Below are 72,089 nucleotides of genomic sequence, written 5' to 3' on the forward strand. Positions count from 1 at the left end.
CAAGATTCCGGGCTCCAGGATTGTGCTCTGAGAATTATTATTAAAGACTGAATTTAGCATCAACAAATATGTAGGAGCATTTGTATCAGATTTTCATAAGAGGTGATCACGTGGTTTTCATTTTTTTCAGTCTGTTTATTAGTATCACAGTGGGAGACTTTCTATATACAACACTGCTTGAGACAACAAAACAATAAAGGCATGGGTAATTTTCACTAGTAATCTGGAGACTGACAGAAGAAAATAAGGAGTATGCATTTGGTGTTTACATTAATGTGAAATTCAGTAACAGAAAAAAATATCTATGAGTGATATTTAGTTACATGATGCTAGAAAACGTTTGTTTAGGGGTTAAAGCAGGAAATAATTTCCTTGTATATTTCTCTTTCTTTTATCTCATTTTCTTAGACAATCTTGTATCTCTCTGAATGAATGAAAACTCACTGTGTAGATTAGTAGATTAGAATGTATTCCAACTCAGGATTCCCAGTCTGTGTCCCTGCTTTTGGCACCACAGTCACAGAGTCCTATGAGCAGCTCCAAAAGTAAACATTCCTAATTCAAATGGGGATTTGATAAGACAATTTAAAGTATGGCTGCATATCTTGTTGTTGCTGTTAACATGTCCTTTGTCTTAATTTAAAGATAGGTAAATAGATCAAAATTAAATACCTGTTTTAATGACACATCAATTTTTTACTCTATTTGATTGTTTTCTCATTTTTTGCATTTCTGAAGTCAAAAAGAGAAAATATACAAAGGTATGAGACTTAGATTACTATTCTTAGGAGTAGATTTTATTTCTGATAAATTATAGTGAATAACACCTAAAATGTATGAAAATATATTCCATACACTTAGAATGATTCTACTTGTAGCAGAATAAAATTACTCTCTAGCTATAATATTTTCTGAGTCAGACACTTGTCTTTAATCATAATTCCTATAGAAGTGAGTGTGAGAGTGACTTTACATTGTAGATCTCTTTGGGACTGCATCACTCATTCACGATATTTTGTTTCTCTCTTTGACTTGTTCTTTAGATTTTTCCACAAGGGAACTTGTAGATTATCCTAAGTAATTAGCACCAAATACCAAGCGTTGTTTTTAAGTTTCTCAAATGATTTAGTTGTAATGATATGAATGAAATTAAATAAAATTTCCCTAGGGAGACTTACCAAGAGAGAAGAAAGTTATAAAATCTCTTTGCACAAGGAAAATAGAAAAGTTGATGTGTCATATAATATTAGAAAGGAAAATCTGACTCTTTATTAAAGGTAAGTGGATACTTACTGTCTTGAATTTGGATTACTAGGTGGGTGGGAACTTACTATTATGCCTGACCATAAATACTATACAGACAAGGAAGAGGTGAGTTTTTCAAATGGACCAAACAAAGTTTCTCCATTGTTAATTGAGGTTCACTGGAACAGTATATCTTAATGTTCAAAGTCATAGTAGATATGCTACTTCACTTTTATTTGTGAGAAATGATGGTGATATTTAAAAATTTGAGTGAAGCTAAAGTTGGGAACATTTAAATGTTTTTATCAAAACCTTACCTTTTAAAAAACTTGTCATTAACTAGACTTCCAGAACTTAGTATATGGGGTGCTCGATCATGTTAGAGTCTCAAATAAATCTCAATAAATCATAGCACATATCCTATGCAATCGCTAATACATTGTCTGAGAATAAATGGTTGCTGTACAATGTTTGAAGAATATGCATTTTAGGCATTTCTCAGACAATATTTAAAAAGTTTGGTGGTTTTATATAATGTCATTACATGCATTTGTAGTATTTTTCTTGCACAGTTAATTTTCTTAGCAGGTTGCTCAGCAGTGGAACATTTTATGCTGAGTAGTCATTAAATAATGACAATAGAAAATATTAAGAGTTGTAGAATATAAATAGAATTCTACATTGAATTTACCTTTTATTAAACCTAATATATCAATTTTAAAGAATTGAAACATTGATTATTTTCCATACAGGTAGAATGATAAAAGTTAGAAGAATTCATTTTTACTCAAGGAAGTTAACTCCTAAAATGTGTACTAGAGAGACAGCCAACAAACTAGAGAATCTGTAGTAGAAATGACTGAAACTTCGAAAAGTCTCATTCCATTTCTTTTCCTGGTACATCTCAGCTTCTTATCATAAAACAATATGATAACATTTCACAAGATAGTTTTCAAAAGAAGAGAGACTATTATTCTTGTTTGTGGGAAAGGAGTCTGAAACAGTATTTTAAATCAAAGGAGAAATAGCCAAAAACCTTAATTCAGAAAAGGAAATAGTACTGGCAAAATATGTCTCCAAGTAATGACAGTATACACTCAGGTGGACAACCTCAGTTTACATCCTAAATACATATGATGGAAAGAGAGACCATAATCTTACAAGTTGCCTCAGACCTACATACTCCTTCCGTAGTATTTATGTAGATGCCTCAGACAAATAAACAAATTAAGTATAACTGTAAGTCTTGAAAGAGTCTAAAGAACCAGCCAGCAGCTTCAAGTATCACATTTCCTCAGTTCCTAGCTCAAGAATCCGAAAGGTAAATTAAACACCAATTACAGATTTTTAGAATGCCTCCAGCTTCAATAAGACAGTGACAGTCTGCTCCATCTTAAAACTGAAGGCTTGTGTCTTAGAGTGAAGTCCTAGTTTTTCTATTTACAACTGTCTTTACATTATGTCTCCCATCATCATAGAATACTCTGATATTCTTACAAAGTCGCATGTTCCTATTGAGGTCAAAGAGAATAAAATACAGAGAATTTAAATGTTTTAGAGTAAATCAACTATACTTTTCATTACATCTTTTCTGATTATTTACATTTATTGCACAAATGAAGCAATTATCACTGAAACATATTAAAAATCATAAAATTGCACATCACAAATACTGTTATATAAAATTTCAGAATTTTTATATAATTTCAAATAATTTATTACTCTATAAAATTTATTTCTAGTGAGGAAGGACATAAAAAATGTTGAATTAAGCATTTGACCTCTTTGGATGCTGATTTAAATCATACATAATTTCAGGACTAGATTCTGCCCATGTAAGACTTCTGCTAATTATGGGTTTTTCTTTATGTAAAATGAAATAGATGAGTAAGTTAAAACGTAAGTGTGAATATTTCTGTATTATAAAAATATGTGTCCCATTGTAAATAAATAATTGCCAAAATATAATCCATTATATAAATATGATAATTTTAGTAACAAAATAGCAGACATATTTCAGACACTAGTCGTAAGAATGTTCTTTGAAGCCATTACTACATGATGGTAGGTAGCTTTATCAATTAATAAAAGTCATTAATCAAACCATCTTAATGTACTCACTAAATATCAAATATAAATAATCACTTGGACTTTAGTCCAGATTGGCTAATACCAATGTGACAGTTATAGTTACAAGACAAACTGCATTTATTGATCATGATTAAACCTTATTAATCTATATTCAGTTTGTTACATGATTGTCTGCTTGCATTAGTTCCATGACCTGCAGAAAACAAAGATAATATATGAATTTTCAGAAAGAATGGAAATCTGAAGTGATAGACTGCATAACTCTTTTGAAAATGAATATTTATTACTTACATAGCTTCATTTTCTATGTATTTACATCAAAACTTGCTCAGTTTTAAGCTTAACCATTCCTATTCCTTTATGTATTTCATACATTTTCCCTACTTTTAGAAAGCTAAATTTTATTTGTTCAAAAAATGTAAAAATTAATTGTGCTGCCTATTTTATGAATAAAATATCTAATGGACACCCCACAACATGACTCAAACTGGCAATTTTAGAAATCTGTGGTGCAGCATACTTGTAATCCAAATATCTATGGTAGTTAGCCAAGAGGATAGCAAGGGTAATGCCCTGTGGGGCTACAGATGAGATTCAAGTCCACCTCCATCAGTATAGGGGACATTGACTGTAAACTGCTTTTCTAAAATCTGAAAAATGCAGCCATTCTAGAATTATTATACTTTCATGTAACACAGGTTGTGACCCTGTAATGGCCCCTTGAGCAGCATGTTAGAGGTCTTTGACTGGGAAGTGGGTCTTTTGGTTGGTTGTAAATCATGGTTGTCTTATTTGTTATAGGAATGTACTTTAATGGCTTATTAATCCTGGTGAACAAACATTTGCATCTCATGATACTAATCTCTAACAGGCATGGTTAGCATACTAATCTTTGGGGAATTTGGGATGCAATCCTCCCTTACTTAAATATTACTTTGTGTGACTTAATGTCTCCTAAGAACTGGTATATTCTTATACCATTAATCCTATTATCAATTATGCTCTACTTCAGTTTATCAGTGGAGTACTACTCTGCACAGAACAAACCATTTACGAGCTCCACAAAATTAACTACAGATGGATTTTAAACCTAAATGTTAAAAGTGCAGAACTTCGGAAGGTACTGGAGAGACCAGTAGTCTCCGTGTTTGGAAAATTTGGTGGTATCTCTCCACATGTAACGATATAAGCACTACAGGCAGCACCATTTGCAGCTCCCAACATTCTGCTCTGTGCAGACACAGCCCAGGCAGTGAAGTTATTCAGAGACTGCCAGCACGGTGCTGCAAGGATCACTTAGGACTACTTAGGATGAGGCAGGAACACACTAAATTCTGTGTTTGTCCACTGGCTCCCACACAGCCAGGAGAAGACGCACCACACCAGCCGGGAGCCTCAGCAAGCTGCTCCACATGGATTGGGGACAGTGGACCCTCACCCTCCAAGCACAGCCACTCCTCCGCACTTGGGGAGAGCAGCCCCGCACCAAGGCTGGCCATTCTTCCTCCCCCCCTGGGGACATTGGCCTCTTACTCACCTTGGCCCACTGCTCCCCAAATCTGTGAACAGCAACCACTCATTCACCAAGGTGCAGCTGCCAAGCTGACAAATTCTCTCCCAACAAGGAAGCCCAAGGTGCAGTGCATGAGAGAGACTGTGATATCTTCAGGAAGTGCTAAACTGGTAGCCTTGCTCCGGGAAGAACCCCCCCATTTGACTGATGGAGGCTCTGATTGGTTAGTGATGACTGAGTGTTAGAACCAGGTGAGCAGAAGGGATACAGCACAGCCTTCCCAGCACTGGCTGCTAATCTAAAGACAGACATATCCCAGATTGGCTGGAGATCTAAGTCAAACTCAACAGCAAGTCTCTTGTTAATGTAAATCAATGGGTTCAGTTTTTTAAAAAAAAAGTATACAAATTCAGAAAGAGGATAATCAGACTATGTAGCACAAGGGTAATATTGGGTAATTCAAAAGCATTATAAACAAAGTCCACAGTGGTGTTTGAACTGATAACCACAGTTTTCACCCTTCTGTGAAATGTCTTGGGTTCTGAGGACCTTAAACAACTCCTTTCCAAAGGCCCAGGCCCCACAACTTTACCAGCTCTCCCAAGCATATTCCTGAGATTAGAGACAGAGCTTTCTTGTTGCTCTATACATCAGGGACTTAGAGAAACCTCTCAAAGCCTAGGCGGGTTGCCAAAGTCAGAGTGGCCTAGTTTCAAGTATTTTCTAGAAGTTCTGCACTTAGCATTTGACATTTAGGTGTAAGGTCCATTTGAAGCTAATTTGTGGAAGTTGTAAATGGGGTCTCATGTACTGTGTAATACAATACTAAGTTGTAATGTAGAAGAATACAATTGGTAACATAAATTAAGCCACAAAAAAATAGAATTTAGCTGAGGGAGGGCTGACTCTGAAATACCACCAAAGACAAGTTGTATGTTAATCAGGACTTTTAAAGATTTAGATGCTAAGATGTAAATGTTTATTTACCTTTTGCGTACACATGTCTGTAGTGAAAACAGCAAATGAGATGCCCACCCATAGAAAGGATAGAGAAAGGAAGTGAAAGATATATTTGACAAGAACTTTAAGGTTTGGAGAAAGAAATTAAAGAGGATACCAAAAAATGGAAGAATCTCCCATGCTCTTGGATTGGGAAAATCAACATAGTAAAAATGGCAATTCAAACAAAAGCAATCTATAGATTCAATGAAATCCAATCAAAAATCCCAGCGAAATTCTTCACAGACCTAGAGACAACAATAATCAAGTTTATATGTCAAAACAAAAAACCCAGGATAGTCAAAACAATCCTATACAATAAAAGTATTTCAGGAGGCATTATCATCCAAGACTTCAAACTCTATTAAAGAGCTACAGTAAAGAAAACTGCTTGGTATTGGCATAAAAACAGAGATGTTGACCAATTAAATAGAATTGAAGACCCAGATATTAATCCACAAACCTATGAACACCTGATTTTCGACAAAGGAGCTAAAAGTATACAATGGAAGAAAGAAAACATGTTTAACAAATGGTGCTGGCATAACTGGATGTCAACCTGTAGAAGAATGAAAATAGATCCAAATCTATCACCATGCACAAAACTCAAGTCCAAATGGATTAAAGACCTCAACATTAATCTGCTCACATGGAAACTGATAGACGAGAAAGTGGGAAGTAGTCTAGAAGACATAGGCACAGGAGTCCACTTCCTAGGTAGAACCCCAGTAGCACAGACAATAAGAGCAACTTGGAATATACCCTAGAGATTCCTTAACATACTACAAAAGCATTTGTTCTACTATGTTCATAGCAGCACTATTTGTAATAGCCAGAACTTGGAAACAGCCTAGGTGCCCCTCAATAGAAGAATGGTTAAAGAAGGTGTGGAACATATACACATTAGAGTTTTACTCAGCGGTAAAAAACAATGACATCTTGAATTTTGCATGCAAATGGATGGAAATAGAAAACGCTTTACTGAGTGAGGTAAGCCAGACCCAAAAAGAGGAACATGGTATGTATTCACTCATAAGTGGATTCTAACCATAATTAAAGGTCTTTGAGCCTATTATTCGTGATCCTAGAGAAGCTAAATAAGAAGATGAACCTGATGAAGATTATTTAGCTATCCGCCAGGAGGTAGGAAATAGACAAGAGTCCCAGGTAACCTCGGGTGCATGGGGGGGTGGGAGGGTTGTCGGAAAGGGAGAGGGTTAGAGAGAAGGGAGTAGGGGAGGATTGGGGAAAGATCGGGGGACTGGGATGGGGGGGAGGGAGGAAGGATGGATATGGGATCAGGCAAGTATATACCTCAACTAAGGGAGTCATTTTAGGGTTTACAAGAGACTTGATTATAAAGGGGATCCCCGGTCCAAGGAGAGATCCCCAGATGGTTCTCTGGACAGAGGAGAGGGTGCCTGAACCGGCCTTGGCCCACAACCATACTGATGAATATTTTGCATGTCACCATAGAACCGTCATCTGGCGATGGATGGAGTTGGAGGCGGAGAACCAGGTTGGAATACTGGACCTAGCTCCCTAGGTCCAAATGAGAGGCAGAAGGAAAGAGAACATGAGCAAAGAAGGCAAGGGCAGAGGAAACCTTCATCCGACATTGGATGGCGATACAGATGGAGACCCATATTGGAACACCGAACTGAGCACTCCACGGTCCAAATGAGGAGCAGAAGAATGAAGAAAATAAAAAAAGTAATCAGGACTGCGAGGGATGCGAGCACCCACTGATACAAGGGGACTGATCTAATGAGAGTTCACCAAGGCCTGTTGGACTGGGACTGAACGAGGTCGTGATCCAACCAGATTCTCTGAATGTGGCTGGCCCGGAGCCTTTTTGAAAAGCCATTGACAATGACACTGGGGCTTGCTTCCTCTGCATATACTGGATTTTGGCGCTCCAGTCTGTTTGGACTCTCACCTTCCCTGGACCTGGAGGGAGGGGGGAGGAACTTGAACTTCCCACAGGGCAGGAAACCCTGACTGCTCTAGGGAATGGAGAGGGAGGAGGAGAGGGAGTGGGGGGAGTGGGAGGGTGTTGGGAGGAGGGGCTGAAATGGAAACTTTTATAATTTAATAAAAAAAATAAAGTTAAAAAAAAAGAGCAACAATGAACAAATGGGACCTCCTGAAACTGAGAAGCTTCTATAAAGCAAAGGACACTGTCGTTAAGACCAAAAGGCAACCTACCGATTGGGAGAAGATCTTCACCATCCCCTCATCAGAGAAAGATCTGATCTCTAAAATATATTGAGAACTCAAACTAGACACTAAAACTCTAATTAACCCAATTAAAAATGGGGTACTGAACTGAACAGAGAATTCTCAACAGAAGAATTTTGAATGGCCAAAGACATTTAAGGTCATACTCAACCTCCTTAGCAATCAGGGAAATGCAAATCAAAACAACATTGAGATACCATCTTACACCAGTCAGAATAGCTAAACTCAAAAACACCAATGATAGCCTATGCTGGAGAGGATATTGAGTGAGGGGAACACTCATCCATTGTTGGTGGGAATGCAAACTTGTACAGCCACTTTGGAAATCAGTGTTGCAGTTTTTCAGGAAACTGGGAATCAACCTCCCTCAGGACCCAGCAATTCCACTCTTGGGAATATACTCAAGAGATGCCCTATCATAGGACAAAAGCATTTGTTCAACTATGTTCATAGCAGCACTATTTGTAATAGCCAGAACCTGGAAAAAACCTAGGTGCCCCTCAATAGAAGAGTGGTTAAAGAAGGTGTGAACATATACATATTAGAGTTTTACTCAGCGGTAAAAAAACAATGATATCTTGAATTTTGCATGCAAATGGATTGGAATAGAAAACGCTTTACTGAGTGAGGTAACCCAGAACCAAAAATATGAATATGGTATGTACTCACTCATAAGTGAACTCTAGCCATAATTGAAGGACATTGAGCCTATAATTAGTGATCCTAGAGAATCTAAATAAGAAAGTGAACCCAAAGAAAATCATATAGTTATCCTCCTGGATATTGGGAGTAGACAAGATTACCAGGCAAAACTTGGGTGCACAGGGGTATGGGAGGAGTGGATGTAAGGGGAGATGGGTAGATAGAAGGGAGAAGGGGAGGATTCAGGAGAGCTTGGGGGAATGGGATGGGTGGGATGGAGGAAGGGTGGATATGGGAGCAGGGAAGTAAATATCTTAATTAAAGGAGCCATTTTAGGGTTTGCAAGAGACTTGATTCTAGAAAGGTTCCCAGGTCCAAGGAGAGGTCCCCATATTATTCCTTGGGCAGCAGAGGAAAGGGTGCCTGAACTTGCCTTGTCCCATAGCCACACTGAAGAATATCTTGCATATTACCCTAGAACCTTCATCTGGCGATGGATGGAGACAGAGACAGGGATCCACAATGGAGCACTGGACTTAGCTCCCAAGGTCTAAATGAGGAACAAAAGGAGGGAGAACATGAGCAAGGAATTCAGGATCACGAGGGATGCGTCCACCCACTGAGACAATGGGACTGAGCTAATAGGAGCTCACCAAGGCCAGCTGGACTGGGAGTGATGGAGCATGTGATCAAAATGGACACTCTGAACATGGCTGACAATGAAGGCTGACTGAGAAGCCAAGAACAATGGCACTGGATTTTGATTCTACCACATGGACTGACTTTGTGGGAGCCTGGTTTGTTTAGATGCTCTCCTTTATAGACCTGAATGGACGGGGAAGGACCTTGAACTTCCCACGGGGCAGGAAACCCTGACTGCTCTTAGAACTAAAGAGGGAGAGGGAGGTGAGGAGGTGGAGGTATATGGGAGGTGAGGAGGAGGTGGAAATTTTTAATAAATGAATAAATAAATAAATTTTAAAAAAGAAAGGATAGAGGGTCTGCCTATGTAACTCTCTAGAGTAAGCTGGAGCATCATAGTTTTAAGAGGAATTTCATAGTTGTGTTGGACTGGATGCTATAAACATCAATTCCATCATATTTTGCTATGTATTTGTTGTTTCTTGGTATCAACTACATACTTACATTAAAATCCAAAAGCATGGTTATATTAGTGATGCCATGTATCACATGAATAACATGTTTTGAAACAGATTTGTTACTAACCAATGGTATTCACAGCACAGAGGGGACTCTCATATCACCTTAAGTTGCAGAGAAAGCTGCTAACAATTTGTTCTCATTCCTCTTGGTTTACAACTTTGTATTTCTTTATTTCTACATCTCTGTTTCTGAAACCTACACTTTTAATTTCTTATTCTTGAATGATTCACAATGATTTATGATTGCCAACAAGTCTGTTTCAAAGTGAGGAAATAAAATCATTTTAAAACAAAATACAAGATTAGAGACTTTTAAAGAATCAGTTTATACATAAAGCAACTATGTTTATTATTGTTTTATAATTCACAAGCACTTTTTTGTGGTTTTTTGAGAGAAGGTTTCTGTGTAGCTTTAGAGCCTGTTCTGGAACTAGCTCTTGTAGACAAGGTTGGCTTTGAACTCACAGAGATCTGCCTGCCTTTGCCTCCTGAATGCTAGGATTAAAGGCATGCACCACCACTCCCTGGGCTCAAGCACTTTTGAAAACATGTTTATTACTATTTTGGGCAGACGTTTTACATGAGAATGAATGTTCTAAACACATATAAAGGATCTAGAATAGTAGATATTTATGAGCCTCTCAACTTGAGTGTTGGTATCTGAAATCAGAATATATGAGGAACCACCTGCAAAGACATTTTATCCAATAAACCAAAGTCTTTCACATATTGACAGCAAGAAGAAAAACAAAGCCTAAGTAAATATAAAAGTAAATAATTAACTCTTGGGGACATAATTCTGTGTATAGTAAATTTGCAGCATAAAATGAGTACAATTCAATGACAGTTTCCAACAATTTATATCAGAAAAGCTGATTACCAAGCTACATTCACAGTGGAAACACTCAGAGTAATCAATGAGATTATGAAAAAATAGTACACACATTGACATTATATGACTTCTTGATGGAAAGTGGTGGTGCACATTTTTAGGCCCAGCACTTGTGAGGCAAACACAGGCAGATCTCTGTGAGTTGAAAGCCAGAGAAATCCAAAACTGGAAAAAAAACCTTATGACAAAGCTATAACAATCAAGAATGTGAACAATATTTAGAATAAATATTTAGAAAAATGTTAAGAAAAATAAATCATTTAATATCTGCCTCCTGTCACAAGGATTATATCACAAGATATAGATTCTGCCCTATATATCTGCCTAACACCATGTACACCTGAGAAACCTTGGTAGCTAATTTTGTCCCCTAGAACTAAACATCACTGAATTATATAATTGTGGCTGGTGAAAGCAGAAAGTTAGAAGCATTCTAATCATGTATTGCCAAAAGACAATCAACATCACCATAGTACTACCAGCTTTTAAACTATTTGAAACATTTATAAGAAAAATTTGAAAGTGGAATGCAATATTCAGAAATTCTAGAAACCACATCATCAGGTTTCCAATCTGTCTCCCCACTGCACACCAAAAGCATGCCCCTGTGTGTACAGTGCACAATGATATTACCAGCATAGTGTCATACCATACTAGAGCTGCTCTAGTCTCCCTCTTCCCAGGAAATTCACACTCTGGGAGGCTCAGAGGACAAGGACCACTGGCCAAGTCACTATGCAGACCAACAGAACCATAGCCTGGCTCATGGTCCATCCAAACCCCAGCAGAAATGACAGCTCAACAGACCTTCTCTGAACATCCAACACTCACCATGGCATAGCTTGTGGTCTTCCTTACAACTCATTACAACAGAAGCAGAGAAGAATCATGGAAAAAAACAGCTGTAAGCTACCTCCCACTATTATTCCTACTTGCTAAGCCTTCCCAGAGTCCCTCACTGGCTAACACCACCGTGCTGGACCTCACAGTATTATCAGCTCCCATATTGGGTGATCAGAGATCAAATTACTCAGATATCACAGAACATTCCGCTCTGCACTTCCAACCTAGTGGACAGGACCCTAGTCTAGTAGTCTATTTTAGTAGGCATTCCTCCATTTTCTGAGAGCATATCCTGTTCTTCATCCAAAGCACAGGGTCCCTTGTGTGCACATCCCATGGCAAACTCAATGTGCAGTGCAGGCAACCCATTGCCTCATACCTGGGAAATCCTACAGACAAACACAGGTCACATTCACAACTATTGTTAAAGAAAAATGGGCCATGAATTAGAAGACACTGAGGGGTCATGGTAGGGCTTGGGGACAGGAAAGAGAATGTGGATATCATATAGTTATAATCTCAAAACAAAAAGTTGAAGCAGGCTTTATTGCCATGTGCTCCAGAAACTAGGGATTTGTATTAGAGCACATCAAAGATTTCTCAAACCTTTTATCTCAGGATATATATCTAAAACCAGTAAAATTAGAGTCCTGTTAGGCAGGGCCACAGCATTTCACTCAGATATATTTTGGTTGAACTACTGTAACTATAGCAATTTGATTTCATAATAGGTCAGTCTTTTATCCTCATTCTTGATTGCCTGGTCTGTGGACACCAAGAAATGACCATCAGGACATTTATGGAGCATCTAAAATTGACTACTTAGTTCCACATTGCTAATCTCAACTATTGTTGAAGTAGGAAAGTTCTCAACCACTGTCCTTTTTCTCCCTTTCTACACTGTGAATCTACCAGCTTCAAGTTTTATCTATGCACTCAATTCTTGTACCTCTTCATCTATATTCACACACTGAAAGTCAGAGAGACTGGAGGTCACTCATCAGCTAGTTTCTTCTTCCTTCTCACTGACCAGTCAAGGCCCAGTCCTGAAGAAGTTGCATGACTATCTACCCAGCAGTGGGCAGCCGAGGCAATTCTCAATTACACAGCATGAGGCAACAATATTGCAAACTCATAGTCTCCCATGCCAGGGTGGAAGAGCCTCCCCCTCCCCAGGGAATCCACACTCAACAAAGCTCAGAGGCCAAGGACCACTACCCAGGTAACCACAAAGAACAACAGAAACTGTCTGGCTCATGCTTCATTCCTCTCCAAGCAGCTCTGACAGCTCAGCCAACCTGCTCCTCCTGCCTGGGGACAGTGGCTCCTACATTCACCATGGCATGGTTTGTGGTCCTCCTTACAGCTCCCTAGAGCAGAACAAGAGAATCCTGGAAGAATCTGTAAGGTACCTCCTACTGGTACTCCTCGTTGCCAAATACAGTTCCTCATTAGCTAGGACTGCTCATCTGGGCTTCAAGACATTAGCAGTTACCCTACTGGTTGAGCAGAAATCAAATGTCTCAGAAAGTAAAAATCCTCCAGATTTTTCCTTCCACACTATGGTCAAACAATATCTTAATCTGGGAAATTTGTAGTTTTGTAAAATCTTCCATCCTCCAAGAGCACTTCCTGTTCTTCCTCCAAAGCAGAGGGTCCTATGTGTACACATTCCATTACACACTCAATGCCCAGTGTAGCTAACCCTTTACTTCATAGCTGGCAGGTCCTGCAACCAAACTAATGTCACATTCAAACAGTAATTGTTGTTAAACAAAAAGAAGCCATTAGAATAGGAACACAACAAAGGGTCTATGAGAGGGCTTAGAGGCAGGAAAGAGATAGTGGAAATAATGTATTTATAATCCTGAAAACTTCTGTTAAAAAGTTGAAACAGGTTTTATGGTCATGTGCTCCAGAGACTAGGGATTTGTATTAGAGCACACCAAGTACTACTCACATAATTTCTCTCAGAGTATACATCTTAAACCTGGAAAATAAATTGGTAGGCAGAGCCACACCATTTTATCCAGGTCTTCTATTTACTAAACTACTGTAACTACAGTAATTTGGTTTAATGATGAGTTCAGTTCTTTATATAGATTTGTGAATATATGGTCTGTGGACCAACAAAATGATGAGACAGAACATTTATGGAACATCTAAAATTGATCACCTCACTACTCACTGCTAATGTCAACTGTTGTCACAGCAGGAAAGCTTTTACCCACCTTCTAGCCCATCCTTTGTCTGTTGTGACTACACTGGCTTTACAGTTGATCAAGGAACTCAATTCTTACACAGGTCCCACTTCACTTGTAAATTCACAATAAAATCTGCAGAAATTGGAGATACTCATTCACTAATCTATTTCTCCTTCACACAAACCAGTCAAGGTCCAGCCTGGTAGAAGTCGCAGAACTCTCTTTCCAGCACTAGGTAGCAGAGGCAGGATTAGGTATTCACAGCAATTCTCAGATACATAGTATGAGGTAAACCTGAGCTACAGAAGACATTAATCTAAACAAGTTGTTCTCAATCTTCCCAGTGATGTGACCCTTTAATACAGTTATTCATGATGTAGTGACCCCCCACCTATAAAATTATTTTTACTGCTACGTCATAACTATATTTTTGCTACAGTTATAAATTATAATATAAATATCTGTACTTTCTCATGACCTTAGGCCAGTCCTGTGATAGGTTCATTTGATCACTCCAAAAGGAGTCACGACCCACCAGGTTGAGAACCACTGCTCTAAATTGATAATTGAAAAACTGAGAAACATTAGAAAATAGAAACAAAGAGATTATAGCAGTAATGCCTTTGAAGAAAATGAAATCTAAAAGCTGATAAACAATAGTTGACTTTTAAAAATGATAAAAATAACTGAACACTTAGTTATACTGATTTTGAAACACAGTAGGTACTTCCCTGGTAGGGAGAATGCCATTAATAAGATAATGCATGACTTTGTCCCATGTAAAATGTTAGCTGCTGAGTGTTCTAAGCTGACACATGGTGTTACAGTCATTGGCCTGTGTCTCAAACATCTGCGCTGACTTAACTGTGTCAACCAAAATTGAACATGTCTGCATGGGAAAGTTCACTAATGGAAAAATGGAGACTTAGTAGTTCAAGTTCTCCTCCCTAAACTGTACACCCACAGGTACATTCACATGGAAGGAAACAATGTATGATGGGAAATTACATAGAAATCACACACTGTGCCCAATCAGGTCCTTCTTTGTTATGGAAACCCCTGCAGCCAATGGCCTTAAACTTCAGTCTAAGATCTAGCTATTGCTCAGTGTGTTTACCCCCTCCAGTGTACACAGTACACATTCCTACTTTTCTGGTCTGAAGGAAGAAGCCATGCCCCACACAAATCCTTTTGTTGTTATTGCAATGGACGCCCCATGATATGACTCAAACTGGTCATTTTAGAACTCTGGGTGCAGCATACTAGTAATCCAAAAATCTATGGTGATTAGCCAAGAGGATAGCAAAGGTGGGACTACAGACAGGATTCAAGTCCAACTTATCAGTATAAGAGACATTGACTGATTTCTAAAAACTGAAAAATGCAGCTGTTCTAGAATTATTATACTTTCATGGCACACAGGTTGTGACCCTGTAATAGCCCCTTGAGCAACATGTTAGAGGCCTTTGATGGCAAAATGGGCCTTTTGGTTGGTTGTAAATCATGATTGTCTCATTTGAAAAAAAGAATGTACCTTAATGGTTAATTAATTCTGATGAACATACATTTGAATTTCATCATACTGTATTCTAACTGGCATGATTAGCATACTACTTATCTTTGGGGAATTTGGGATGCAGTCTTCCCTTACTTAAATTCTACTTTGTAATATCTCCTAAGAACTGGTAAATCCTTATACCATTTATTCTATTATCAATTATAATCTCCTACATCACAGTAAAGCACTGAAGTGGTACTCTATACAGGAGAAACAATTTACAAGCTACACAAAAATAACTACAGACAGATCCTAAACCTAAATGTTAAAAGTGCAGAACTTCTGAAGATACTGGAGAGACCAGTAGTCTCCGAGTTTGGAAAATTTGGTGATATCTCTCCACATGCGAAAACATAAGCACTACAGGCACCACCATTTGTGGCTTCCAATGCTCTGTTCTGTGCAGACACAGCACAGGCAGTGAAGTTATTCAGAGGCTGCCAACAGGGAGTTGCAAGGATCACTTAGGAATACTTAGGACAAGGCAGAAACATACTAAACACTGTGTTTGTCCTCTGGCTCCTACCCAGGGAGGGAAGGACACACTACATCAACCTCAAGCCTTAGCAGGCTACTCCACCTAGTTTGGGGACAGTAACCCCTCACTCACCAAGCCTAGCCACTCCTCTGCATGTAGAGAAAACAGCCACGTGCAACAAGGGCAAACACTCCCCCACATCTGGGAACATTGGCCTCTTACTCACCTTGGCCCACCTCTCCTCCCATTGTGGAGAGCAACCACTCAGTCACCATGGTGCAGCTGCCAATCTGACAAACTCTCTCCCAACAAGGGAGCCCAAGGTGCAGTGAATGAGAGACTGCTATTTCCTCAGGAAGCTTGGTTCCTAGAAGAACCCTCCCATTTGATTGGTGTTTCTGCTGGAGGCTCTGATTGGTTAGTGAGGTCTGAGTGCCAGAACCAGGTGAGCAGAAGGGATACAGCACAGCCTTCCCAGCACTAGCTGCTAATCTAAAGACAGACATATCCCAGATTGGCAGGAGATCTAAGTCAAATTCAACAGCAAGTCTCTTGCTAATGTAAATCAATGGGTTCAGTTTTAAAAGGAAGTATACAAACTCAGAAAGAGGATAATCAGACAATGTTGCACAAGAGGAACATTGGGTAAACCAAGAGCATTATAAATAAAGTCCACAGTGGTGTTGAAACTGATAACCACAGTTTTCACCCTTCTGTGAAAAGTCTTGGGTTCTGAGGATCTTAAACACCCTTTTCCAAAGGCCCTGGCCCCACACCTTTACCAGCTTTTCCAAGCATCTGTTGTGAAAAAAGCAAATGAGATGCTCACCCACAGAAAGGATAGAGAGTCTGCCTGTGTAACTCTATAGAGTAAGCTGGAGAATCATAGTTTTAAGAGGGATTTCTTAGTTGTGTTTGACTAGATGCTATAAACATCAATTTCATGATATTTTGTTATGTATTTGCTGTTTCTTGGTATCAACTACAATCTTACATTAAAATCCAAAAGCATGGTTATAGTAGCAATACCATGTATCGAATGAATAATGTCTTGTGTTTTATCTAAGGTTTAGTTGAACAGTTTGTACCTAGGAAATATTAATTTATTACTTTATCATATACAGTTTCTATTCAGCTTTTTTAATTTGTTGTTGCTCAGAACTATCTTAAGACAAACAATTGGTACCTTCCTGTGATCAACTGTTACTGCTTACAAAGGATGACCATCACTAGGTTTGCTGACTGTTAATATTCCATCATGAAAGAAAGTAGCCCCTGCATCTGAGTACACAGCTTCTTTTCTAGGCAACTATATGCAATTCAGCGCTAATGACATGTGACCTTGTGGTTTTAGGGATGAACTAGAGTACATAGCCTGGGAAATGCTTGGGAAGATGTACACTCTGTGTATACACCTATGAGAAAGCCATCTTTAAAAGTGGGAATTTTCCTTGAGTGCTATCAGGCTTACTTCCTACGATCACTGAGAAATGTACTGTAATGGAGATTATTTGGGCAGTATATAAAAGAACATGTTAGAAGAATATAAATGTGTAATTGACTGTACTAAAAAATAACTTAGATATATAAACATGATTATCACTGAATTGCTCCAGGATTAAGAAGACTGGAAAGGTTTTACAAGCTATCAAGGTCTGAGTAAGTTGTTTAACGTACACCAAGGATAAGGTTTAGGGACTATATATTTTTAAAATTTGCATGGTCAGATTCCAACTATTTCAAGAACTGGGTAAAAATATGTCAAACAAAGTTTACTGAGTTATATCTGACTACTGAAAAATTACAAAGTAGTAAAAGTACAAAACTAGTAAAAAACTGACCTTCTAGGTGTTTTAATAATCATTCTTAGAGACTATTCTAATGTCATTAGAGGGTCCAAAAGGCAGAATATATCTCTCATTTCTATACAAGGTCAGTGAGGTCCCTAGGAACAAAGGCTATTTATTGATCATTTATTGTCCTGTTCATGGAGGCCATGGATAACTCAATCAAAGATTTGGAATCATTATCAAGTATACAAAGGGAGGATTTATGTGGGAAAGATTTCTTCAAGGCTTCAAAGGAAGCCACAGTACATAAAGCAAAGCTTTTGCCTTATCCTCACATTGATGAACAACTGATAATAGAGAGACTTGAAGAATCTGAGATTCCTTTCAAGCACAAGTAACCTCTAAAGACTAGATGCTCAACTGATCTTGACAACATAGAAAGAAAGATCAATTCTGGAAACCTTCATTGTTCAGTACTCAAGGAGAAAATTTAATCAAAAACTAAGAGAATTAGTAACAACACAAGGAGTCACACTCTACAGGCATTAGATGTAAGTCTACATGAGATGTTATGTAGATAACAAATCTCACAAATATCTTCTTCTTGATAAAAAGATGTTATCAAGATGTAAGACATCAGACCTTGGAACACCTTCCCACATCAAAAAAGGACAGGCCATTAAATGTTTTAACATTCAAATTAAATGATGCTAGATACCTTTTCTCTCTGTATTCATAAGCTACATGGGAATGGCATCATGCTGACTTTCACCTGATAAAACAGCTATAAAACGGTGTTAAAGTTGGTTGTGGGTTCATCACTCTGGAGACCAACTCTAGAGGTTAAAGGGAAACAACAAATAGATGGGGACTATTGTGAGCTAATCAAGAATGTGTTATGGACTTTTGATATTTTAGTTCTTCCAAGACAACAGTAAAGGAATTCCTTTTCTGTCTACATTTGAGAACTTGGTCTTTACAATAATCCCTCTGTAAGCATTTCACAATAATGCCACCTGATAACCCAAATTCAGGTAGGAAAACCAGATCAATCACTGCCCCAATCCCACAATGGTCATTAGTGTTACATGTTCAGAGGGAGGTGGAATAAGAACTAGAGGGAGAAATCAACTAGACAATTTAGGATAAAAACCTATCAGGCTTACACCAGACTTCTCTATGGAAATCATGAAAGCCAGAAGATCCTGGATAGAGGTACTGCAGAAACTAAGAGACCATGGATGCAAACCCAGACTACTATACCCAGCCAAGCTATCGTTCACTATCAACGGAGAAAACAAAATATTCCAGGATAAAAATAAATTTAAATAATTCGTAGAAACAAATCCAGCCTTACAGAAAGTAATAAAAGAAAATTACAACCCAAGGAATCCAACATTGCCATCACTGCCTACAATAACCCAGACATCTAGCGACCCTTCACAACCACAACTCAAAGGAGAGAAACTCACAAACTCTACTACACACACACACAAAAAAAAATAATAACCGGAATCAATAACCACTGGTCATTAATATCACTTAATATTAATGGACTCAACTCACCTATAAAAAGGCACAGACTAAGAGACTGGATAAGAAAACAGGATCCAACATTCTGCTGTTTAAAAGAAACACACCTCAATCACAAAGATAGACATCTACTCAGAGTAAAGGGATGGGAAAAGGTTTTCCAAGCAAACAGACCTAAGAAACAAGCTGGTGTGGCCATTCTAATATATAACAAAATTGACTTCAAACTAAAATCAATCAGAAGAGATGGAGATGGACATTTCATACTCATAACAGGAACAATTAATCAGGAGGAAATCTCAATCCTGAATATCTATGCCCCTAATATAAAAGCACCCACTTATGTAAAAGAAAAACTTCTAGAACTCAAGGCAGTCATCAAACCACACACACTAATAGTAGGAGACTTCAACACACCTCTCTCACAAATGGACAAGTCAATCAAACAGAAACTCAACAGAGAAATAAGAGAATTACTAGAGGTAATGAATCAAATGGACTTAACAGATATGTATAGAACATTCCACCCAAATAGGAAAGAATATACCTTCTTCTCTGCAGCTCATGGAACCTTCTCGAAAATTGATCACATACTCGGTAACAAAGCAAACTTACACAGATACAAAAAATATTAGTAACCACCTGTGTCTTGTTGGCTCACCATGGAATAAAGTTAGAATTCAATAACAGTTCGAACACCAGATAGCCTACAAATGCGTGGAAGTTGAACAGTCAACTACTGAATCACCCCTGGGTCAAGGAAGAAATAAAGAAAGAAGTTAAAGTCTTCTTTGAATTTAATGAAAATAACGACACAGAATACTCAAACCTATGGAACACAATGAAAGCAGTGCTAAGAGGAAAGTTCATAGCACTAAGTGCCCAATTAAAGAAAATGGAGAAAGCACATATTGGAGACTTAACAGCACACCTGAAAGCTCAGGAAAAAAAATGAAGCAGACTCTCCCAGGAGGAGTAGAAGATTGGAAATAATCAAACTGAGGGCTGAAATCAACAAAATAGAAACACAGAAAACAATCCAAAAAATCAACGAAACAAAAAGTTGGTTCTAGAAAATCAACAATATTGACAAACCCCTAGCCAAACTAATCAAAAGGCAGAGAGAGAACACTCAAATTAATAAGATCAGAAATGATAAGGGGGACATAGAAACAGACACAGTGGAAATTCAGAGAATCATTAGATCTTACTACGAGAGTTTATATGCCACAAAGTTGGAAAATGTAAAAGAAATGGATTGGTTTTTAGATAAATACCATTTACCAAAGTTAAATCAAGACCAGGTGAACAATCTAAATAGACCTGTTAGTTGCGAAGAATTAGAAGCTGTTATCAAAAATCTCCCTACCAAAAACAGCCCAGGACCAGATGGTTTCAATGCAGAATTCTATCAGAACTTCCAGGAAGAGCTAATACCTATACTCCTTAACATATTCCACAATATAGAAACAGAAGAGTCATTGCCTAACTCCTTTTATGAAGCTACAGTTACCCTAATACCAAAACCACACAAAGACACAGCCAAGAAAGAGAATTACAGGCCAATCTCACTCATGAACATCGACGCAAAAATTCTCAATAAAATCCTGGCAAACCGAATCCAAGAACACATTAGAAAAATTATCCATTATGATCAAATTGGCTTCATTCCAGAGATGCAGGGCTGGTTCAACATACGCAAATCTATCAATGTAATCCATCATATAAATAAACTGAAAGAAAAAACATATGATCATCTCACTAGATGCTGAAAAAGCATTTGACAAAATTCAACACCCATTTTTGATAAAGGTGTTGGAGAGACTGGGGATACAAGGATCATACCTAAATATAATAAAAGCAATATACAGAAAGCCGACAGCTAACATCAAACTGAATGGAGAGAAACTCAAAGCCTTTCCACTAAAATCAGGAACGCGACAAGGCTGTCCACTCTCTCCATACCTCTTCAATATAGTGCTTGAAGTTCTAGCAATAGCAATAAGACAACATAAGGAGATCAAGGGGATTCGTATTGGAAAGGATGAAGTTAAACATTCGTTATTTGCTGACGATATGATAGTTTACATAAGTGACCCCAAAAACTCTACCAAAGAACTCCTACAGCTGATAAACACCTTTAGTAATGTGGCAGGATACAAGATCAACTCCAAAAAAATCAGTGGCCCTCCTATACACAAAGGATAAAGAAGCAGAGAGGGAAATCAGAGAAACATCACCTTTCATGATAGCCACAAATAGCATAAAATATCTTGGGGTTACTCTAACCAAGGAAGTGAAAGACCTATTTGACAAAAACTTTAAGTCTTTGAAGAAAGAAATTGAGGAGGATACAAGAAAATGGAGAGACCTCCTTTGCTCTTGGATTGGGAGAATCAACATAGTAAAAATGACAATTCTATCAAAAGCAATCTATAGATTCAATGCAATCCCCATCAAAATCCCATCAAACTTCTTCACAGACCTTGAGAGAACAATAATCAAGTTTATATGGAAAAACAAAAAACCCATGATAGCCAAAACAATCTTATATAATAAAGAAACTTCTGGAGGTATAACCATCCCTGACTTCAAACTCTATTACACAGCTACAGTATTGAAAACAGCTTGGTACTGGCATAAGAACAGAGAAGTCGACCTATGGAATCGAATAGAAGACCCAGATATTAACCCACAAACCTATGAACACTTGATTTTTGACAAGGGGGTTAAAGGTATGCAAGGAAGAAGGAAAGCATCTTTAACAAATGGTGCTGGCATAACTGGATGTCAACCTGTAGAAGAATGAAAGTAGATCCATATCTATCACCATGCACAAAAATCAAGTCCAAATGGATTAAAGACCTCAACATTAATCTGACCACTTTGAACCAGATAGAAGACAAAGTGGGAAGTAGTCTACAAGACATATGCACAGGAGACCACTTCCTAGGTAGAACCCCAGTAGCACAGAAATAAGAGAATCAATGAATAAATGGGACCTCCTGAAACTGAGAAGCTTCTGTAAAGCAAAGGACACCGTCAGTAAGACAAAAAGGCTACCTTCTGACTGCGAGAAGATCTTTACCAACCCCTCATCAGATAAAGGCCTGATCTCCAAAATATACAAAGAACTCAAAAAACTAGACACTAAAACTCTAATTAACCCAATTAAAAAATGGGGTGCTGATCTGAGCAGAGAATTCTCAACAGAACTCCAAATGGCCAAAAAACACTTAAGGTCATGCTCAACATCCTTGGCGATCAGGGAAATGCAAATCAAAACAAATATGAGATACCATTTTACACTGGTCAGATTAGCTAAATTCAAAAACACCAATGATAGCCTATGCTGGAGAGGATGTGGAGAGAGGGGAACTCTCATCCATTGTTGGTGGGAATGTAAAGTTGTGCAGCCACTGTGGAAATCAGTGTGGCGGTTTCTCAGGAAACTGGGAGTCAACCTCCCCCAAGACCCAGCAATTCCACTCTCGGGAATATACCCAAGAGATGCCCTAACATACTACAAAAGCATTTGTTCAAGTATGTTCATAGCAGCACTATTTGTAATAGCCAGAACCTGGAAACAATCTAGGTGCCCCTCAATAGAAGAATGGTTAAAGAAGGTGTGGAACATATATACATTAGAGTTTTACTCAGCGGTAAAAAACAATGACATCTTGAATTATGCATGCAAATGGATGGACATAGAAAACTCTTTACTGAGTATGGTAAGCCAGACCCCAAAAGAGGAATATGGTATGTCTTTACTCATAAGTGGATTCTAGATATAATTAAAGGTCTTTGAGCCTATTATTCGTGATCCTAGAGAAGCTAAATAAGAAGGTGAACCTGAAGAAAATCATGTAGTTATCCCCCTGGAGATTGGAAATAGACAAGAGTCCTAGGTAACCTCGGGTGCATGGGGGCGGTGGGAGGGTTGTTGGAAGGGGAGAGGGTTAGAGAGAAGGGAGTAGGGGAGGAATGGGAAAAACTTGGGGGACTGGGATGGGGGGAGGGAGGAAGGATGGATATGGGATCAGGGAAGAATATATCTCAACTAAGGGAGTCATTTTAGGGTTTACAAGACACTTGATTATAAATGGGATCCCAGGTCCAAGGAGAGATACCCATATTGTTCTCTGGACAGAGGAGAGGGTGCCTGAACCGGCCTTGGCCCATAACCATACTGATGAATATTTTGCTTATCACCATAGAACCTTCATCTGGTGATGGATGGAGATAGAGACAGAGACCCACATTGGAACACTGGACTTAACTCCCTAGGTCCAAACTAGAAGCAGAAGGAAAGAGAACGTGAGTAAAGAAGGCAAGAGGGAACCTTCATCCGATGATGGATGGCGATACAGATGGAGACCCACATAGGAACATCAGACTTAGCCCCCCAAGGTCCAAATGAGGAGCAGAAGGAGGAAGAAAATGAAAAAAGAAATCAGGACCGCAAGGGGTGCGATCACCCACTGATACAAGGGGACTGATCTAATGAGAGTTCACCAAGGCCAGTTGGACTGGGACTGAACGAGCACGTGATCCAACCAGATTCTCTGAATGTGGCCGGATTCTCTAAATGTGGCTTGCCTGGAGTCTTTCTGAAAAGCCATTGACAATGACACTGGGACTTGTTTCCTCTGCATATACTGGATTTTTTGGGATCCAGTCGGTTTGGATACTCACCTTCCTTGACCTGGAGGGAGGGGGAAGGAACTTGAACTACACACAGGGCAGGAAACCCTGACTGCTCTTAGGGATGGAGAGGGAGGAGGAGAGGGAGTGGGGGGAGTGGGAGGGTTTGGGAGGGGGGCGGAAATGGAAACTTTTATAATTTAATAAACTTTGAAAAAAAAAGACATCTTCCATGCAGTAGAATCAAGATCCATGGAAGATATCTTAAAGGTGGGAGCCTGCTTTGTTTGGATGCTCACCTTTATAGTCCTGGATGGAGGGGGGAGGACCTTGGACTTCCGCCGGTTCATGGAACCCTGACTGTTCTTAGGACTAGACAGGGAGGGCGTGCTGCAAGAGGAGGGAGGCTGGGAGAAGGTGGAAAATTTTTAATAATTAAATAAATAAATAACGACATCTTATCTTCAGAAGATTTTCTTTTGTAATTTTGTTAAAATTATTTTGGGGTATTTGAGTGTAATTTTTTCTTTTTTCTCTATTCCTATTATTTTTAGAATTGGTCTTAATGTTTCATGTTTTATGTCATAAGTTTTTTTAGAGCTGAGATTTTCTTTGATATGTGTTTCTCTTTCTTCTTTCATATCTACAATACCTTATATTAGGTATTCCATTTAATGTAGTCTGTTAGTGAAGCCTGTCTCTGTAGATATTGTTAGCATTACTAAATTTTTATCTCCACAATTCCTTGATTTTTTAGTTGATTTTTTCTTTATTAATCCCATTATCCTTTTCAGCTCTTCCACAGCTTAATTCATTTCTTTCCACTGTTTTTCGTTTTCCTAGATTTTTTAAATAATTTGTATATTTCCTGTTTTAGAACCTCTATGATATTTACATAGGCAATTTTAAGGTGTTTTTCTTGTGCTTCATCCTAATTGGGATATTCAGGGCCTAATGTGTGAGAGTTACTGGTCTTTATTTGAGACATATTTCCTGAGATTTGGAAGATTATAGTTCCAGGTGCTGATATCTGGGTTTTGTTTTCTTTGTTTTTTTTCTAGGTTGGTTAAGTGTAACATTTCCTATTTTCTATTCCTTCTCTGGATTTTAAGGGGTTTTGGTGGCTATATGTTACCTAATAGGAAATTTCCTAAGGATATGATTGATACAATCACTGGAGATTCCATGTCTTGACTCAATAGTAGAATCCCTTGCTTCAGAATAATTTAAGTTCTTGACAGTTCAATATGTAGTGTGTAGAAATACTCTTTGAGAAAAAGAATTTAAGACTCATGTTAGCAATATTTCTCATTAATTCATCAATAATCATTGAAGAATATAATTCCATTGGATACATATTATGTGACTTTTTTAGCAATTAATCTCTGATCAGTTTCTGATTCTTCTAAGCTTTATATGTTATAAGCATGTTTACATGAACAAATTTTACCTTCATCCTATATTTATCTTCTTCTTTACATTTTTATACATGTTTACAAATTTAGAAAACAGTCACAATGTTTTCTAATATGGTCTTACTATTTTCATCACTAACACCCATGTTCCCACACTTTTGTATACAGTTGTAACTGTCTTGAATTTAAGTTTCAGCTTCCACCGTCCGTGAATATGTTCCCTTAATTAAGCTTAGTTGTTTGATTATACATGTTTAATATAAGCAATTATACTCCTTTCCTACTTAGGACATTTTTTTGTATTAAGTTATTCAATATATTTTTGATTTAAAGAGTCCAATTCATGTTTTCTAACCTTATGAATTATTTTGTTATTTTATTTTTGTGGCAGTATGTTCTAGTACTGGAGAGTAGATTAGATTGCTAGCAGTGTCACTTCTTGTCTAGAATCAGTAAGACTGGATTCGATCCTGTGTGCAAAGTTCTGTGCTCTTTACTACCTATCTTCCTTTTAAATATATTTTATGAGTTCCCAGATTTATAAATCATGTTTTGGTCATCTTCACCATGTCACTTTGCACCAGATATACCCCCCATTCTCTTTCTACCTACTAGGTGTCCTGGCTTGTTTTTTTTTTTAAATCCCCCACAAAGAGAAATTATTGCAGTACCAAATGGTCTTGGGAGTCTGATCTTAGATCAAAACTTTGTTGACTTACCAGGGCCTACACTATAGGGGAAAAATGACTCTTTCTTACCCAGATGCTAACATTACTTACATGTGTGTGCTTTCCTTGTTTGTTTGGTCTGGTTTGGTCTTGCACAGGTTCTGGGTATGCTGTCACAACCACTGTGTCTGCCTCTCTGCCTGCCACTCTTCCACTCTGATTTCAGTTTTGTTGTTTCAAGAATTATGTATTCATACTAATATCACAAACTCTGTTTATATAACCATATTTGTTTACATGTTTTTCAGTTTGAAATGAAACTTCAATTTGAAAATTGTTTGGATGCAGGTTTTGTTCACCTTTCAGGATTTTTTCATGGGAGGATGGGGTATTACATCTGAGCTAGAAAATTCTGAGGCATCTGGAAGAGTACAGGGAAGAAAGGATATGGCTTGGGCTACCCATGAGGGAAGCAAGAATAACCTTCTTTTGGTTTTCTAAGGCTATAGTTCAAAATATTTCTATACTAAACACTTTCTGATTCAAATATGCATTAACTGATTTTTGTTCCACTTCCATAATGTATTATCAATATATTAGAAAGTGCAATTTATTTTAAGTCCCTCTGATCTAATTGTTGAAACAGTATTTCCTTATGGTATATTGAATATCACCAATGCACTGTATACATTTAGATCTTTCTGAATCCTTTCTAATACCTCTATATGCACTTCCATAATATATGATTATACACAATAGACTCAAATAAAACTTCTGGACATAGTATAATAAGCTTTGAGTCAACATTTCTTCTGTGTTAGCACATGATCTTTAGAAATTCTGTTTAAATAATATGTATAAAGCAAAAATATTTGGGTTCAAGGAGAGCTGCTAAATTATAGTGGACTTACATATCTATCTTTTATTTATTTAACTTTTGAGACAATATTTCCTTTATATTAGTCTGGTCATTAACTCACAATGTAGTTTCAAGCCTGTTCTTGACTTTTTGATCCTTCTGTCTTAATCTTCCTGGAGATGAAGTGGTAACATTGCACACACATCATCATGTTACACCTTAATTTGACAAGTTTATCGAAATTAATATGAATAGTCTACAAAAAGGGAAGTTTTATTAGAAGAACAACCCTTTTGTACTATTTTGGAATTGTTATTATTTTTTTAAGTGTGCAAAGAACTAAGTGTCTTCACATTGGGCACTTGATATATGTCATGGTTGTTTCTACCTATTATAACTCTACTCTTAGGTTTAAAACTTTGTATTTTATATAAAATGGTGATTATTGCCACAATAAATTTACCAATTTTAATTTCTTTCATGAGCACATTGTCTTTTATTGACTATTTTTATTACATAATAATTTGAGAAGTATATTGCAAATGAGTGATATACACAGCACAAATGTATACATGAAAATCATTTTACATAAATATTTGAGAATTTTATACAATGTATTTTGATCACATTCATACTTAACCAGTCCCCTAATGTCTTCAATATCTATATCTATTTTGTTCCCAACTTAGTAATCTTTATCTTGTTTTTTCCACGCAGTCAAATTTGTGCTCCTGGGTAAAGGATCATCCACTGTATTCTAGATAGAATCACCAGGGGTCAATACATCTCTAAGGAAAACTAACTTTCTCTCTCCAAGAATATTAAACTGCAAAAATTTTCTCAGGCATGGAAGTTAATTATCCCTTACTAAATTTGTAAAAATGTTGACTTCTGAAATCAAATTTGTTTTATTTTCTGGATTTCTGTAGGCCCCCTTAATTAAAGTTCACCCAAAACAGTTCACTACACATGAGATGCAGCATTAACTTTTATAATTAGATATTGCAGAAATAAAGTTAATAAGTCTACTGTGGTGCACAATTGTGCAAAACATATAAAGAAACTATTTCTGCAATTTTAAGAGTTCCCATATGTTGATAACTTAGTTTGTAATTTTCTCAGTGCTACCATGATATCCTTATTTCTCAATGTATATATGATAGGATTCAATAGTGGAATCAAAATGGTATAAAATAGAGACAGCAGCTTTCCCGTGCCTTCTGATCGATTTGATTTTGGTTGTGCATATGTTATTGTAGCTGTCCCATAGAATAAAACTACAACTATAAGATGGGATGAGCAGGTGGAGAAGGCTTTAGACCTTCCTCCAGCTGATGAAAGTTTTAGAATATTGCAGATAATCTTGCCATAGGAGACAAGGATCAAGAGAAATGGAACCATGATAAACACCACCGAAGCTACATAGATTGCCAAATTATTCACAAATGTGTCTCCACAAGCAAGCTTAAGTATAGGAGGGATGTCACAAAAATAGTGATTAATTTTGTTAGATCCACAATAAGGCAAAGAGAAAATCTGATAAGTTTGCCCAATCACAACTGGAATGATACTGATCCAGCAAGCAGCCACAAGCTGCACACAGACTTTATTGTTCATGACCAAGGGGTAGTGCAGAGGATTGCAAATGGCCACATAACGGTCATAGGCCATGACTGTCAGGAGAAGGAACTCCATCCCTCCAAGCATAATGACAAAACAGAGTTGTAAAGCACAGGAAAGCAAGGGAATAGTTCCTTTCAGTGTACAAAGATCCATGAGCATCCTCGGGATGGTGACTGTTACGTAGCAGATTTCCACAAAAGAGAAGTTGCTAAGAAAAAAGTACATAGGGGTCTGCAGAGCAGGATCAGTTCTTGTTATTAGCATTATAGTGCTGTTGCATATCAGAATAGTCAAATACATGAGTAAAAATATCCCAAAAAGCATCCACTGGAGATGGGGAACATCTGAAAATCCTAAGAGAATAAATTCTGTAATTGTAATATTTGAAATTTCTGTCTTAATTTGCTCTTCATCTGCAGATAAAACAATTTCCATATGTTCCAAGCATTTGCTTTTTCAAGTTCACAAGTTTCTTATGTTGGCTGAATGAGATAAATACATATTTTCATATGTTTTATTACAAAGACATTTATCACCATTTTGTTTATTAACTACAGCATGAGAATTTTAATATCAAAAATGAATTGGTATATGGTTAAAATAAACCCATTACCCTGAAGAAAATCATGTAGCTATCCTCCTGGAGATTGGAAATAGACAAGAGTCCCAGGTAACCTCGGGTGCATGGAGGGGTGGGAGGGTTGTTGGAACAGGAGAAGATTAGAGAGAAGGGAGTAGGGGAGGAATGGGGAAAGCTCGGGGGACTGGGATGGGGGGAGGGAGGAAGGATGGATATGGGATCAGGGAAGAATATATCTCAACTAAAGGAGTCATTTTAGGGTTTACAAGAGACTTGACTATAAATGGTATCCCAGGTCCAAGGAGAGATCCCCATATTGTTCTCTGGACAGAGGAGAGGGTGCCTGAACCGGCCTTGGCCTATAACCATACTGATGAATATTTTGTTTATCACCATAGAACTTCATCTGGTGATGGATGGAGATAGAGACAGAGACCCACATTGGAACACTGGACTTAACTCCCTAGGTCCAAACGAGAAGCAGAAGGAAAGAGAACGTGAGCAAAGAAGGCAAGACCAGAGGGAACCTTCATCCAACGATGGATGGCGATACAGATGGAGACCCACATTGGAGCACTGGACGGAGCCCCCCAAGGTCCAAATGAGGAGCAGAAGGAGGAAGAAAATGAAAAAGGAAATCAGGACTGCGAGGGGTGCGATCACCCACTGATACAAGGGGACTGATCTAATGAGAGTTCACCAAGGCCAGTTGGACTGGGACTGAACGAGCACGTGATCCAACCAGATTCTCTAAATGTTGCCAGATTCTCTGAATGTGGCTGGCCTGGAGTCTTTCTGAAAAGCCATTGACAATGACACTGGAACTTGTTTCCTCTGCATATACTGGATTTTTTGGATCCAGTCTGTTTGGATACTCACCTTCCTGGACCTGGAGGGAGAGGGGAGGAACTTGAACTTCCCACAGGGCAGGAAACCCTGACTGTTCTTAGGGATGGAGAGGGAGGAGGAGAGGGATTGGGGGGAGTGGAAGGGTGTTGGGAGGAGGGGCAGAAATGGAAACTTTTATAATTTAATAAAATTACTTTCTCAAAAAAATAAACCCATTACATCAATTTATTTTATTATATTCAGCTATGTTTCAGCAGATTTTTAGATGCAAGCATTACAAATATTGGCACACTGTCCAGAAATTGTATCTTTGTACCTTGTTCTTAAAAATGAGATATTATTACAAACTTTTTTCTGTTTTTGTGTTTGCATATCACCTTTCCTCCATTTTTATCTGTACAAAGTCTTTAAATCCATAGATTTATTTCAAGTTTTTCCTTAATTCTTATTCTAAAGAAGTATTAAGCCTTTTATTGTGAAATCCACATGTTGTCATGCTGTGTGCGTAGAAAGATGGAGTCATGGATATGCTTGCAGCTTTCAACTTTCAGCTTGCCACCTTGAAGATCAGTGTTCATATCTCCAGAAATCAAGAATTCTTCGTGGTTGTGAAAGACTGTGTATGATTCCACCCATTAAAGACAAAGACAGTACTGCAGACCTAGAGAGTGGAACTGTCCGGCTGGGTGGGTGATCACTCACCTCCAGTCTACTATGTGCAGTCTCAGCCTGGGCTTGAGAGTTCTGCTGAGGTCCCTTTAAATTGGAGGGTTTGGGGGCTGGGTGAGACTTGTAGTTTGCATGGTCTGATCTATAAGGTGGGGGTTTTGGAGTAGACTATTTGCAAGAAGCTTTCCTGCTGGCTAGGCTAGAGTAGCTGTGGCAGGTGGGGGAAGGAAGCAGGGATTTGATCTGGTACCAAGGGCCTAGGGAGTCGAGTGTCCAGCTAGGTGCCTTCGTTGTCATTAGGAGGTTCTCCATGCCTCCAGGAAAAATTATAAAACAGAGTTGTACAGCACAGGAAAACAATGGGTACCTGAACACTCACCTCTTGGTCTGCTATTTGCAGTCACAGACCATGATGGGAATACCTACTGAAATAGCTTACCTGAACTTATGTAAGCTCACCAAATCAGGTCTGACAGCAAGCTAACCAGTATACAACAAACCTAGGCCCTCTGAATGTGGATGACGGTTGTATGCGTGGGGCAGACTGTGGAGCCACTGGCTGTGGGATCAGGATTTTTTTCTTACTGCTTGAACTGCTTTGGCTGAGACTACTCTATCGTTCTCAACCACCCAGACCCCAAATAATTATACAGATACTGTATAAATTAAAATACTGCTTGATCAATAGTTTAGAAATATTCCTGGCTAACTCTTATATCTTAAATTAACCCATCTCTATTAATCTGTGTATCACCATGAGGTCGTGACGTACCAGCAAGGTTCCAATGTCTGTCTCCTCCAGTGTCTACAAGATTTCTCCCCAACTCTGCCTTCTTTCACCCAGCATTCAGTTTAGTTTTCTGACCTAGCTCTATTCTGCCCTGTCATTTCCTAAGCAGCTTCTTTCCTCATTAACTCAATAAAAGCAACACAAGTACAAAAGGACTTTCCACATCAGTACTAGATCTTGGAACCCATTCTCTTTGGAGGGATACCTTGCTCAGCCTTGATATAGTAGGGAAGGTCTCGGTCCATCCTCAAAATAATATGCTAGGCCTTGTTAACTGCACATGGGAGCTTTGCCCTCTCTGAGGAGTGGATGGAGGTGCAAAGGGGGAAAGTGGAGGGAAAAGGAGGAGTGGAGGCACTGGGAACTCGGATTGGCATGTAAAATGAGAAAAGATATTTTTTTAAAAAAATATAAAATTTAAAAATTACAAAAATATTAAAGACAAAGATGGAATCTACAGCAAGCTGATGTCCAGATTAGCCATCTCACTGAGTGCTGGGATTGTTCCTGAGAACATAATTCAGCTCTTTAAGTAGAAGAACAACTGGGAATTATTCCTGACATCAAAACCTGACCTCTACAAGTATGAACACTCATAGATATGGGAAAAAAACAAGCAACTAAAACAAAAACAAAAAGCAAAAAAAAACCCAAACACATTAAAGATGAGAAATAAAAAATAAAATCCACCAAAGTCAATTTTCTTAAAGCAAAACTTCTCTAATAAGAAATAAGAGTTGCATTATTATATTGCTCGATGCAATCCATCACTGATATAATTATGATAAACATGAACACTAGATAGTTCTTCTCTAATATTTTCATTTAGAACTACTTTCATAGTACCATTTTAATGCCAGATTTTCTTGCTAGTTTATTCAGTTATAGCATATGTGTGTTTTGTCTAGTTTATTTTTATTAGCATTTGTGGTAAAACTGGATCTTTCACTGTACCCAACTCATCAACTCTCTTGGCTGTTGAATGTAAGAAGAGTACCTGACAAACTAAAGCAAAACTCTCATATTTGTTCTGCTGTATAATTGAAGGAAATCAACAAATCTCATGACACTTACTAAATAATTGTTCTCTAATAGCACATGGTAAGTATTTAGATATTTCCTATCCTAGTATATCATTTGTCTTCTAGATCCATTCAGTGATGCATCTAAATTTGCATATTTAGTGCCTGGTTTTCTGAGTCAGCATTAAGAGCATGGCCTGCTCTACCACATGACCTGGGTTCCATTCTCAGCACTCACAAGGCAGCTCACTAACATCTGTAATGCTAATTACTGGAGATCTGGTATCCTCTTTGCTCTTTGAAAGGCACCACACATGCATGTGCTACAGACTTATATGCAAAATATCCTTTAAAACCATAATAAAATTTAAAATAAGGTATTGATTGATAAATATGATCACATGTACTTGTGCTTTTAACTTCTCTCTTTGCTCACTTTTGGTATATATGCAATTCATTCTTTTACCAACAGCATCATTGCTACAATTTGACAAATATCTGACTTGTGTTAATAAGGGAACAGAGGCAAGTGAGATCTACTTAATGGGTAGATCACTTTCAGAGTAAAATCATGGACATACTGTGGTATTTTCAGAGCTTTCTTTGGTAAATGGTGTAAGAAAAGAGCTCAAGCTTACCTTTAAACGTCCACTTGAAATCATCGGTGAAAGCAAATGGAAATTTTATCTTTTGTGTTTTATATTATCTTGTTTTCCTCAAACAGCCACACTGATCCTACGCTAATTATTTTGGTTTCAGATCGGGATTGTTATTAGAGACTGCCAAACCTCTGAGGAATATTTCTCTTGTGCATCAACATAATTTCAGGAAATTATTTATAATGAGCTTCTGAGAAACTCAAATTAATCAAATTTGTATTCCTCTATTATCAAATACCTAAATACTTTTATGTTATTTTCTTTTTTTAATTTTTTTATTAAAAATTTCCACCTCCTTACCTCCTCCCATTTTCCTCTCCCTCCCCCTATTCTCCTCCCCCTCCATCTCCAGTCCAAAGAGCAGTCAGGATTTCCTGCCCTGTGGGAAGTCCAAGGCCCTCCCCCGTCCATCCAGGTCTAGTAAGGTGAGCATCCAAACAGACTAGGCTACCACATAGCCAGTATATGTAGTAGAATCAAAACCCAGTGTCATTGTCCTTGGCTTCTCAGTCAGCCCTCCTTGTCAGCCACATTCAGAGAGTCCGGTGTGACCACATGCTCCATCAGTCCCAGTCCAGTTGGCCTTGGTTAGCTCCCATTAGATCAGTCCCACCGTCACAGTGGGTGGGCACACCCCTTGTGGTCCTGACTTCCTTGCTCATGTTCTCCCTCCTTCACTTCCTCATTTAGACCTTGGGAGCTCAGTCTAGTGCTTCAATGTGGGTCTCTGTCTCAATCTCCATCTATCATCGGGTGAAGGTTTCCTCTGATCCTGCCTGTCCATCGCCAGCTGAAGGTTCTGTGGTGATATTAAGATATTCATCAGTGTGTCTATAGAATAGGGCCAGTTGAGGCACCCTCTCCCCAGCTGCTCAAGGAAAAAGCTGGGGCCATCTCCTTGGACACCTGGAATGCCCTCTAGAGTCAAGTCTCTTACAAACCCTAAAATGGCTCCCTTATTTAAGATCTATACTTCCCTGCTCCCATATCCACCGTTCCTCCATCCCAACCTTTTGGAAGTATCACTATTTGGATCTAGAAATCATAAATAGTCTTCATGCACTACACAACACTTTTCTTCTGAAGTATTTCTGACTATGTATTTTATGTATGCTCATGCATACATCAACTTTTAATAATTTTCCAAACTTTCTCACCTTCTGTTCATGTTCTGAAACCTATTATGCAGGCAGGAATGGTTGTGCATGACATTAATCCACGTGTTCAATAGACAGAGTCTGGTAGATCTGAGTGCTTGAGGCCAATGTGATCTACAAAGCAATTTCTAGGGAAATTAGGGCTTTGACACAAAGAAATTCTGTAACAAAGCAAAGCAAAACAAAACAAAATACACCAAAACCCCCAAAATCCAAATACTTAACTATTATTCATCTCTATACCAAATTGCTTCTGTATCTACCTGTTGATGAGTTCATGATGTTGTTCTTTTTCACTTACCATTGATTTGATGAGTTCAGTCTCAAACATTGTAAAACAGAAATAAATGTTTGTGGTCAAATGTGTAATTCTATTTTAGCATTATTGGGTGAAATTGGATTATATTCAGATAAAGAAAAAAAGACAGACTACTTTAAAAATTTACATTAGAAACTGATTTGCAAACCAATAACCCTGTTGTAGGCTTTGCTTACAGGACATAAGAATGACATAGGAGTATGAATGACCATAAAATAGGTGCACTACTTTGAAATCCCACCACATCATGGAGGATGACATCAAGGGGGTTTAATCAAAAGGTCCCCTTCACTTAACTTCTATTTCCTATACATTCTAACAATATGTAAGACAGAATAGGGAGTAATGCTGAAATCCCACTTGAGATTCATAGGGTCTTCTGATCCATCCTTCTAGAAAGGTCAATAGTTCCATTACTACTCCCTAAACTCCTAACAATGTATCAGTTTTTCTGTTCCATTAGTTGCAGTGGTGAGCATGCTATGTTTTCTGTAGTCAAAGACTTTATGTGATGATCATTGTATTGTTAGAGGAAAACAGCTTTCTACACAGAACAGTGATTTTTTTCATTATCTTTTTGAAACCAGTACTTTAATCAGTTCTATTTTATCTACATTTTACTAATCCCATCAATAGTTAGAATTAGCCCTTTTCAATTGTTCATCATTTCATTGTTTTAACATGTAGAAGCTAGACTCGGCAGCTAAATGGTCAGTAAAATTTATTGATACAACTCTGCAGAGTTTCTAGGCCCATGCCAAGACCAAGAAGCATGCTGCCCATTGCTCATAAACACCATTTAAAAAGCAAAAACAAAACACCATTTAATGTCTCAAGACAGGGACTCTTAAAAGAGTTGCAAGGCTTTTACCACTAATGTTGAGTCAGGTAGTCTCTCTTAAAGGATCCATGCCTCTGCTTGCCACCAGCAAATAGAACTTACTATAGAAGGTGATGCTACCAAGAAAAATGAATGAAATGAAATGTATGCACTGGCAATGCTGAAGCATTCACGCGCAACCCATATTTGGCCATTCTGATGAACTTGTCTACATTGGGTTTGATGTTCTAAATTGATGAAAATGACCGATGAGGTCTCTTCCATCAGGGTACCAAATCTCATTACAGATGGTTGTAAGGCACCATGTATTTGCTGGGTATTGAACTCTGGACCATTGGAAGACCAAGCAGTGTTCTTAACCACAGAGTCATTTCCAAAACTGTGGATAACTCCCTTCTTTGGTGTTTAGAATTCCTTATCAAGCTCTCACAGTTTTATGTGGATGTAGTTGCTGAATGTTGGGTGTCATTGGTAGCATAATTAATAAAAATATAGACACAGATTTTGAAGTTCAGTCTGAAGACCAGGAAAGCAAAACAGAAGCTACTGATCTTACTTCTATCTCACTCTGAAATGGCGATCCCACCTTCAGGAAACTCAGAATGAGACTGTGTCTGAGAGCTGTCCTCTTCCATCTTATTTTCCTCTATTGGACTGGTATTAAAACCGTGTACCACTACCACCTGCGTTTTATGACAAACTAGCTTGGCTACTGGGATTAAAGGTGTGTCACCACTGCTTGGTCTTTAAGAATGACTATTGGGACTTTTTTATTCTCTAATCTACAAGCAGCTTTATTTATTAAAATACAAATGAAATATCACTCGGGGCATCAACTTCAAAGTGTCACCCAAAGGCCTCTCTACTAGGACCGCATTCAGGAACACCCCTGACACATGCTTGCCTCAGTGGCTTTTTCAGGCATGAATAAATTTCCCATAACCTATTTCTTCTATCCTTACTTCCAAAACCAGAACCATGTGGCCAAACCTGCTGAGCTCTGATGCATACTGGGGCTGGAACATGGTCCCTTCAGTCTATTACATTTTCATGAGTCTTCTGTCCTTCACTGCCTATACTTTACTACCTTGAAACTTGCTCTGTGGACCAGGCTGCCCTTGAATTCAGAGATACTCCATACTCTCTCTTCCTAGAACTGGGATAAAAGGTAGTCCCCACCATATCCATCAGGAAGATTTTCTTTAGTTACTTTACAAAAGTTGGAAAATTATCTGGGTGGATTTTGCTTTGGTTACTACTTCCTATATTATATTTCTTAAACTGTTTATCTTCTTGAACACAGATCTTAGCACCTTTCTACCTTCTGGTGCTTTTTATCTCCTTAAAATTTATATTTTATAATTTCTTCTAGTAAGCTTGGTACCTTTGATTATTAATCTTTATTACTTTTACCACTAATAACCACACTGAAGTATTCTAATCTGTTTTGAGGTTTCCTCTGCCATCAATGTTAATTCAACACTCTTCACTTTAGCTTTAGATACATTCTTGAGACAAGGGCAAAAACGATCACTTTGTTCACCAAAATATTGCAATACCAGTCACTAAGCCACACAATTTCATTCTTCTCTGAAAACACTTAAATCCCATAGTTCATTAATTCAAATTCAGCATCACTGTCTTCCATGTTTTTACCAGGATTGTTTATTAAACAGTGCTTAAGGCATCCCACTGATTTCCTAATTCAATTGCCCAAAGTACATACTATCCCAAACATAATGTGGTCAGACCTAAAACACTAGTACCCAAGCCCTGAGTATGAGCTTTTGTCTTATTTTGAGTTTTTGTTGTTGTAAGATGACACAATGACCATGACAACACTTAAAAAGGAAAACATTTAATTGAGGTAGCAGTTTACTGGTTCAGTGGTTCAATCCCTTATTGTCACGGTGAGTAACATGGTAGTATGCAGGCAGATGTGGTGCTGTAGGAGTAGCTGAGAGTCCTACATCTTGCAGGCAACAGAAATTTGATTAAGACATTGGGAGGTATCTTGAGCAAAGAAAACCTCAAAGGCTTTTCACACAAGTGATACAATTTCTCCAAAAAGGACATTCCCACTTTAACAGAGCCTTACCTCCAAACAGTGCCACTACCTTTGAGATTTTGGGGGACAAATAAATTCAATCTATAACACTTCTCTTCCCCATCTTATGACTTTTACATATTTATACCCAGTCTTTCAAGATGTTCCCTGAACACTAGGGTAAAGGAAGATGAGTCATCCCATCTATAATTGAACATTTAGTCACTGATTTTTAGCATTAACCATTGATAAATCTCTGCATAATGATCGCAAAAGATAAGTTACCTTGAGTAAGCTTGTGAGCAACACGGATAGAGCATTTAGAAGGCAGGTAACAATATAACCACTTAGCAACATCAAGAAGATCCCTAACTAGAGCCTATGATTTCCCTAGATTTGGGATTTTGACTAGATTTATAGTAACAGACATGATTTCCCTTCTGTGAAGCAGGCCTGGCATCTAATTAAAAGTCATTTGCTCTCCTCATAGGAGTCATGCAAATATTTCACTCTGGGTATATCTTACTTGGCAAGTCAACATTAAAGTACACACAGTCCAGTATTGTAGAAAAAAACATCCTATTTCATTGTGAGAAAACTTAAAATGAAATATAATTTTAAATGTTTAAAAAGCACTTTGCAATATTTATTCCTTCTTCTCTGTAAAGCTAACCTATGTAATGGAGTGACTTCCCAAATAAGATTTTTTCTTTACTTACCAATCTTTGTAAGTCAGAAATGTTTATGTGTTTTCTGATATTTTATAGCCATTCTCTTCATCCAGTTTTTTTCTATTTCTTTGGTGACTCATTTTTAATATTCCTAGAAGTTTAGATGTTATACAGATGTCTTATATAAGATGAGAATTCAATTCTTATTTATTGTCAACACTTTTCTTTATATACATTTACTATATATATTTTTAATTTTACTTGTTTTTCAGCATTATTATTAATATAAGATAAAAAATATGTGTTGATATAATTCTTTTCCTTAGACTATTACTTCATTCTGTGTAAAGAGTGGTTTGTCAGAATTTACTTTGCCCTTAGGGATTCCGTTTTAAAGGTAATTTTGACTCCACTTAGGATACAAGTTGATTGTGAATCTGAGTGTTTATATAAATGACACCCACCTTATGAACTTATTGGGATAAACTGAGATTATTTGACACAAGGGATACTAAAATTCTCTGAAAAATATGCCTAAGAATGATACCCAATAACTTATAAGATATACCAGACCAAGAAGGTGATATAACTTCCTCACCAGGACCCTATTAAAAAAGAACAAAATAATAATTTCACTAAATTAAAAGTATCCATAGGAATAATCAACTAAAGAGATATATGCAGAATATAAGATATCATTTTTAGGATGCATCAGGCTTAGAATTAACATCTAAAATATAAAACCATAAAAAATAAAAGAGAAAACATTTTAAATTATCCATAATATAAATGGCTATTGAAACAAACAGTTTACAAAAGATGATAAATAGATATCCACTACACATAGTAAAATGTTCTGCCCCTTTGGCCCTCAAGGAAAAATGAATCAAAACTACACTAAATTGTATCTTGATCCACTGTTAATTTTAGACATTAGGAAGAAAAATAATAGAACAGGAATGGTAGCTTAGCAATTAAGAAAAGTTTAAGTTCAAAGGATCTAACACCAATTTCTGATTTTCCATGGTCCATGTCCTCTGTGATAGACTTAAATTCACACAGGTGTACACAAACTCACTGAAATAGAAATCCACAATAATGAAAAGAAATACCCAAAACTAATGAGAACAAAGAAAAAATAAGAGTAATTTTAAACTTTTTTAGACTGCAAACCAGTCTAGACTTTGTGGGAAGGAGCATCAAATGTTTCAAAATCAACAGATCACAAAAGTACTCTCACATATAAACTGAAAAGACTCAAAATAAGAAATTCTTTCTCGGTAATATGATTTTATTTCTTTCATTTGCAAAAGTCTGATTTTTTTGTTTCCTGTCATTTGTAGATTCTATAATATATATATATATACTCATATATGTATATTTAGAACATGTATTAGAGTGTGTGAGAAAGAGAGACAGAGAGAGATAATAAGAAGATAGGAGAGGTACGACATTAGTTAGAATCTACTGAAAGTATTGGTGTGTTTGTAAGAGAGTATCTTTTATAAATTAGTAGTATATGCTAGTAATATATACCATTATGTGTGTGTGCAGGGAAGGAAAGAAATGTAGTTGGTCAACACAATTATAAACCAAATCTTATAGTATTTCCAATAACTTATGTTATGAATGTAGTATTAAGCGAATATATTACAAGTTACCATTTGTTTTAAGTTCAAAGATGCTTTCATTTTTATTTGAGTGTAGTAATCTTGTTGAGATAATGCGTAGGTCCAATGTTGTTTTCAATTATTGTTTTATAAACTCTAAGCTCACCAAAATTCTGACAGAATACTTTAAGTTTCATTACTCTATCAATTGCCTTAATCTATTCTTTAAAAATATTTGATATGCCAATACAATTATTAAGTATATTATGGTACTAAAGATAATACAGCAGGGAATACAGATGTGAAGATTAGGGACAATATAATTTAGATTTATAAATATGTAACATAGAAACAGACAGATTAAGCTTATTGTTTTCATATAGAGATTGTGATACACACTGCATTTCATTCCTGGTGAATGCACATTGATGTGACGGCCTAAACTGTTGACAATAAATAAGAATTGAATTCTCAGTCCTATAGAAGACATTTGTATACCATTAAAGCTTCTAAGGCTATCAAAAATGAATCACTGAAGGAATAGAGAACAACAGGATGAGGGAAATGGTTACAAAATGTCAGCAATTGAGCTTAACAAAGTCAATGAGATTTTGAAGTCCCAGTTGCAGTTCTTGATTTTACTGGGCCTGACTATAATTGGCACTGTCAAGAATAAGTTAAGAAAATGAGGAGGAAACTTACTACCTACCTACCTACTAACAAGTTCACTGAGAGTAGGAGTCCATGCCCGAGTTTGATTATGCATAATACTTTCAAACCTGTGTTCATACAAGGACCTCAGTTAATATTGTTTAAACAAAGCAAAACGACATACATGTGGGGAGGATTTGGAGGGAGGAAATGAGTTTTGAGAGGAATAGGGAATGCAATACATACATGTAGAAAATGTCAAAGAAAAAATTTAATTAAAATGCTTCATTAGACATACAAGATTGACGTTATAACAATCGGGTTAGTGTATTTCCATGCAAAGTAATGTTATACTAACTTTAAAAAGTAATAAAGAAATGTCACAGCAGTAATTAGTGTTTCAAAAGACAAATCTGGTGTTATACTTTGTTCCTAAGGCTGTATATCATGGGATTGAACATGGGTGTCACAACGGTGTAGAAAAGAGAGAGGACTTTGTCACTTATTGCAGAATATGTTGACTTTGGCATTAAATAGGTAATAAATGCAGAGACATAAAACAAAATTACCACCACCAGATGAGAAGAACATGTGGAGAAGGCTTTTGCCCATCCGTGAGCAGTTGACAACCTGAAATGGTGGCAATTATTTTGCTGTTTGATGTTATTATTAATAAAAAAGGGATAGCACCTAGCAAAATACTCACTACATAGACATACAGCTCATTAACAGAAGTATCTCTACAAGCCAGCTTAAGTACAGGGGATATGTCACAGAAGAAGTGATCTATCTGGTTAGCGTTGCAGAAGTGTAGAGAGAATATCTGACAAGATTGCCCTAGGTGGAAAGGAATGCCACTAAACCAGGAGACCACTGCCAGATGTATGCATTTTATCTGGTTCATGACTAGAGGATAGTGCAGAGGGTTGCAGATAGCCACATAGCGGTCATAGGACATCACAGCCAAAAGAATACTACTGTCTGTAGTTGCCAGAATTAGAAAGAAACACATTTGTGTGGCACAGGCCAGAAGAGAAATGCTTCTGTCCTGAGTCCAAATGCTATGCAGAATCCTAGGCAGAGTGACTGATACATAACAGTTTTCCAGAAAAGAAAAATTAGTCAGGAAAAAATACATGGGTCTGTGTAGTGCATTATCAGTTCTAGTTATCAAAATTATGGAGCTATTTCCAATTAGGATAATCATGTATATTACGGAGAACATACCAAAGAGAAAGCCCTGGAGGTTTGGAAGGTCAGAGAATCCCAGGAGGAGAAAGTGTGTCACTGTGGAAATATTTTCCTCTGCCTTGATGTTTGTGTGTTTCATCTGTGGGGATGATTCAACCATAATTACACTTCCTTATTCTTAGATTTGTTATATAATTCAGAAAACTATTTTCATATATTTGATTTTGCTTATGAATACACACACCACACACCACACCACACACACACACACACACACACACACACACACACACACACTCATCAAGATATACAGATACACTTATATCTGGATGAAAGCAATATTTGGCATGACATATACTCTTTGTCTCTAAATAAACTTTTTAGGCAATTGATACTGTTTTTCACCTTTCTACAGGGTGTATAATACATTTTCTTCTTAATGGCACAATGAAACATAATAGTTTAAATGATTATGTAAATATCCAAAGTGACAAATTCTGATTAATGACTTCATTTTCAGTTGACTCTTTAATTATATCCAAATTGTTTCCTTGTATTTTTATAAAATATCTCTATTTGCTTAAAATTATCTAGAGAAAAATACATTTAATTATTTAATTTGGTTTTTTAAAGCCCTTTTAACCCAGTAGTCCTTTAAATATGTATGCAATTTCATTGCAAAATTCATAATAAATTTAAAATCAGATTTGATGAGATTCTATTTTACATTCTAAATTTGGGAAGTTTGTTGTAAAAGCTATGCAATCACAAGATATATTTTTTACATATTTGGAATTCATTAAAACCAAAATATATAATAATTACTGATTTCTTCTTCTTCTTCTTCTTCTTCTTCTTCTTCTTCTTCTTCTTCTTCTTCTTCTTCTTTCTATAAATAGTACTTACTGGTGCAGTGTCATTTGTTTCTGGTGCAATAGTCTAAGCCACAGCCTTTTGAAGGCTAGTCAAGCAGTCTAAATTTAAGGTATTTGTTCAGCTCCTGTAAGCAAGTTGTGTACACAAAATGCAAAAACAAACTCAAATTATTGAACATTCCTCTCTCTGTCTCTCTCTTTCCCTATACCATGTCTCTGTGTGTGCAGGTGTGTCAGTTTTAAGTCTTCAGATTCTCACTTTTTATGCTAAGAAAGAAATTCAGTAGAAATTTCAAGTAACCATTATCACTTTTTATTTAAATACTTTATAAAAATTAACTGTGAGCACTTTTGAAACAATGATTTCTTTGAAGTAGACATAATGGTATTAATTAAAACATCTAATATACTTGGAAATTTAAATTAATATGAAAATTAAATAGGTATAGAATCTCCTGAATTTTAAGAGATGAGCTTGTGACTTTTGTCTTTAAGATCATTTATACACTTATGTTAAAGACATATATAGCTGCATCATTTTTAAAGAGTTTTCCTGGAAAAGATTTTGTCAAACCAGTTGAAAATGGTTATAATAACATTCTCAGACTCTCTTGTGAAAGACCTTAACATTCTGCCACTAGGAGCGTTTTCAATCACTGTAGGTATCAAGCCCACGTCAGTGATGTTCACTCAGCATTTCATTCTCTATTGTAGATAGGTGAATTGTTATGATGTGTTTCCTAGATATCATATCATTGAAACTTTTAAACATATTACTAAAAGAAAATAGCAATGCATCTTACCAACTCTATGTTGATGACCATGATCCTTAATGTATTATTCTTTCACATGAAAATGAATTGCATAAACTGTTTTCTCTGTATCATATATAAATAATTAAGAGAAAAATAGTGCAAAGCCCATCAGAAAAAGTGTTTGAAACTCAACCAATAGGTAAATAATGTAATATTTTTAAAATTACTTTTTGTAGTTTTATCCAAATGCTGATATTAAAAATAAAAGAACACAAATTTGTGATCAATCAAATGTAGTCTGTGCTCTTTGGAATTAGGTAAATAATAATCTTTACCTTGACTTAATGACATTCAGTAGTAAAATGATGAGGAATTTTTTATAAGATCAAGAGCTTCTCTTATTTGAAACAGAAGTCAAACACCTTCCAAAATATATTCTCCTGTTATAATGCACTATTCTACTTAACAAGGATTGTTCTCTACCCTGGGGACAACTCCTTTTCCGTGCTAGTTTCTAATTGTTAAGAACTCTTTTTTGTTTCAGTCATGAATTAGCATAACAAGAACCACAAATTAAGTTAATGATACATACAATATATGCATATATATAGTCAGTATTTGTTTATGTTATTATTAAGAAATACTAGAACATAACATATGAGTAATTGGTGACTACACATTTTATAGCACTGAAGGTTGAAACTAAGGCTTCCCAGTGGATAAGAAACAGTAACTGAAACACTATTTCAGCACTGTTATTTATTGAGCTATGGGACAACTAGATATCTAAACTTGCTCTGATCCACTTGTCGATGTATTCATAATGCAGATGTCAGTAGTTTGTGACACATTCCTAAAGTGTATCTGCATTTTATATACACAAGACATTTCACTATGACTGAAAGTGTGTAATATCTCAAAGTAGTTTAAAGTGTACTTTTTGACACCACAAATCTAATAACATTTTCACAACTTCAATATGTCTTTCATTCACAGATATATTGCCGAGAAGGGACACATTTTATTTCAACTGACAAAAATAAATAAAGTAACAAACAAAGAATAAATAAATAAAAACTGTCCATGTTCCACCTAAACAATTTGAACCAGGAAAGTTATGTAGAATTGCCAATAAAAATCGCTCATCAAATCTAGTTACAAATCTACAGTACCTGGGAGGACAGATTTCCAAATGTATTACGTAGATGGAATACCACGGATGGGCTAGTATTCTCAAGTATTGACACCATTTGCACTTAGAGGTCACATCAAATGACTGATGGATTCAGAGATCCATCAAATCATTGAATGAGTTACCCATGAATGGTTGTTCTTCTTGATTTCAAATTCAATAGGAGAATTTTGATAAAACTCCTAAAATCCCATATAAACATACATGAACTCACATTCCCAAAATGAATGGAAGATAATATTAAAGGACTGAGACTCTTTCATTAATTTACAGAAATGTTAAGTTTGTGATTAAAGAAACTATGATTAAGAATTACGCACTATCATCCAGTCTGTATGTTGACATCCTTCCCAATGATGGAAGACTATGTATTAATGTGTCAATTTGGGATGATGTAATTGGCTTTAATGTGGTTAAATTGAATATATTAATAGCTTACTGCTATAAGTCACTTTGTTTTCACCTACTTTTGTGTCACTACAAGTGGAAGCCCAAAAATAAGATCCTATTGCCAGGCTGACCAAAGGTCAGAGAATTGGGATTAACCTCTATTTCTTCAAGATTATTCTGTTTCTACCGTAAACAAAACTCCCACCTAGATTTAAATCAGAGCATTCTGATCTCTCAAGGTTATTTTCAACAGGTGTGGCTAATAACCACAACGCGTATTTCAGGAATCGAGAAGTAGATATGTTTCTACCTCAAACAAAAGTCTAAGGATCCAACTGAGTGTTCCTTTAAGGAGATCACTTTACAGAATACTTTGGTCTACGGTGTAAGAATGCCTTGTTTTGTTCTAGCAACACAATGTTTAACTATTGATATAGCCCACAAACTTCAACTGATCTGTTCATTTCCCTATATCATGTTAATGCCCTTTTTTTGTCTTTCTTTTAAAGTTTGGGGTCTTGGGTATTGTAAGCAATTGGAAATTAAAAGCAGGCAATTTCAGTATTCACTGAAACTCCCTTCCAATACTATTCTATGACTTTCTGCCTTATATTTTCATGTCTTCATTTTCTTTACTATACTTTTAAATCTCAATGGACCTAACCTGGCAAAAGATATTTTTGTCGAAGCTGGTCTCCGACAACTACATAATTGGTATCAAGCATCTTTTACATGCTTTGTTCCCATTTAGTCTCTTACTAATACTTTGATTTTATTCTATTGAATATTTCGTACAAAGATAAACACAATTCAGACTATGACTTTAGAAATTTATTTTCTTTTCCTTTCTGTTTTTCTTTTCTTTTTTTTTGTTTTTACTTTTTAATAGAGGGATTCTCTGTAGCTTTAGAGCCTGTCCTGGAATTAGCTCTTGTAGGTCAGGCTGGTCTTGAACTCAAAAGATCTACTTTGGCTTCTGAGTGATGGGATTAAAGGAGTGTGCCACCACTGTCTTGCTAGAAATTTAATTTTTTTTTAATTTAAGTGACCATAAATGTCATTTTCAATTACTAAAAGTTCTTTGCAAAATTTTATATCATTTGTATGTGTGTGAACACATAAAATCTCAAAAATTTGATGCTATGGGAGCACCTTCTGCTCCTTCAGCCAGTCTTCACTGGAGCAGGAGCCAGAACCAAGCACCAGAACCAAGAGAGCAAACCGAGGCTTGGTGCTCTTTTTTAAAGAGAAATATACCACGTCCCAATGGGCTGGTATTTCAGCGGCTATTGGCTGAAGGAGCAGAAGGTGTTCCCGCAGCAATCTGACTAACTAAATTCTGTCTAAACAAGGATAACAACAATAGACATGCAAAGCTGGAATGAGGAAAGTCAAGAAAGCATGAACTGTACCAAGCAACGAAAGGCAACAATAGAATATTAAAATAAGAACAAATATTCTTTTGTCTTTCCGAGATAAGAGCAGGCGAATTGGTTATCCCAAACCAAATGATCATCCCTGAAAGTATGCAAACAAGTAACATTAAACAGACAGAGCAGTCTGTGCTTAGGAAATATATATATGTCTACAAATGCACATATATGTATGTAAAATATTTTTTTACCATTGTTCTTCTACTTTATTTATTTATTTATCTATTTTTTTATTTTTTTCAAAGTTTATTAAATTATAAAAGTTTCCATTTCCACCCCTCCTCCCAAAACCCTCCAACTCCCCTCCCCACTTCCCCTACTCCTCCCTCTCCATCCCCAAGAGCAGTCAGGGTTTCCTGCCCTGTGGGAAGTTCAAGTTCCTCCCCCCTCCCTCCAGGTCCAGGAAGGTGAGCATCCAAGGAGACTGGATCAGAAAATCCAGTATATGCAGAGGAAACAAGTCCCAGTGTAATTGTCAATGGCTTTTCAGAAAGGCTCCAGGCGAGCCACATTCAGAGAATCTGGTTGGATCACGTGCTGGTTCAGTCCCAGTCCAACTGGCCTTGGTGAACTCCCATTGGAGTCCCTTGTATCAGTGGGTAAACACACTCCTCACGGTCCTGCCTTTGTTGTTCATGTTCTCCCTTCTACTGCTCCTCATTTGGACCTTGGGGAGCTCAGTTCGGTGCTCCAATGTGGGTCTCCATCTGTATCGCCATCCATTGTCGGATGAAGTTTCCCTCTGGTCTTGCCTTCTTTACTCACGTTCTCTTTCCTTCTGCTTCTCATTTGGACCTAGGGAGTTAAGTCCAGTGTTCCAATGTGGGTCTCTGTCTCTATCTCCATCCATCGCCAGATGAAGGTTCTATGGTGATAAGCAAAATATTCATCAGTATGGTTATGGGCCAAGGCCGGTTCAGGCACCCTCTCCTCTGTCCAGAGAACAATCTGGGGATCTCTCTTGGACCTGGGATCCCATTTATAATCAAGTATCTTGTAAATCCTAAAATGACTCCCTTAGTTGAGATATTTTCTTCCCTGATCCCATATCCATCCTTCCTCCCTCCCCCACATCCCAGTGCCCCGAGCTTTCCCCATTCCTCCCCTACTTGCTTCTCTCTAACCCTCTGCCCTTCCAACAACCCTCCCACCCCCCCATGTACCCGAGGTTACCTGGGACTCTTGTCTGTTTCCAAGCTCCAGGGGGATAACTACATGATTTTCTTCAGGTTCACCTTCTTATTCAGCTTCTCTAGGATCACGAATAATAGGCTCAAAGACCTTTAATTATGGCTAGAATCCTCTTATGAGTGAATACATACAATATTCCTCTTTTTGGGTCTGGCTTACCTCACTCAGTAAAGCGTTTTCTATGTCCATCCATTTGCATGCAAAATTCAAGATGTCATTGTTTTTTACCGCTGAGTAAAACTCTAATGTATATATGTTCCACACCTTCTTTAACCATTCTTCTATTGAGGGGCACCTAGGTTGTTTCCAGGTTCTGGCTATTACAAATAGTGCTGCTATGAACATACTTGAACAAATGCTTTTGTGGTATGATAAGGCATCTTTGGGTATATTCCCAAGAGTAGAATTGCTGGGTCTTGAGGAAGGTTGACTCCCAGTTTCTTGAGAAACCGCCACACTAATTTCCACAGTGGCTGCACAAGTTTGCATTCCCACGAACAATGGATGAGTGTTCCCCTCACCCCACATCCTCTCCAGCATAGGCTATCATTGGTGTTTTTGACTTTAGCTATTCTGACAGGTGTAAGATGGTATCTCAAAGTGGTTTTGATTTGCATTTCCCTGATCGCTAAGGAGGTTGAGCATGACCTTAAGTGTCTTTTGGCCATTCGGAGTTCTTCTGTTGAGAATTCTCTGTTCAGATCAGCACCCCATTTTTTAATTGGGTTAATTAGAGATTTAGTGTCTAGTTTTTTGAGTTCTTTGTATATTTTGGAGATCAGGCCTTTATCTGATGAGGGGTTTGTGAAGATCTTCTCCCAGTCAGAAGGTAGCCTTTTTGTCTTACTGACAGTGTGCTTTGCTTTACAGAAGCTTCTCAGTTTCAGGAGGTTCCATTTATTCATTTATTCTCTTATTGTCTGTGCTACTGGGGTTCTACCTAGGAAGTGGTCTCCTGTGCCTATGTCTTGTAGACTACTTCCCACTTTGTCTTCTATCTGGTTCAAAGTGGTCAGATTAATGTTTAGGTCTTTAATCCATTTGGACTTGACTTTTGTGCATGGTGATAGATATGGGTCTACTTTCATTCTTCTACAGGTTGACATCCAGTTATGCCAGCACCATTTGTTAAAGATGCTTTCCTTCTTCCGTTGCATACCTTTAGACCCCTTGTTGAAAATCAAGTGTTCATAGGTTTGTGGGTTAATATCTGGGTCTTCTATTCGATTCCATAGGTCGACTTCTCTGTTCTTATGCCAGTACCAAGCAGTTTTCAATACTGTAGCTGTGTAATAGAGTTTGAAGTCAGGGATGGTTATACCTCCAGACGTTCCTTTATCATATAAGATTGTTTTGGCTATCTTGGGTTTTTTGTTTTTCCATATAAAATTAATTATTATTCTTTCAAGGTCTGTGAAGAAGTTTGATGGGATTTTGATGGGGATTGCATTGAATCTATAGATTGCTCTTGGTAGAATTGCCATTATTTGTAGTATGAAGGCCGGCTTGTTGGGGTTTCTGTCCTGCCCGGTACTCCACAGCCGGCACACCCCAAAGAAAATCATGCACAAGACTCCATAAGATTATAAACTGATTGGCTCATTAGGTCAGGCTTCTTGTTAACTCTTATAACTTATATTAACCCATTATTCTAATCTATGTTAGCCATAATGGCTCCATACCTTTTTCAGCTGGGCAGGTTACATGTTGTCTCTTCGGTGGTCTGTACAGGAGTCGCTGAGAGAGAGCTTCTGCTTCCAGAATACTCCCAGTCTCTTTGCTCCACCCCTACTTCCTGTCTGGCTTTCCCGCCTATACTGCCTGCCTGACCAATCAGCGTTTTATTAAAATATGATTGACAGAATACAGATAATTCTCCTGCACCAATTATTACAATGTTGATCCTCCCAATCCAAGAGCAAGGGAGATCTTTCCATTATCTTGTATCCTCCTCAATTTCTTTCTTCAAGGACTTAAAGTTCTTGTCAAATATGTCTTTCACTTCCTTGGTCAGAGTTATCCCACGATATTTTATGTTATTTGTGGCTATCGTGAAAGGTGAAGTTTCTCTGATTTCCCTCCCTGCTTCTTTATCCTTTGTGTATAAGAGGGCAACTGATTTTTTGGAGTTGATCTTGTATCCTGCCACATTACTATAGGTGTTTATCAGCTGTAGGAGTTCTTTGGTAGAGTTTTTGGGGTCGCTCATGTATACTACCATATCGTCTGCAAATAACGAGAGTTTAACTTCTTCCTTTCCAATTCGAATCCCCTTGATCCCCTGATGTTGTCGTATTGCTATTGCAAGAATTTCTAGCACTGTATTGAAGAGATATGGGGAGAGTGGACAGCCTTGTCGCGTTCCTGATTTCAATGGAATGGCTTTGAGTTTCTTTCCGTTCAGCTTGATGTTAGCTGTCGGCTTGCTGTAAATAGCTTTTATTATATTTAGGTATGATCCTTGTATCCCCAATCTCTCCAACACCTTTATTATAAAGGGATGTTGGATTTTGTCAAATGCTTTTTCAGCATCTAATGAGATGATCATATGTTTTTTTTTCTTTCAGTTTATTTATATGATGGATTACATTGATGGATTTGCGTATGTTCAACCAGCCCTGCATCTCTGGAATGAAGCCTCCTTGATCATAATGGATAATTTTTGTAATGTATTCTTGGAATCGGTTTGCCAGGATTTTATTGAGAATTTTTGCGTCGATGTTCATGAGTGAGATTGGCCTGTAATTCTCTTTTTTGGTTGTGTCTTTATGTGGTTTTGGTATCCGGGTAACTGTAGCTTCATAAAAAGAGTTTGGCAATGACTCTTCTGTTTCTATATTGTGAAATACCTTAAGGAGTATAGGTATCAGCTCTTCTTGAAAATTCTGGTAGAATTCTGCATTGAAACCATGTGGCCCTGGGCTTTTTTTGGTCAGGAGGTTTTTGATAACCGCTTCTAATTCTTCGCAACTAACAGATCTATTTAGATTGTTCACCTGGTCTTGATTTAACCTTGGTAAATGGTATTTATCTAAAATCCAATCCATTCCTTGTACATTTTCCAACTTTGTGGCATATAAACTTTCGTAGTAAGATCTAATGATTCTCTGAATTTCCTCTTTGTCTGTTGTTATGTCCCCCTTATCATTTCTGATCTTATTAATTTGAGTGTTCTCTCTCTGCCTTTTGATTAGTTTGGCCAGGGGTTTGTCAATTTTGTTGATTTTCTCCAAGAACCAACTTTTTGTTTCCTTGATTTTTTTGGATCGTTTTCTGTGTTTCTATTTTGTTGATTTCAGCCCTCAGTTTGATTATTTCCAATCTTCTATTCCTCCTGGGAGAGTCTGCTTCATTTTTTTTCCTGAGCTTTCAGGTGTGTTGTCAAGTGTCCAATATGTGCTTTCTTCGTTTTCTTTAATTGGGCACTTAGTGCTATGAACTTTCCTCTTAGCACTGCTTTCATTGTGTCCCATAGGTTTGAGTATGTTTTGTCTTTATTTTCATTAAATTCAAGGAAGACTTTAATTTCTTTCTTTATTTCTTCCTTGACCCAGGGATGATTTAGTAGTTGACTGTTCAACTTCCACGCGTGTGTAGGCTATCTGGTGCTCCAATTGTTATTGAATTCTAACTTTATGCCGTGGTGATCCAACAAGACACAGGTGGTTACTAATATTTTTATGTGTCTGTGTCAGTTTGCTTTGTTACCGAGTATGTGGTCAATTTTCGAGAAGGTTCCATGAGCTGCAGAGAAGAAGGTATATTCTTTCCTTTTTGGATGGAATGCTCTATAAATATCTGTTAAGTCCATTTGATTCATTACCTCTAGTAATTCTCTTATTTCTCTGTTGAGTTTCTGTTTGATTGACCTGTCCATTTGTGAGAGAGGTGTGTTGAAGTCTCCTACTATTAGTGTGTGTGGTTTGATGACTGCCTTGAGTTCTAAAAGTATTTCTTTTACATAAGTGGGTGCTTTTATATTAGGGGCATAGATATTCAGGATTGAGATTTCCTCCTGATTAATTGTTCCTGTTATGAGTATGAAATGTCCATCTCCATCTCTTCTGATTGATTTTAGTTTGAAGTCAATTTTGTTATATATTAGAATGGCCACACCAGCTTGTTTCTTAGGTCTGTTTGCTTGGAAAACCTTTTCCCATCCCTTTACTCTGAGTAGATGTCTATCTTTGTGATTGAGGTGTGTTTCTTTTAAACAGCAGAATGTTGGATCCTGTTTTCTTATCCAGTCTCTTAGTCTGTGCCTTTTTATAGGTGAGTTGAGACCATTAATATCAAGTGATATTAATGACCAGTGGTTGTTGATTCTTGTATTATTTGTGTGTGTGTGTGTGTGTGTAGTAGAGTTTGTGTGTTTCTCTTCTTTGAGTTGTGGTTGTGAAGGGTCACTAGATGTCTGGGTTATTGTAGGCAGTGATGGCAATGTTGGATTCCTTGGGTGCAATTTTCCTTCTATTACTTTCTGTAAGGCTGGATTTGTGGCTACAAATTGTTCAAATTTATTTTTATCCTGGAATATTTTGTTTTCTCCGTTGATAGTGAACGATAGCTTGGCTGGGTATAGTAGTCTGGGTTTGCAGCCATGGTCTCTTAGTTTCTGCATTACCTCTATCCAGGATCTTCGGGCTTTCATGTCTTCCATAGAGAAGTCTGGTGTAAGCCTGATAGGATTACCTTTATAAGTCACTTGACCTTTTTCCTTTGCAGATCTTAATATTCTTTCTTTAATCTGTATGTTTTGTGTTTTGATTATTATATGGCGAGGGGATTTTTTTTTAATCAAGTCTATTTGGTGTTCTGTATGCTTCTTGAACCTTCATAGGAATATCGTTCTTTAGATTGGGAAAGTTTTCTTCTACAATTTTGTTGAATATATTTTCTGGACCTTTGATCTGCAGTTCTTCTCCTTCTTCAATCCCTACTATTCTTAGATTTGGTTTTTTTATTTTGTCCCAGATTTCCTGATTGTTTTGTGAAGAGAATTTGTTGGATTTGCCGTTTTCTCTGACCAGAGCACTTATTTTCTCTATTGTATCTTCAGAATCTGAGATTCGTTCTTCTATCTCTTGTGTTCTATTGGTTATGCTTGATTCTGTAGTCTCCATTCATTTACCTAGGTTTTCCATATCCAGCCGGTTCTCTTTTTGTGTTTTCTTCATTGCCTCCATTTCAGTTTTCAATTCTTGAACTGTTTCCTTTACCTGTTTGATTGCTTTTTCTTGGTTTTTCAGGGTATCATTCACAGATTTACTTATTTCTTCAAACTTTTTGTTATATTTCTCATCCATTACTATACTCATTTCTTCAAACTTTTTGTTATACTTATCCAATTCTTTAAGGGAGCTATTCATATCTTATTTAAGGGTCTCTATTGCTTTCATAATGGCACTTTTTTCCACTTCTTCTGGGTTAGAGTGTTCAAGTCCTTCTATTGTAGGGTTGTTGGGATCTGGTGTTTTCATGTTGTTTTTCAGATTATTGGACGAGGTCTTGCCTTGGCGTCTGCCCATCTCTTCCTTCAAATGCTCTCTATTGTGGGTCTCCGTCTGTATCGCCATTCATCACCAGATGAAGGATCTATGGTGATAAGCAAAATATTCATCAGTATGGTTACGGAGACCCACATTGGAGCACTGGACTGAGCCCCCCAAGGTCCAAATGAGGAGCAGAAGGACGAAGAAAATGACGAAGGACTGTGAGGGATGCTATCACCCACTGATACAAGGGGTCGGATCTAATGAGAGTTTACCAAGGGCAGTTGGACTGCGACTGAACGAGCACGGGATCCAACCAGATTCTCTGAATGTCGCCGGATTTTCTGAATGTGGCTGGCCCGGAGTCTTTCTGAGAAGCCATTGACAATGTCACTGGGACTAGTTTCCTCTGCATATACTGGATTTTTGGGATCCAGTCTTTTTGGATACTCACCTTCCTGGACCTGGAGGGAGGGGGGACGATCTTGAACTTCCCACAGGGCTTGAAACCCTGACTGACCTTAGGGACAAAGAGGGAGGAGGAGAGGGAGGGGGGAGTGGAAGGGTGTTGGGAAGAGGGGCGTAAATGGAAACTTTTATAATTTAATAAAATTACTTAAAAAAAACAAAAAAAACAAATGCTCTCTATTGGAACTTCTGGTAGCGGGTCAGGTTCCCTTGTTGGGCAGGGACTTCACTGACAGAATGCCCACCTTTCCTCAGGCAGGCTATTGAAGCACAGGCACTCCCGCTTTCCGGGATGAGCCTACAGCGCAGGTCCAGCGTGCAAGGCAGCTGAGCTGGGGAAATTTTATGGCCCCAGTGGGAAGGGAGAAATATAGGAATTTGTACCTGGATGGAAGCTGGGATGGCAGGCGGGAGAGCTTAGCAGGGTAGAGCCAGCACTGCAGGGTGGCCTGGGAGTCTATGGGGTGGGGGAAAGCCCGAGCTCCTCCTCACTAGACCCTGCCGTGGGCCCCAAGCAAACTCACCCCTCTGATGTCCCTCTGCTAGATGTCAGGGCCCCTTGCTGGTCAGGAATGTTGCTGAGCTGATTCCGGGTCCACCTGTCCTCAGGGAGGCCTTTAAGACCCAGGAACTGCCTCCTGCCGGGATGCGCCTACAGCCCAGGCCCAGCGTACAAGGCAGATGAGCTGGGGAAATTTTATGGCCCCAGTGGGAAGGGAGAAATATAGGAATTTGTACCTGGACGGAAGTTGGGGTGGTAGGCGGGAGAGCTTAGCAGGGTGGAGCCAGCACTGCAGGGTGGCCTGGGAGTCTATGGGGTATGTAAAATATTAATGATATGTAATGATATTAATGATAAAAGAGGCCATGAATTTGAAAAACCTGAAGGGGTACAAGGAAAGGTATGGATTAAAGAAAGGAGTTGTGAGTAAAATATAATTATATTATAAAAATTAAAATAAAATAAGAAGTGAATTTTTATGAAAAGAAAAGATAAACCACTTCATCTCATGTTAATTCACACTGAACACACCTAGGATTTTCCCTTGAAATTATTTTTTAGGCAAAGTTAGTTTTAAATAACTTTTCTGAGTTTTCTTTATTTAAAGTTTCTTTTTAAAAATTCATTTCAATTATTTTGTACAATATACTTTTTTCTTCTTCATTCTTTTTTCATTTATTAAAATTTTCCACCTCCTCCCATCCTCCCATTTCCCTCTCACTCCCCCTACTCCCACTCCCCCTTGCTCTCCAGTCTCTAATATACTTTTATAATACTTTTTCCCCCCAACTCCTCCCAGATCCTTGCCACTCTCATATTTCTCCCAATTTCATTCTCCCTGCTGAAAGATACACAGCAGAAAAAAAATGACATCTTGAAATTTGCATACAAATGAATGGACCTAGAAAGCATCACATTGAATGACGTAACCCAGACCCAGAAAGACAAATATTATTATACTCACCCATAATTGGCCTTTAGATATAAATCAAAAAAAAACTGACCTACAATTCGCAATATTAGGAAACCTAAGCAGCAATGAGAAGTGTAAGGGAGACATATATGGATCTAATCTATATGAAAGAAGAAAAAGACAATATCTCCTGAGTAAATTTTGAGCATGGGGATCATGAAATTTATAAAAAAAGGATGCAATTATAGAAAAATTAAATTAAATTCATTCATTCTGTCTCAAAAAATCAATACAAAATATTTAGCTTGAGATATTTTATTGGAATTTCTAAGTTAAAGTATATATATATATATATATATATATATATATATATATATATGAGATAAAAGTAAAGGTAAAATGTTTATAAAAACAAAGGGTTAATGGGCAACTACTTGAGGAAAAAAGGGAGACAAATCAGAAGGGAGAAAAAGACATAGGAAGGTGGCATTAGTGAGAAATTTCCTCCAAGTGCACTTCCTACTGTGCGAAAATGTCCATTTGTCCCAATGTGATGTATAATGAATGGAGTCAGAAACAAAAACACTTGGCATCTTTCTCAAAATTGTTTAGATGATGTATGACTCAATTTCTGTTATATTGAAATAAATTGATGGCTATAAATGTTAAGTTAATGAACATATCATCAGTTTGTGCTGTGAAAGAAAGGCTAACATTGGGAGATATATATGTAAGATAATCTTTCAATATATGAGTTCAGTAAATTGGTCCTGATATATATTAAGTTAAATGCTGTTTTCATGTGTTGATGTGAGGTATTCAACAAAATTTCACAAAATTCTGAAATAGATTAAGAAATATTCACTGATTCAATAATGTATTTAGTCTCTTATTCAATTAATCTTCTACATTTGAGTACCACAATTTAGACCATGCAGTACAAAATGATACACAGGAAATATTCTTGTGATGATTTGGGAAATCATTATGGGAAACAATTTAACAGATATAATGTCAGGAGCAACGTGTTATGTGATAACTTCTGTTGTGATCTTTGCCCAAGTGGGTTCATATGTTTAAGGGAAGGGACTTGAAGATTAGGAATGTTAAGTAGGAGGAATGGAGATAAGAAAGAAACACAGAGACACAGGATAGTAACAGGGGTCAACTCAGAGAATGCTAACTACTGAATTCTGTCTTCTGAGTTTGTCCATGTTTATTTCTCCATAAACTTTTATACCCTAATATGAATCGGGGGAAGAAGGCAAAAGGCTGCTTTAACATGACACAATGGATAATCAAAGCAGTTACTTGCCCCAATACTTGTTACATCAAGTTTCTGAATCCTAAGTTAAGCATTCTGTGTATAGATAGTGAAAATACCCTAGATCAAGTATCCTGAGGTGAGCCATTCCTTAGGTCACATATTCTATTTCAAAAGAAAGAGCAGAAGTTTGCTTAACGACTCTGACCTTTGGACAGGGTGGAGCGGATGTACCTCTATGGGCAATCTTAACATCCAAAGCACCAAGTAACCAACCCTAAGTTAAGGTGTGTAGCCATACCTGTTGTCAACAACTTTGAGCAAGCTACATAAACTCAACTCTGATCTACAGACAAGATAGGATAGGCTCACATATTTGGATAATTTCCACATATATCAACAGATTAAATTCTGCTTATGTTTCCAAAGGAAAATGTGATATATATATATATATATATATATATATATATATATATATATAATATTACTTTATTTATTAGATATATTTCTTCATAGCACTGGAGAAAGATTGTTTTGTCTAGTAAATATATTCTTTAATAATTTAATTAGTGTAAAAATCTATCTCTTTTCATTATACATTCCAATTCCAGTTCCCAGTCCTTCCCCTTCTCCCACTACCTCAACATCCCCCTCAACTCACTTCCTTCCACTCCTCAGAAAGGGTAAAGTTTCCCAATGGGAGTTATCAAAGTCTAGCACATTGCTTTGAGGCAGGACAAAGGTCCTCTCCACTATATCTAGGGTGACCAAGGTCTCCCTCGAAAAAGAAAGTATCCTAAAAAAGCCAGAACAAGCAGAAAGGCTAAATCCTGGTCTCATTGCCACATCCATAAACTGTTGTAAAACATTCAGAGGGCCTAGTTTGGTCCTATGTTTGTTCCCCCACTGTCCAGTTGGGGTTGGTGAGCTCTGGTATTGGACATAGAGAGGGAGCTACCCTATGTGTTTATTGACTGTGAACTGAGATTATATTGCCCATGGGGTACTTAAATTCTATCAGAAAATCAGGCCTACAAATGATGCTCAAGAACTTATAAAATACACCAGATCAAGAAATAGGGATATCTTACTCACTTGGAACTTATTAAAAATGTAAAAGTAACAATTTTGTTAAATGAAAAAAAAGTCCATGGTAACAATCAATGGAAGAAATATTTGCAGAATATAAGATATCTTTACTAGGCATAGTTCTGGTATATATGCCTATATAATGAAAAATATTTAAATTATCCATAATATAAACAAACTTGGAAATATGCAGTTTACAAAATATGATATCCAGATGTCCACTACACAGAGTAACATGCCCTGTCTCTTTGGTCATCACGGAAAAATGGATCAAAACTACACTGAATTTGTATCTTGTTACACTGTAAATTTTATTCAGTAGGAAAATAAATAAAAGGGCAAATATGTTAGTGGAACAATTAAGAAAAAAAAAAGTTCCAAAGGATCTAAACACCTTTCTGATTTCAGTGGCTCCTGTCCACCTGTGAAGGACCTAAACCCACACAGGTATGCACAAATTCACATAAATAGGAAATCACAATAATGGAAACAAATACATAAAAATAATGATAGCAAGGGAAAAAGAGAGAGAACCATTTCACAGTTTTGTAGAATGCAAAACTGTCTAGACTCTAAAGAAAAGACCATTAAAGTTTTTCCAAACTAAAAATAAATCAACTATATGGCCAAGATAGAGCACTTTTGAGTAATGTTTAAGGACTCCTATATCAACAGATGACAGGTACTATCAAATCAATATTATAGCAATATTACTAATAGATAAGTTTGAAAAGCAAACTAAGTATCATTTGCAAAGGAATTACTAAAGAAAGTGTAGCATATGAACATACAGTAGATCTTATAGCAACTATGAAGAAAATAAATTACATCCTTTAGAGGAAAATTCATAAAGTCATCATAAATTAATTCTTTTTCAGACATAAAACTTTATTTCTTTTGTTTGTTAAAGTTTGCTTGTTTTCTGTCATTTGGGGTCTATATATTTTATTTATATTAATATGAATTTCAAATATATATATATACATATATATATATGTATGTATTAGTGTGTCTCAGAGATAAATAACAAAAGGACAAAGAGGTCAAGATGACAGGAGAGGCAGGTTATTAGAAGGAATTCTACTGAAAGTATTTGTGTACATGCTTGAAAAAATCTTTTATCAAATTGTAGTATATAAAAAAAATAAATAATGCATACCATTGTGTGTGTGTATGTGTAGGAATGGGAAGAAATGCGGACAAACAGACCACTTATAAATCAAATTCTTTAATATTCCAAGTAATTTATGGAATAGATGCAGTATTAAATGAAAATATTATAAGTAATCCTAGCTTTTGAAAATAAATTCAAAGAAGCTTGCTTTATATGTGAGTGCAGTAATCTTACTGAGATACATGGTAGGTTCAATGTGGTTTTCAATCATTTTTTATCTTCTTAAATTTACCAAAATTCTAATAGAATACTGTAAGTTTAAACAATTTATCCATTAGCCTAACCCGTACTTTAAAAATGTTTAATGTACCATTATAATTATTAAATATAATAAGTATTAAGGAAAAAAAATGAAATAAAGATGTGAAGAAGAGGGGCCATGTAATTTAGATTTATAAATATGTCACATGAAAGCAAACTGATTCATATTGCTACTTTTATACGAAGATTGTGGTACACACTACATTTTATTCATGGTGAATGCACATATATTGTGTGTTTAAACTTTTGACAATCAACAAGAATTGAATACGCAATCCTAGACAAGATTTCTGTATACTCTCTAAAAAAAGGAGACACCAAATGAGTATAGAGTGGCAGGATGCAGTGAATGGTTACAAAAGCCAGCAACTGTGCTTAACAAATCCAATGGGATTTTCAAGTCACAGCAGCTGTTCTCCCTTTCACTGGACATGAATGAAATTGACACTATCAAAAATAAGTTAAGAAAATGATGAGAAAGCTTATTCTGACTACATCATTCTATTTACTAACATTCAATGAGAATGAATAAGAGTCCATGCTCAAGGTTGATTATGCATAATACATTCAAACCTGTGGTCACACAGAGGGTCTAAGTTATGTTCAATGGGTCATGAAACAAAGCAAAAACACCTACATGTGGAGAAGAATTTTGATAGAGAAAATTGAGTTTTAATAAGAATAGGGAATGTGTTACACACATGTAGAAAATGTCAAAGAAAATTTTAATTAAAATGTTTTATTGGACATAAACATTGACACTAAAACAATTTAGTTAGTGATTTCTATGAAAAGTCATGCTATACTAACTTTCAAAAGTAGCAAAGAGAGGTCATAACAGTAACATTTCAAAGGGGAAATGCATATGTAACAGTCTGTGAGAACTATGGTTGCAATTCAATCACTGTACATAAGTCTATTGTACTCTTCTAAACAATAATCTTCTCAGAGCTGCAATTACATCCTTGTTCCTAAGGCTGTATATCATGGGATTGAACATGGGAGTCACAATGGTATAAAAAAGAGAGAGGAGTTTGTCACTTACTGCAGAATGTGTTGACTTTGGCATTAAGTAGGTAATAGATGCAGACACATAAAACAAAAGCACCACCACCAGATGGGAAGAACATGTGGAAAAGGCTTTGGTCCGTCCTTGAGCAGTTGGCAGTCTCATAATGGTGGCAATGATTTTGCTATATGATGTCAGTATTAATAAAAAAGGGATTGCAGCAAGCAAGACAGTCACTAAAAAGACAAACAGCTCATTAAAGGAAGTATCTCCACAGGCCAGCTTAAGCACAGGGGGTATGTCACAGAAGAAGTGATCTATCCGGTTAGCATTGCAGAAGTGTAGAGAGAATATCTGACAAGTTTGCCCTAACTGGAAAGGCATGCCACCAAGCCAGGAGCCCACTGCCAGCTGTGTGCATTTTGTCTGGTTCATGACTAGAGGATAGTGCAGAGGGTTGCAGATAGCCACATAGCGGTCATAGGACATCACAGCAAGGAGTATATTGTCTGTAGTTGCCAGAATTAGAAAGAAACACATTTGTGTGGCACAGGCCAGAAGAGAAATGCTTCTGTCCTGGGTCCAAATGCTATACAGAATCCTAGGCAGAGTGACTGATACATAACAGATTTCCAGAAAAGAGAAATTTGTCAGGAAAAAATACATGGGTTTGTGTAGTGTAGGATCAATTCTGGTTATAACAATTATGAAGCTGTTTCCAATTATGATAGTCACATACATTATGGAGAACATACCAAATAGAAAGCCCTGGAGGTTTGGAAGGTCAAAGAATCCTAGGAGGAGAAAGTGTGTCACTGTGGAAGTATTTTCCTCTGTCTTGATATTTGTGTGTTTCATCTGTGGGGATGATTCAGCCAGAATTACATTTCCTTATCCTCGATATTATTTTATCATACAGAATTTGATATATTCATATTTGAAGATTTTAATTTCTGCTTACATATATATATATATTCATAAAGTTATACACATGTACTGTTGAAATTATAATTTGTCCTGACATATACTCTTTGGAAATAATTTTATGTTTGAAATAAATGCTATTGTTTTAACATCTTTCTACTGAGTGATTAATAAACATTCTTGTTAATGGCATGATGACACGTAATATGTTCAAGGTTTATCTAAGTAGCCAAAGTGGCAATTTCAGAATTGAAAAGTGGCTTTTCAGAAAGCCTCCAGGCCAGCCACATTCAGAGAATCCAGCCACATTCAGAGAATCTGGTTGGATCACGTGCTCGTTTAGTCCCAGTCCAACTGGCCACCCCAGTAGCACAGACAATAAGAGAATCAATGGATAAATGGGACCTCCTGAAACTGAGAAGCTTATGTAAAGCAAAGGACATCATCAGTAAGACAAAAAGGCTGCCTTCTGACTGGCAGAAGATCTTCACCAACCCCTCATCAGATAAAGGCCTGATCCCCAAAATATACAAAGAACTCAAAAAACTAGACACTAAAGCTCTAATTAACCCAATTAAAAAATGGGGTGCTGATCTGAACAGAGAATTCTCAACAGAAGAACTTCGAATGGCCAAAAGACATTTAAGGTCATGCTCAACATCCTTAGCGATCAGGGAAATGCAAATCAAAACAACTATGAGATACCATTTTACACCGGTCAGATTAGCTAAAGTCAAAAACAGCAATGATAGCCTATGCTGGAGAGGATGTGGAGAGAGGGGAACACTCATCCATTGTTGGTGGGAATGCAAACTTGTGCAGCCACTGTGGAAATCAGTGTGGTGGTTTCTCAGGAAACTGGGAGTCAACCTTCCTCAAGACCCAGCAATTCCACTCTTGGGAATATACCCAAGAGATGCCCTACCATATGACAAAAGCATTTGTTCAACTATGTTCATTTCACATCTTTCCATATCGTTTCCATCTCCCCACTATTCAACTTTATGTTATTTCTCTCCTTCTTATCATCTTAAGAAATGAAAATAATTCCAAGCCAAAAGAACAAGGCATCAATATTCAAAAATAGAAAACAAAACAGAAGTTCACCAAAACTATCACAAAAAATGGAGCCTAATTTGAGTCTTGCAAATCATGCTGAGCATGATGTGTTGTTTCTACGCAGTGACATTCTATTAGAGAATACAAACTTTCCCTTTTGGGGCAGTTATTAATTTCAAATAGTGGTTTGATTATTGGAGGGACATTATGGTTCCTTCTGCTTCTAAATGCTGGAATTTTGCTTCTTGTGAACCTGTGCTGTTGTACATGAGAAACTACCTTTTAAACATTTTTCAAATTATGTAATTAAAGATATAGCCATTATCTAAATGTGATTTTCTTAAATCTTCTTTACTTCTTTATACCTGCACAAAGTCATTTCTAAATAATTATTAACTAATTGTCATGTATAATGAGTGCTAGTAATATGTAAATCCATGATTACATTTTATTGTAAAGGCCACAACAATTAATATTCATCAGTTTTACAGAATTTATGTATTGTGTGGCATTCAGTTATAAATTTAGGTTTCAGATAATAATTTTAGTGTGATTTTGTTTTATGAACTGTGGCATTGGCATTGATGGTCAAATTCTTTGGCATTGATGGTCAAAAGAAGATCTATGTAGGGTGTGCATTTCTATAGTTTGAATGTAGATCTGTTGTAGAAAAGGATTCAACAGCATTCCCAAAACATTTATACATTCACTAATTGTTCTTATCCCTTTTATCTCATTAGTTCTATCTACTGCATTGTATTAGTTTTTAAGGGTTCATGCATGTCTTTCTTATTAAGTCCTTATTTATCCCAAGTATTCTCATTTTTTCTCTAGACCTGTATTATAATTTCATCAGTTATCATACATATATTTTTTTCTATCCTATGCATTTGGTGATTCATTCAGGCACTGACTATATGGAAATAGCATTAATTTCACATCCTCTTACAGAAATCACTCATAACATCAAATATTTTCAGTATTTGTTGAGCAATTTCTAAACTAATCATTATTAATTCAAAGGGAAATGTGAAATTCACTGCAAATAGGAAGCAGACCACCAGTCATATTTAAAGATTAATGTGTGTATGGTGTAGCAGGATGTTAGTTCTATAGCATATGAACAAGTTAGGAAACGTGTTAAGTTAAAAATCCATAACTATTTTCTGATGATTGAAATGTAAAAATACAATTTGTTCTCCACTTTGAAGTTTTTCATAATAAATATTAATGAACCTAAGGCAATAGTTAAAATCTGAAAATGCATTAAATGAAAATTTAATGAAGAGAAACTAGTAGGTAAGAGTTCACACTATGAATGTATGATGATATAGTCATATATGTACAGCAAAAAATGTTTTCACTTTTCAACACCGCATAAGATTCATATAAATATTTATTCAATCATTTAATTCAATATATATCAAATTATAGAGACAATAACTAAAAAACTATATTCAGTCCATTGATTACAAGGAAGTATTATGTTTCTGAGTTTGTTTAGTCAAATATTTCTCTCAAAAGCTGCTTCCTTCAAAAGGACACATACAGAAAATGCCACTTTCTCTTTTTACCATTTTGTGTGCTTGTTCTTACACTTTTATCCCTCATAACTTACTGTTTAGGCAATATAACATATCTCTACACTGAACTAAACCAGGTTCATAACATGTGAAAGCAATAAATAACACCTTGAACATATTCCCTATATATCTCTAGTATTATATCAATTCAATGGTCAAATAAAAATTTAAATCCAACAAATTCTTAGCACAAAACATCCAGGAAATCTGATATACCATGAAAACTCCAAACTTAAGAATAATAGGAATAGATGAAGAACTCCTGCTCAAAGGCACAGAAAATAAATTCATCAAAATCATAGAAAAAAACAACTTTCCCAACCTTAAAAAGGATATCCCTATAAAGATACAAGCTCTCAGAATATCAAAGTGACTGGAAAAAAAAAACTTCTCTTGCTGTAAAATAATCAAACTGTAAAACATACAGAATAAAGGAAGAATATTAAGAACTACAAAGAAAAACGGTCAAGCGATATTGTATGCTGGGAGGAAGAAGGGTGGAGTCAAAGAGATGCCATGGAGCCACTGGAAATAGACATGCTAAAACTTTGCATGTAGGCCACAACCTCACAGTGATATGCAGATGAATAGAAATGGGTCAAATTAATAAAAGAGTTATCCAACAAAAATCTAGAACTAATGGTCCAAACAGTGATTTAATTAACACAGTTTCTGTGTGACTATTTCAGCGATCTGGGTGACTGGGAAACAAGTGGCTAGGCGGCCTGTTGCTACAACTAGGTGTCCATACAAAAAAGTGACAAAAAGATCATACTAGTAATTTAGCAACACACCTAAAAGATTGAGAACAAACACACACAGGAGGATTAGAGGATAAGAAATAATAAAATTGAGGGCTAAAATCCAAAAAATAGAAACAAATAAAATGGTATAAAGAATCAATGAGACAAGAAACTGGTTGTTTGAGAAAATCAACAAGATAGACCACTCTTTATTCAAACTAAACAAAAGGCAAAGAAAGAAAATCCAATTGACAAAATCAGAAATAAAAAGGGGGACATAACAGAGGATGAGGAAATCCTGAGGATCTTTAGGTCATACTATAAAAACCTGTACTCCACAAAATTGGAAAATGTAAAAGAAATGGATAATTTTCTGGATAGATGTCATATACCAAAATTAAATCAAGACCAGGGGAACAATTTAAATAGACCTATAAACTGTAAGGAGATAGAAAGTGTCATCAAAAGCCTCCTAAAGAAAAAAAAAGCTCAGGGTCAGATGGTTTTAGTTAAGAATTCTACCAGAACGTACAAGAAGAGCTAAAACCTATACTCCTCAAACTGTTCCACAAAAGAGAAACAGAAGGAACTTTTCCAAACTCTTTTTCTGAGGCTACAGTTACCCAGAGAACAAAACCACAAAAAGACTCAACCAAAAATAGAATTAAGACCAATCTCGCTTATGAACATAGATGCAAAAATACTCAATAAAATACTGGCAAACTGAATCCAGAAATACATCAAATTAAGAAAAAAATCATCCACCATGATCAAATCAGCTTCATCCCAGAGCTGGAGGGATGGTTCAACATGTGAAAATCTATCAAAGTAATCCGTTATACAGATAAACTGAAAGAAAAAAAGTAATGATCATCTCATTAGATGCTTACAAAGCGTCTGCAAAATTCAACACCCATCTCCCATTCATGATAAATATCTTGGATAGATCAGGGATATATTTCTAAACATAATGAAAACAATTTACAGCAAGCTGACAGCCAACATCAAATTAAAATGGGAGCAACTCAAAGCAATTTTACTAAAATAAGAAACAACCATAAAAAGGTTGTCCACTTTCTCCATATCTCTTCAACACATATGTTGAAGTTCTCATTATAACAATAAGACACCAAAAAAAAAACATCAAGGGGATTCTCATTGGAAAGGAAGAAGTCAAATTTTCATTATTTGCAGATGATATGATAGTATATACAAGTGACCCCAAAAACTATACCAGGGAACTTACAGCTGATAAATACCTTCAGTAATGTGGCAGGATATAAAATCAACTTTGAAAATTTGTAGCCCTCCTATATACAAATACTAAATGGGCTGAGAAAGTAATCAGTGAAACATCATCTTTCACAATATCCACAAATAACACAAAATATCTTGGGGTAACACTAATCAAAGAAGTAAAAGATATATTCGAGAAAAACTTTATGTCTTTGAAGAAAGAAATTGAAGAAGAATCCAGAAAATGGAAAGATCTTCCATGTTCTTGGATAGACAGGATCAGCATAATAAAAATGGCAATCCAACCAAAAGAAACCTATAGATTCAATGCAAAAACCCTCAAAATCTCAGAACAATTCTTCACAGATTTTGATAGAGCAATAATCTGTTTCGTATGGATAAAATTTTCAGGGTAGCCAGAAACTTCTAGAGACATCACGATCCCTGACATCAAGCTCTATTACACAGCTACAGTATTGAAAACAGCTTCATACTGGAATAAAAAAGAGAGGTTGACCTATGGAATCATATCAAAGATGTGGATATTAATCCAGACATATAGAACACCTGACTTTTGACAAAAAAAGTCAAAATTATACAAGAGACAAAAAAGGAAGAATTATCAACAAATAGTCCTAACATAAGTGGATATAAACATGTAGAAGAATGAAATTAGATCCATATCTATCCTCATGCACAAAACTAAAGTACAAAAGGATTAAAGACTTCAATATAATTCTGACTACACTAAACCTGATAAAAAGAGAAAACGGGAAGTAGCCATCAATTTACGGGCACAGGAGGCCACTTTCTAAATATATCCCCAGCAGCACAGACACTGAGAGTAACAATAAATAAATGAAACCTCCTGAAACTGAGAAGCTTCTGTAAAGCAAAGGACACAGTCAACAAGACACTAAGGCATTATACTGAATGGAAAAAGATCTTCACCATGCCCAAATCAGACAAAGAACTGACCTCCAAAGTATATAAAGTACTCACAAAATTAGACATCAAAGTTTCATAGAACCCAATTGAAAACTGGAGTATAGAACTAAACAGAGAATTCTCAACAGAAAAATTCCAAATAATCAAAAGACACTAAAGGATATGCCCAACATCCTTAACCACCAGGGAAATGAAAATTAAAAAAATTCCGAGATACCATCCTACACGTGTCAGAATGGCTAAGATAAAAAACACCAATGATAACTTATGTTGGAGAGAATATGGAGTGAGAGGAACACTCTTCCATTGCTGGTGAAAATGCAAACTTGTAAAATCACTTTGAAAATCAGTGTGGTGGTTTCTCAGAAAATTGGGAATCAGCCTACCTCATGATCCAGCAATACCACTCTTGAGCATATGCCCAAAAGATGCTCAATCATACTGCAAAGGCATTTGTTTAACTGTGTTCATGGCAGCATTATTTGTATAGCCAGAACCTGGAAACAACCTAGATGACCCTCATCCAAAGAATAGATAAAAATAATGTGTCATATTTACACATTCAAGTACTGCTCAGCAGAAAAAAAATGATATCTTGAAGTTGGGATGCCAATGGATGAAACTAGAAAACACCATCTTTAATGAGGTAAACCAGATGTTAAAAAATGAAAATGGTATGTACCTACTAATAAGTAGATAACAGCTCTAAACAAAGAATATTGAGCCTATAGTTCATGATTCTAGAGTTCTATTAGCAAAGTAAACCCTAAGAAAAAGGTACATATATCTAACCTCAAAAGTGGAAAATATAAGATCGCCTGAAAAAATTGGGAGCATGGAAGTGGAAGGAGAAGAGAAGGAAGAAGAGGAAGAGTGAAGGGGAGGGGAAAGAAGAACTTGAGGAAATGAGATCATCAAGATTGAGGAAAGACAGAGATGAGAGCAAGAAATGGTATCTTGATTGAGGGACAGTTTGGGGGTTAGCAAAAAAAACTGGCTCTAGAGAAATTCCCAGGAATCCACAATGATGACCGCAGCTAAGACACTAAGCTACAAAGGAGAGAATGCCCAAACTAGCTTTGCCCTTTACTCATACTGATGAATATCTTAAATACCACAATTGAACTTTCATCCAACAACTGTTGGAAACAGAGGCAGAGACCCATATAGTAGTATTGGACTGAGTTTCCAAAATCCAGTTTCCGAGTGGAAGGAGTGAGAATGTAAACAAAGATATCAAGAACATGGTGGGTACACACACTGAAACAGGTGCCTACAAACTCATGGAAACTGAACAGTCTACTACTGAACCATCCCTGGGTCAAAGAAGAAATAAAGAGAGAAATTAAAGTCTTCCTTGAATTCAACGAAAATAAAGACACAACATACCCAAACCTATGGGACACTATGAAAGCAGTGCTAAGAGGAAAGTTCATAGCACTAAGTGCCCACTTTAAAAAAAAAAAAAAAAAAAAAAAAAAACGGAGAAAGCACATGTTAGAGACTTAACAGCACACCTGAAAGCTCTAGGAAAAAAAAGAAGCAGACTCACCCAGGAAGAGTAGAAGACTGGAAATAATCAAACTGAGGGCTGAAATCAACAAAATTGAAACACAGAAAACAAAGAATCAATGAAACAAAAAGCTGGTTCCTAGAGAAAATCAACAATTTTAGATAAACCCCTATCCAAACTAATCAAATGGCAGAGAGAGAACATGCAAATTAACAAGATCAGAAATGAAAAGGGGGACATAACCACAGACATAGAGGAAATTCAGAGAATCATTATATCTTACTACAAAAGCCTGTATGCCACAAAATTGGAAAATGTGGAAGAAATGGACACTTTTTAATATAAATACAATTTACCAAAATTAAGTCAAGACCAGGTTAGCAGTTTAAATAGGCCTGTAAATCGCGAGGAAATAGAAGCTGTCATCAGAAACCTCCCTACCCAAAAAAGCCCTAGCCTAGATGGTTTCAATGCAGAATTCTATCAGATCTTCCAAGTAGAGTTAATACCTATACTCCTTAATGTGTTTCACAAAATAGAAACAGAGGAGTCATTGCCTAACTCATTTTATGAAGTTAGAGTCACCCTGATACTCAAACCACACAAAGACTTAACCAAGAAAGAGAAATACAGACCAATCTCACTGATATGTTTCCTTAGTACAAACTCTACATAATTTTCTTCAATTATTTTGACGTATCTGGTTTTATGTTTCTAACAATTGGAAAACATTTTTGAAAACCTTTAAAATTGAGTAATTACAGCTAGAAGAAGAAAAGAAATAGGCATTTAGGATAAATCTAGGAATATTGGATTCATGAACCTTATCTTTATTTACCTGATATTTTTTATGGAATGCTGACTTCCATTACTTTAGCTATTGCTGTATTAACATTTAATATTTGACATGAAACATTTAACATATATTACCATTTAACATCAATCAGAGTACAATGAACACTTTTATTTTTCTGAACCAGTGTATAAATAAAATTCGAGGTGGGAAATAAAAAAATGATATTTCTTTAAAGCACAAAGGAATATGCAGTTTTTGCAGATTAATATACTTTTAATGTTACCTTTTAAAGGTCAGGAACCCTTTGGATAACAATAGTTTTGCTAGCTACTCCAATAATAATCATCAATATTTTAATCATCTGCTCTACATGTGGAAATCCAGATTTATCACGAGAAGTTTAAATATATTTCTAGTCAAAATATGAATTGACCTGTTACATATTAGCACATGAGATAAGAATCTTAATGATCATATCTTTAATCAGTTGTCCTTTTATTAAAAGTTTGCATTTGTTTTTATTTGATCTAATAAATATTGTTCGTTACAACAGTAAAATGACAATCTATAATAGCATTTGCAGTTATAAAAGCCAAATTCAACGACTCCTTTTCATTATCTTGTGTGATTTCACTCTAATGCTGATACTAAAAAATAAAGAGTACAGGTACAAGTAATTTGCTATTTGCCAAATGCATCTCAAACAAATCATTTTGTAAATAAATATAGTGTTCTTACCTTTCTTAATCATTAATTTCAAAAACTGATGAAGAAATTAGTTTAAATATGCTTAGAATTCATGCTTTGTCAGAGACTGGTAATAATATATATTCTATTGGTGAAAAACACACTACATTTTCAGTTGGCCATCATCACTTCTCTGGGGAAAAATTTCTTTCCCATGTTACTTTTTAATTGAATGAAACAAAATTTTCTTGCTACTTAGGGAGTTCAACATAAGAATAAATTTATTAGCCCAGCTTCCATCCAGAGGGCCTTCGGAGTGGTGAGTTGATTCAGGCCCACAGCAGGGGCCCGGCGAGGGGGAGCTAGGACTTTCCCCCATAGACTCCCAGGTCAACCTGCTCTGCTGGCTCCACCCTGCTAGCTTCCCCGCCAGCCATCCCAGCTTCCATCCAGAGGGCCTTCAGAGTGGTGAGTTGATTCGGGCCCACGGCAGGGGCCCGGCGAGGGGGAGCTAGGACTTTCCCCGACCCCATAGACTCCCAGGTCAGCCTGCTCTGCTGGCTCCACCCTGTTAGCTTCCCCGCCAGCCATCCCAGCTTCCATCCAGAGGGCCTTCAGAGTGGTGAGTTGATTCGGCCCGCGGCAGGGGCCGGGCGAGGAGGAGCTAGGACTTTCCCCGACCCCATAGACTCCCAGGTCAGCCTGCAGTGCTGTTTCCACCCTGCTAGGCTCTCCCGCCTGCCATCCCAGCTTCCATCCAGGTACAAATTTCTATATTTCTCCCCTCCCACTGAGGCCATAAAATTTCCCCAGTTCAGCTGCCTTGCACACTGGGCCTGCTCTGTAGGGGCATCCTGGAAAGAGGGAGTGCCTGTGCTTCAATACCCTGCCTGGGGAATGGTAGGCATTCTATCAGTGAACTCCCTGCCCAACAAGGGAACCTGACCCGATACCAGAAGTTCCATTAGAGAGTATTTGATCGAAGAGATGGGCAGACGCCAAGGCAAGACCTCCTCCAACAATCTGAAAAACAACATGAAAATATCAGATCCCAACGACCCTACAACAGAAGGATTTGAACACTCTAACCCAGATGAAGTGGAAAAAAGTGCCATTATGAAAGCAATAGAGTCCCTTAAACAGGATATGAATAACTCCCTTAAGGAAATGGTCGAGAAGTATAACAAAAAGTTTGAAGAAAGGAGTATAGAAATGGATGAGAAATATAACAAAAGTTTGAAGAAATAAGTAAATCCGTGAGTGATACCCTGAGAAACCAAAAAAAAACAATCAAACAAGTAAAGGAAACAGTCCAAGAATTGAAAACTGAAATGGAGGCAATGAAGAAAACACAAAACAAGAACCGGCTGGATATGGAAAACCTAGGTAAACGAGTGGAGACTACAGAATCAAGCATAACCAATAGAATACAAGAGATAGAAGAACGAATCTCAGATTCTGAAGATACCATAGAGAAAATAAATGCTCTGGTCAGAGAAAACGGCAAATCCAACAAATTCTCTTCACAAAACATTCAGGAAATCTGGGACACAATAAAAAAACCAAATCTAAGAATAATAGGGATTGAAGAAGGAGAAGAACTGCAGATCAAAGGCCCAGAAAATATATTCAACAAAATTATAGAAGAAAACTTTCCCAACCTAAAGAACGATATTCCTATGAAGGTTCAAGAAGCATACAGAACACCGAATAGATTGGATCAGAAAAAAACATCCCTGCGCCATATAATAATCAAAACACAAAACATAAATATTAAAGAAAAAATTTTAAGAGCTGCAAAGGAAAAAGGTCAAGTAACTTATAAAGGTAAACCTATCAGGCTTACACCGGATTTCTCTATGGAAACCATGAAAGCCAGAAGATCCTGGATAGAGGTACTGCAGAAACTAAGAGACCATGGATGCAAACCCAGACTAATATACCCAGCCAAGCTATTGTTCACTATCAACGGAGAAAACAAAATATTCCAGGATAAAAACAAATTTAAACAATACGTAGCTACTAATCCAGCCTTACAGAGAATATTAGAAGGAAAATCACTACCGAAGGAATCCAACATTCCCAACATGACCTACAATAACTCGAACATCTAGCGACCATTCACAAGCACAAATCAAAGAAGAAAAACACATACACTCTACTACCTAAAAAAAAAAAAAATGACCGGAGTCAACAACCACTGGTCATTAATATCACTTAATATCAATGGACTCAATTCACCTATAAAGAGGCACAGACTTAGAGATTGGATACGAAAACAGGATCCAACATTCTGCTGTTTACAAGAAAAACACCTCAACCACAAAGACAGACACTTACTCAGAGTAAAGGGTTGGGAAAAGGTTTTCCAAGCAAATGGACCTAAGAAACAAGCGGTCGTGGGCATTCTAATATCTAACAAAATCTAACAAAACTAAAATCAATCAGAAGAAATGGAGACGGACATTTCATACTCATAACTGGAACAATTCATCAGGAGGAAGTCTCAATCCTGAATATCTATGCTCCTAATATAAAGGCACCCACATATGTAAAAGAAACTCTTCTAGAATTCAAGGCGGTCATCAAACCACACACGCTAATAGTAGGAGACTTCAACACTCCTCTCTCACCAATGGACAGGTCAATCAGACAGAAACCAAACAGAGAATTGAGAGACCTATTGGAGGTATTGAATCAAATGGACTTAACAGACATCTATAGAACACTCCACCCAAATAGGAAAGAATATACCTTTTTCTCTGCAGCTCATGGAACCTTCTCGAAAATTGACCACATACTCGGTAACAAAGCAAACTTCCACAAATACAAAAAAATATTAGTAACTACCTGTGTCTTGTCAGATCACCATGGACTAAAATTAGAATTCAACAACAATGCTCCCCCCAGGAAGCCAACAAACTCATGGAAACTGAACAGTCAACTACTAAATCACCCCTGGGTCAAGGAAGAAATAAAGAAAGAAATTAAACTCTTCCTTGAATTTAATGAAAACAAAGACACAACATACTCAAACCTATGGGACACTATGAAAGCAGTGCTAAGAGGAAAGTTCATAGCACTAAGTGCCCAATTAAAGAAAGCGGAGAAAGCACACATTGGAGACTTAACAGC

At 36.9% G+C, this 72,089-nt stretch overlaps 2 protein-coding genes and 1 pseudogene across 2 annotated transcripts; all 3 read right to left on the minus strand.

The window, feature by feature from the left end:
* Positions 1 to 27,855: 27,855 nt before the first annotated feature.
* On the minus strand, positions 27,856 to 28,836 carry LOC125408134 (olfactory receptor 10AG1-like). The gene has a single exon (XM_048446256.3). It carries the CDS (start codon positions 28,834 to 28,836, stop codon positions 27,856 to 27,858), a length of 981 nt encoding a protein of 326 aa, XP_048302213.3.
* An 11,849-nt stretch (positions 28,837 to 40,685) lies between these two features.
* LOC148122512 (olfactory receptor 10AG1-like) lies at positions 40,686 to 47,652 on the minus strand (annotated as a pseudogene).
* Positions 47,653 to 59,372: 11,720 nt separating this feature from the next.
* On the minus strand, positions 59,373 to 60,323 carry LOC148122513 (olfactory receptor 10AG1-like). Its single transcript, XM_087903844.1, has one exon. It carries the CDS (start codon positions 60,321 to 60,323, stop codon positions 59,373 to 59,375), a length of 951 nt encoding a protein of 316 aa, XP_087759970.1.
* Positions 60,324 to 72,089: the final 11,766 nt, after the last annotated feature.

Source organism: Myodes glareolus, chromosome 3 (genome assembly GCF_982192425.1).
Source record: "Myodes glareolus chromosome 3, mMyoGla1.1, whole genome shotgun sequence".
Taxonomy (NCBI): Eukaryota; Metazoa; Chordata; class Mammalia; order Rodentia; family Cricetidae; genus Myodes; species Myodes glareolus.

What these genes read in the sequence shown, in the direction of transcription:
- LOC125408134 (XM_048446256.3), bottom strand. Translation starts at nt 28,836, where the DNA reads ATGGAAATTGTTTTATCTGCAGATGAAGAGCAAATTAAGACAGAAATT.
- LOC148122513 (XM_087903844.1), bottom strand. Translation starts at nt 60,323, where the DNA reads ATGAAACACACAAATATCAAGACAGAGGAAAATACTTCCACAGTGACA.